Genomic DNA, 72,089 nt, shown 5'->3' with positions numbered 1-72,089 from the left:
TAAGACTTTATAATATTTATTTGAGGAAAATTTAAAGTGGCTAATTATTGCAAAGTAACTATAATTGAGAGATTGAGATTTGAGAGAAAGAGAAGAGTGAATTAGTGTGGATTAAAATGAAAATGGAGAAGGGTTTATATAGAGGTGGGGGATGGATTAAAGTGTTAAAAAAAAGTTTAGGGGGTTTGGGGGGGGGGGGGGGGGGGGCAAAAAATGAGTTGGGGACCGTTTGGCAACGACCATTTTTGCAAATGGATTGTTGCCCAACGGTCCATTGGGCTGCCAACGGCTACAAACTAAAAAAAAAAAAAATTCCACCGGTTTTACCGGTTTTACCGGTTTAACCGGTCCGGTTCTGGTTTTACCTGTTTAACCGGTTCCGGTTTCAAAAAAATTGAAACCGGACCAGTATATAATAAACGATTAATCGGTTCCGGTTTTATCAGTCCGGTTACTGGTTTGAACCAGTAAAACTGAACCAGTTGACGGGCTTATTTGTCAATTATGAATACTCTGTGACGCTTCTACTTCAATATAAATTTCGGCGCAGGCTATTGTTTCTTTTATTTCAATTTCTGTAATTTAAAAAAATTAATGATCTAAAATAAATTACATACATTTAAGTAAAATTATTTCTAAATATAAAACGTATTTCTAAATATGAAACGTATCAGTCTTTCCAGGATAAAATTAAAAAGGAAAATATACATACACATAGGAACATCAGAAGTACTCCCTCCGTTTCATAATAAGTGGTGTTTTTAACTTGAGCACAATTCTAGAAAGTAACTACTGTTTTTACTATTTGTCTTAATCAAATACATTGAAAAAGAAGTAAATCTTTAATGGTTTCTTGATCATGTGAAATTACATTTAATTAAATAAGAGTAAAATTAGAAAAAAAAAATAATCCTTTCTTGATTTTATTAAATACCACTTATTTGAAACAAAATGAAAAAGCAAAAACACCACTTATTTTGATGGAGAGAGTATATGATTTCTTCGCTTGTCTAAGTTTTGGCAGGACAAAACTACTTCATATTTGTATTGGTAAGCTATAATAGCAGATATTCAATAAAATAATTAAAATGCAACATGTAAACTGGAGCGGACAATCACAACCATAATAGGGGAAGTTCTAAATCATTCAGGGACTTGACATTTGGAATAGGGGTGGGCTGTGGGCATAAGTACTGAAAAATCAAAAATCAAAAATCGAACCTAACTGAGCTAATTCGGTTCTTCGGTTCGATTTCGGTTCTATTTTTTTTAAAATTCGGTTTTCGATTTTCGATTTTCGGTTTTCGGTTTTAGAATACAGATTTTTCGATGCACCGAAGAACCAAAATTTTACAGCATAATATACAAAAATAGGCACTCAGCTACACTCTTGGTCTCAGCCTAATCCAATTCATTCCTAAATTCCCTTTATAGATCCACTACAACCCAAAAAATTCCAATCCTGAGGTGATAGATCATATGACAGATGATGTGAATGCAGCTGTGACTGTGCCTCCTCGGAGATAGAATGAAGTGCCAGCTAGTGCAAAGAATTCAGCTCCAATCCCAGAAAATTCCAATTCTGAGGTGATAGATCATATGACAGATGATATGAATGCAACTGTGAAGCAAACTCAGAAGGGAAATAAAGCAATGCCAGACAAGGTTAGGTATGCAACTACCTCCATGTCTCCTCTGGATGTTTTGCAAGCAATGTCTCAAGCTAGTGCTGTGGTGGCCACTTTTCTACCCCTGATGAAGGTGGTGGATTTTCTATTCACTCTTAATGTCTAGGTTACTCTAGAACATTAGGGGGACAAATAAAAGGTACAAGCAAAGAGAACTATGTACCTACATAAAGAAGAATAATTATAAACTAGTGGGATTGGTGGAAACAAGAGTAAAAGAGAATAAAGCTGCAGCTATTTCACAAAAAATTGCTACTGGTTGGAGCATGATTCATAATTATGGCCAAGCAGCAAATGGGAGAATATGGGTCCTAGGGGATGCCAACATCTATACTGTTATAGTTTTAGCTCAGGATGCACAATATCTACATTGTCAGGTCATTAGTACGTCACTCAATATAGATTGCTATATGACTGTGATCTATAGTTATAATACTATGGAGAAAAGGAAGTCACTTTGGCAAGGTTTATCAGCACTAGCACCATAATGCTCAAAGCCGTGGCTAATCTGGGGGGATTTCAATGCCATTTTGAGTGCTCAAGACAAATCTAATGGGGCATCTGTTACTATCATAGAAGTAAAGAATTTCGCAGAATGTGTACAGAACCTATTATTGACTGAGGTATCTTGGAAAGGAGAATTCTTCACTCGGCCTAATAAGCAACAAGGGGATGATAGGGTGTATAGCAGTTTGAATAGGGCCTTGGGAAATGATGAATGGATGTTGCTGTTTGGACACCTAGTTATGGAGTATAGGCTACCTTTTATTTCAGATCAGTCACCAATGGGTCCAAATATAAAGCTGCCTTCTCATAATGTCCAGACTCCATTTAAATTCTTCAACATATAGGCTCAGCATGAGCAGTTCCTACCTCTGATGCACGCAAATTGGCTTACCAATAGAAGCACTGATAAGCTTAACAGCATATAGTTGAACCTTAAAGCAATTAGGCCCTATTTGAAGCACCTGAACAATGCGGAGTTTAGAGGAGTGATGAGCCCGTGAAATTACGGGATATTCGATGCTAATTCCTTAAGCTTTTGTGACTCTTTAAGCACTTTTGTTGTTACTTTTTGTGTATTTATGTTGTTTTGTAGGATAAGATGCCCGGAGAGCATAACGGAGCAAAACGGACCAAAATAGAGCAAAAATAGAACAAATCAACACTTTCTGGCAGCATCTGCTAATAGCAGATGTTGCAGCATGTTGTGCATGCAGCATCTGCGAGTAGCAGATGGTGCAGCATGTTGAACATGCGAGTAGCAGGTTGTGCAGTAGATGCTGACAGAGAAATTGGCACAACCTGCTACGGTTTTGGCACAACATGCGACTAGCATGTTGCACCTGCGACACAACATGCGAGTAGCATGTTGTGCATGAGGGTATTATTGTCCAGATTTTGTTCCCGTTTTTTGGAATGATATAAATACTCTTTTAGGATTTGTAATAGGCATCTTTGGCAGTTTTTCATCAAATTTGGAGACTAGGTTTCTACACCACACTTTGGGGTTGAAGATTTGAAGATTTGGTTGAGCATTTCTTAAACCTTTTATTCATTTCTTCAATTCCTTGCTTTGTATTAATTATCTAAGTGTGTAGCTTTCTATTCCATTACTTGAATCTTGTTTATGAAAATATTCTTGATTAAAGTTTGGTTTGAAACTCTTGTTATGCTTATGTATTGAATGATTTTTATTGCTATTGAAGTGGGTCTTTGTTGATTTAATTAATCTCGTTCTTGAATGTTTCCAAAGGGACTATCTAACCCTAGGACTCACCCATTTACTTAGATTGAGCTCGGAAGAGGAAATCTAGGTTAGGAAAGATTAATTAACAAGAATTTGGGTCATTAAACCCATCTAATAACTTGAGCTCAGAAGAAGATAGTTACTTGAGGTTAAATTGATTGTGCCTAATATCACACTCTAAGGCTTGGAAAAGCTTAGAGTGAAATTCATTGATTTGGTTGGAATACTTTCAATGAGATTTTAGAAATCATTATTTATTGACATAAACCCATTCTTAGTTGTAAAATAGTGAAATACATTGGATCGTTACTTGAGTGTAATTTCCTTTGTATCCAAACTTGTGGCCATTGATCATTTTACTCGCTTTCTAGGTTAGTTTTCATTCCCGCATTAGTTATAATTTTCCAAAAAACCAAAATATTATCTATCGTTTGGCTTTAGCTTAGTTGGTGAAAGTTTCTTACTTTCTTAATCGCCTAGCATATTGTTCCCTGTGGGATCGACCCTGACTCATAGTTGGGTAACTTATATTGCATACGACTGTGCACACTTTCTCTTTGAGGAGTGGATTTGGACGTTATCAAGGAGTTACTGAGAGGATTAAGCAAATCAAAGGAGAGTTACAGGGAATACAAAGCAAGCTAAAGCCTTATTTGTTTGCACTTATTGGAGGTCTGAATCTGAATGGTTCAGACCTTAAGCCATTAAGTGCATTTGTTTCCATTAAGATATAAGCACTTATTGGGTCTGAATAGGTCTTAATCACTAAGATCTTAAACCAAATCTTAATATCATTAAGAGGTACTATTGTATGGAACTTTTTTTATCACCTGCTCCAACCCCAACCCTCCACCTCAACGCCACCCCCACCACTCTCCACTCCAACCACACCCATGCACCTCAACCCCACCCCATTACCCACTCACCCACCCACATTCCACTCCAATCCGCCACTCCCCACCACCACCAACCCCAATCCCACCCCACACCACCCACCCTCACTCTACACCACCAACCCCTACCCCATTGCACCCACCCTCACTCCCCACTACCCTCACCTGCCACCACTAACCCCACCCTCACTCCCCACCATCAACCCTTACCCCAAACCACCCACCCCTACTCCCCACTGCCCCCACCCCCACCACTAATGTTATACCCCGTATATTTATACGTCGAATTATTCGCAAGAAAATCGACTCAAGTTAAAGACAAAATTATTTTCGGACATGAAATAGGAACCTTTAATTTTCAATTTTAATTAGTACACAAATTGCTTATAAATTTTATTTAGTGTAGAAATATTATGGGAGATTAGGGACTAATTAATTATGATTAGATTATTAAGCGGGGGTTAGGAACTAATTAAGATTAATTAAATAATGAAGCGGACCCCACTGACATGTGTCAACATCGTGGGACACATGTCATGGTAGTGGACATGTGTCCTTTGGCTAAGAAGCATATATATGATTCACAAATTGTGAATTAAGCTGGCCATACACTTCATTGGTGTACAATTCAAATGAAATTCTAATTAAATCAAAAAAAAAAAAAAAAAAGAGAAGGCACATAGCCATGGCTGCTCTCACGGCCATGGCAGCTCACGATGATCTCAAAGAATTGGAGGAAAGAAAAATTGAGTTCTAAAAGTGTTCTACGCGTTCAAGGAGGTGATAGCAACATTGGATTTTAAGTTGGAGAAGAAGAAATTGTAAAATTGGAGCAATTAAGTGCAGAAATTCCTCCGAGAAAATTATGGTAAGATTTTCTTATTTTATAGTATAATTATATTAATTATGTTGTAATGAAAGGATTAAAATTGGATTGGACGAAATCGGAAGTAAGAAAATGCATAAAATTGATGTTATAGGAAATCGTGGGTTGAAATGGATTTAGAAAAGTTATTGGGTTGTTAGAATTGTTATGGGCTGAATTGTGAGAATTTTATATGTATATTTCTGTTGTTGGTATTTCTATGTTAACGGGAGAATAATTGGAAATTCGGGTTAGGCGGATATATAGGGGAAATGCTGCCCGATTTTCGTTAAGTCCTTAAATAATGAAAATCCCTTAACGAGAAAGTATAAGCCAAAGAATAAATTCTACAAGCGATGGGCTACGGCTTTATGGGCTAGAAAGTATAGTTACTAACGATAACGTTACTCTTATATTAAATAGGCTAAAAGAGCGACAAGGCGAACGGGTTTGCGAATAGTCGCTAACAGGTATGTAAAGTTAACCCTTCCTTCTTTTGGCATGATCTTTATGAAACAAACAGACGACGTATATGTACGATTTCAAAGAAGCTCCTATTCTTAGAGCCACTAGGATGGCTAATGTTCTTGACTCCCAGAAGCTGTTTCATTATGTCTTGATACGTGTATATGATTCCAAAAGTTCTATTTTGATATAATCCATAGTGATATTCGAAAGGTACTTGATATGACTATTGCCTTGATTTTCAAACGATAGCTCGTTTTGATTATCCTATCGAGTCTCAGATGTGTTTTAACTTGCATATGGTTTCCCACTACTCTGCTCGTGCATGCCTCAATATATCTTTCACTGAGTCCCGGGCCAGGACACGTTTTCGAGCACAGTTTCATTGCATTGTTCACCGAGTCCCTCACTAGAGGGCCGGGACACGTTATATATATACATATGATGATGTGATGATATTGTCACGACCCAACTAGGGGCCGCGACGGGTACCCGATACTTGTACCGAGCACCCCTTATCTCGTATCGTACTTTTACTACTAGGTGGGCCGTATAGACTATACCGTATCTTTTTTTTTTCTGTTGCTTAACGCTAACATTAATGGCATAATTGTAGACATGGACTTATAAACTTTGCTAGCACATTATACAACGACAAGGACCACAAAAGTACAAAACATCTGACTGTACATATCTGTCTACGAGCCTCTAAACAAAGTACATCTACATATACAAGAAGGACCGGTTCTACCGTGCCCGAATATGTACACAAAAGTAGTACCAAGAAACTGAGGCTCCGGAACAACTGGAGCGCTGCCACAGTACTGCTGATGGAGCTTCTAAGAGTCAAATCTGTCTACCTGTTGACCTGCGCGGCATGAAACGCAGCGTCCACAAGAAGGGACGTCAGTACGAGTAATGTACCGAGTATGTAAGGCATGAATAATAACATAAAAGAGATATAGCGCATGTCATGAAGTAGAAACACAACCTGTACATATAAGTGCACGTTGGCGGATACCATGCATGCTTAGCGCTGCGGAACGTGCAGCCCGATCCATATGTGCATATACTATAACGTATTGCTGCGGCACGTGCAGCCCGATCCATATACATATAATACTTTGCTTTCTTGGAAAACATTTCTTTTCATATATATATAACATAGAACATATCATATTGCCGAGGCGTCGGCTCCGATCCATTTAACCATATATCCCGCGTCCGGGCATCCCGCGTCCGGGACGATATCATGTACCATACTCCAACTGATCAGGTGGCCATGCGTCTATAGCGCCTTCTCTTTCCCAATCTTCCCCATATACATGTACATATACTTATCGTTCGATAAACGAAACAATTAAGAAAATCCGGGAATAACGGGCCCACCTCGGGTCAAATGAGGTGGCGTACACGATTTACATACGTTACATTTCATGACGTCACTTGTGAGAGTTTTAAGGTAGTCGGGTCCTATTTGTGCAAGTTCTAGATGTTTAGGCAATTTTTCAACATTTCATACAATATTTAATTCAATTCTACTGAATGAAAAAGGGGAAACTTTGGGTGCGGATTTCGGAGAATAGAGTTGTCCCCGAGGCTCGTATCCAACTTATTACGTTTAAGACATGCCATAGAAGGAAGGGTGAATCATTACATACCTTTTCCGATTCATACACGTCTCCAAAATCAAGTTTCAAGTTCGCCAAAATCTACAATTTGGTCACAATTACCAAATGTTAATTGTAAGGCTTTAAGATTTCAATCTTAACCAATACTTGTCTACAAAAATTTGGGCAGCATCTCCCCTATAAATACACCATCCCCAAAATTCAACTTAGCCAATTTTTTAATCAACAACAATCCGGGAATTCAACCCGGCCAAACTATCAACACAATGACAACAACCATGACTACAAAACACAATATAACACAACTAGTCTTCTTTCCAACATAATGCAATAGCTTTCGTTCCAACTTCACATTTCCAAACCAATCTCAATGTTTTTACATTCATTACTAATCAAGATCATTACAATCTAATTCGGAAGCATTTCATATCATTTCTACCAAATATTCACAAGATACACAAAATATACAAACTTTCCACCAAAACCATAATCCATCAAAAACTTCAAATCTTCAATCTACATATTCATAACATATTTCCATCTTCCAATTTCATCAACCATAATCATAATTTGCACCTTAATAATTTCATTTTCATAATTACATAAATCTACCATAAAATCACAAAACTTCTCATAACCACTTAACAACCAATCTTTCATGCCAATATGGACTATTATCCTTCCAAATTCACCAACTAACATAATAATTCACATTTAAAACTCCACTTCTATAATTACATAAAAACTTCATTAAAATCATATAATTTCCTATAACTATTCCCAATAATTTTCCATGCCAACTTGAACCATTTTCTTCCATTTCCAATATAAATTTCACCATAACCACAACTAGAATACAACATAAAATTCAACTCATATTATTTATACAACAATATACATATATGTCCACTTACATATATGCACACCCACTTTGTAAACTTCCATATTTCCATAAATTCTACTCATTTCTACATACTACAACATAAACCAACCTTCATAACATAATAAAAAGGGATTAATTCTTACCTTTTTCTACAATCTTCTTCACTTGACCAAGTTGTCAACTTGAAGAAACAAGTGTTCTTTCTTCCAAAATAATTACACCAAGTTGTAAAGGACCCTTTAATTGGTACAAAATGATTTTTGAAAAAAAAAAAAAATTTTTTTTTTTTTTTTGGTCTAGAGCTTGGCCGAAAATGGCCTTCTTATTCTTGCTCTTCTTTCTCTTGTTTCTCTCTTTCTCAATTGTCTTGAAACTTTTAAATGTTTCAAGACAATTTAATGATCCTTTATATTAATTATCACATGGAAAATTTATTAATTTTGTGGGCTTGGGCCATAAGATGGCCGGCCACCCCTCTCCTTTGGGCCTTAATTCGTTTTTTATTTTTTTGGGCCAACTCGGTTGATCCCGAGTTGGGCCTAGCCCACTGACCTTTCGACCTTAAAACGTCCATATCTCCTTGTAACGATGTCACCTGGGAACCCACGACCTATGGTTGGAAAGATAATTCAATTATCTACAACTTCTATTTCTTGGTACTTTCCAAATTCCAAACTTATAATACCGGTTTTGCCCCTAGAAGTCAGATCACCCGAAAACGTTTTCTTAAAAATATTCGTTTGGAGGACTTCCACTTTGATTTGGCCCAAGGGTCCTTCTTGAGTTGTGTTTAACTTCACATATGTGATTCATATGACTTTTCAGATGTCCCAAAAAAATCTCGATGTGTGGGCCCCACCTCAGCAAATAATCTGACGTTCAAAAATACGGGATATAACAGATATGATGGTGTGATGATGTGATTATGGCGCCAAGGATGGTATGTGGCGACCTTATTCACCGAGTCCCTCACTAGAGGGCCAGGACACGTTATATATATGATATATGATATTGATATGCATGATTATCATTTCATAAGGAAAGTGTATTGATGTTTTTAAAGTCATACTTGCTTCTGGTAATCTCTATTTCAGTTATGATCCTCTTTACTGTATTTCATGCTTTATATACTCAGTACATATTCCGTACTGACCCTCTTTCTTCGGGGGGCTGTGTTTCATGCCCGCAGGTACAGATACTCGCTTTGGTGATCCTCAAGCTTAGGATTCCCTTTCAGCTGTCTTGGAGAGCTCTGTTGTTCCGGAGTCTAGACTTTTGGTTCGGATCTTATGATGTATATGTGTATGTTTATCCAGGGGTACGGTGGGGCCCTGTCCCGTCATATTTCGCTATCGATACTCTTAGAGGTCTGTAGACATATGTGTGGGTTGTGTATAAGTTCCGTTCAGCTGTGTCTATACGATGTGCTATGAAATGATGTCCGTTTATAGTGGCAGCTAGAGGTGTTCATGGTCCGGTTTGACTCGGTTTTTGGCTAAAACCAAACCAAACCAGTTAAGGAGGTTTTTTTTAATATTCAAACCAAACCAAACCATTATAGTATAAATTCTATCGGTTTCAGTTTTATCGGTTTGTCGGTTTTATCGGTTTGGTTCGGTTTTTCCGGGTTGTAATAATATATTTTATAATGCAAAAAAATTGACAAACTTATTTACAAACTTGCACTTGTTATTTGCCCATGTTGGGATCGGATATATGAATCCTTATAAGTTACTATCTAAAGCCCAAGCTAGAGCTACAAGAGAAGAAGCAAATATGGTTCCAATAATAACAAACATGAATATGTCCACTGGAACTATGCCTGATGTTCTAGTAAAGTATATAAGCTAAAATGATAAGCTTGCTACTTTACCTTCCTCCAAGATGAAACTATTTGAAAGAAAACTGAAAGCAGGGATCAGCACAGCAGCATATGCAAAAATAGCCTCGAAAGAAATTACAAAATTTCCACCACGAGGAAGATAGCAACTACTACATAGTAGTACAATCTCCACAGCAACAAAATTAAGAAGGCTAGCCCATAAAAGGTTAATTATATACATTACTTTTTCATTAATCAAGTTGAGCAAAATAACAAGGTCTTTAAACAGTCCTCCGAATGATCAACACAAAAGAACCACATACCCAACTGTCACCAGAGAAAGATCACTTAATTGCTTGCATAAAAGTGTGATTAAATACAAAAAACAAGTCAATAGCATAATCCAAAAGCACTTCTGGTGAAGCAGCAGCAAAAACCTGAAAATTAACTGCCAAAGAGCAAAACAGTTGCACTACGAATTTCAATTGCAACATCCAAACTAATCAATGCTCAAGGTTGTGCCAGCATATTCTGCAAAAAAAGAAAGAAGAAAGTTTAACAAAGTAGGCGCTAAAACTTTTTAAAACATAAAAGACATATTCATAAAGAGTTAAATGTGTAAATTTACCTTTTTCAACTATCTCAAATTTCTGAATTTCTTCTAAAAGATCTTCAAGCTTGCATTCTTTGGAAGTTGATCTTAACCATTGTTGAGTGCAAATAAGAGCTTCTAATGTCTTTGGAGATAAAGAACTTCGATAAGAGTCAAGAATCCGACCACCGGTGCTAAAAGCTGATTCAGAAGCAACAGTAGAAATAGGAATAGAAAGAACATCTCTTGCCATCCTAGAAATAATTGGATATCTAGCCGAAGAAACTTTCCACCAAGCCAAAATATCTAACTCTTTGGTCTTTTCCAAATCATCTACCAAGTACTTCTCAAGTTCTGATTTATTTTCAGTATTGTCTTCATCTGCCAAATATTTCTCCCATTGTGATTGCCACATCTCATCACTATGCATGGTATCAATTTCATCATTCAATCTTGTTTGACCACCAATTTTATCGGTATGAGTCCCACAAATAGAACTCATGTAGTAATCATACAAGCGACTCAAAGTATCCATCACCTTTTTCGGTTTTCGGCTCCCACCAAACAACCATAAGAGTTTTTAAACAGATATTCCACATATTTTAACTTGTATCGAGGATCCAAAACAACAGCAATGAATAATAACTTGTTCATACTTTCAAAAGTACCCCAGTATTTGTTAAATTTAAGCTCCATCTTTTTAGCCATGCCACTCAAAATAGAATCTTCACTACGAACATATTTGCAAATTATCTTTTGAAGATTAAAGATCTCATGGAAGAAAGAATTAGAAGTAACATATGAAGTTCCTGAGAATTTCAAAGTTACCTGGTAGAAAATCTCAAGGAACTTAATGAAAACTTTAACATTCTTCCAATCATCTATCGATGGATGCCTTCCCACATTATTTGTTTCTAAACAATACTTGAGGTACTTGTGATCATCATCATACATTCTTGAAAATGCCTTTTCAAATTTTACAGCTGTATCTAGCATCATATATGTGGAGTTTCACCTAGTCTCAATATCTAAAGTCAAAAGACCATGAGTGTCAATCTTAACCTTCTCGACAAACGACTTAAAGGAATCAAACCTTCCAGCTGAGGACTTAACATATTTGATAGCATTTCTTACTCGAGAAATAGACTCATTTTGTTCACTGAGTCCTTCTTTCACGATCAAATTTAAAATATGAGCATTACATCTAACATGTAAGAACTCATTTCCTAAGATGCCTCCTTTCCAATCCTCAATTCTTCTCTTCAAGTGTTTAATTGCAGAATCATTAGCAGTTGCATTATCTAAGGTCACCGTGAATATGTTCTCAATTTCCCAATCAAATAAGCACGCCTCAATCCCCTTAGCAATTGTCTCACCCTTATGATCTGATGTTTGGAAAAAGTTGAGAATTTTTTTTTTCAGATTCCACTCATCATCGATCCAATGGGCAGTGACACCCATATAAGTTAGATTTTGAAGTGATGTCCACGTATCACTAGTAACACATACACGTTGATTATGAATAAGCTTTTTAAGCTTTTCTTTCTCCTCTTGATATATTTTCAAACATTGTCTTGCAACAGTCAAGCGAGAAGGTAATTGAAAATTAGGCAAAGCAACTGCCATTAATCTCCTAAAACCTCCCCCTTCAAAAACTTTAAAAGGTTGTTCGTCAATAATGACAAACTCAGCAATGGCTCTCCTAATCTCATTGACTTTAATCACAACCTTTTCTACAGTACATGTACTATATGCTTGTTCCCCTTTTTTAACTACCTTGATTCTTGATTGATTTCTATCAATAATTCTAAGAGGGGAATTAGGACAAACCTCATTTAAATGTCTCCATAGCGTTGAGGTCCCATTCGTACTTTCAGAAGCAAAGTTACTAGTACAGTATTTACATTTCGCCCTTTTCTTACCCCATTTATCAAGATATTCAGAATAGTGTTTCCAAACGCCGGATGTTCTCCTGTCACTACTCACAAGGCTACGATCAGGGTCGCAAAGAGTTGTTTGTTTCCGCTTTTTATCATGATTGGGAGTAATATCACGAGTTTTATCACCGTCAAGCTCAGGTTCCAGCAACATAGTTGGAGATACTTTGTTGGTTACCTCCACTGGCTCCACCTCTTTTTGAGTAGTTGTAGTTTCCATCTGAAAAAAAGTATCCAAAAATCTAAATAAATAGAGAAATCCAAAATCATTAGATAAAAACTAAATCAACAGAAAAAACCTAAATCAGTGGAGAAAATCTAAAATAACAGAGAAATAAAATAAAAAACACATACAAGATGAAAGACTAGAGAAGCAATTCATTCAAATAAAACTTCAAAGACACAAAAATAATTACACAAACAAAGAGTAGGGAGCATACAAAAAGTAACCAAAAAAGAAAAGGGAAGAAAAAGTTACAGACTTACAGGATTAAAGCTTCTTGTACTTAATTGTTATTGTGAGAGGAGAATAGAGGTAGGGTTTGGGAGGAAATAAGAGGAGGGAACTAAAATCTAACGAGGGAATGGCGTAGAAGAGGAATAGGAAAGTGCAGATTAGGAAAAGTGGCTTTTCATTTCATTTGGTGTACTTTACGTTTTGTGCTTTTCTTTTGCTTTGTAAGTTGTATTATTTAGTTCAATAAAATAACACCCACTAAGTTCTACTTAGTGGCATTAAAATAATAAAAAAAAATTATTTTACTTTAAACGCAAATAGGTTTGGGGAACATGGGCTAGACTTTTCTCTTGGAATGGTCCTAAATTATGAAGAAGTTAAAAAATAGATAAATTTTAATTAACATATATAAATATATATAATATTTTAAATATGTACATATTTATCGGTTCGGTTCGGTTTAGTTCGGTTTTTTTATGGGTAACACCAAACCAAACCAAATGTTATCGGTTTTTAAAAATCTAAAACCAAACCAAACCAAACCGAGCCGGTTTTCGGTTTATTAAATCGGTTTGACTTGGTTTATCGGTTCGGATCGGTTTTTCGGTCTCGTTTGAACACCCCTGGTGGCAGCCTTGTCGGCTTGCATATGACATGATATTGATGAGTAGTGGCGGCCTTGTCGGCTTGCGTATCATTTTATGATTTGACCAGTTGTGACTCCTCAGGCGACAGTTTATCTGAATATACATATTTGACGACGTTATGAACCGTTGGAGTTCTTTTGCAAGTTTCCATATTACTCATAAATTCAGTTTGATTATATGTAACAGGTTCGTATACGGGTGTCCAGTTCGGGCACTAGTCATGGCCTACGGGGTTGGGTCGTGACAACTAACCCCACCCCTACTACCTCCCACCCCTCAACCCAACCAACCAGTCACCCCTCCACCCCCACTCACCACCTACCACAACTATAAAACATCTCCACCATTACTAGTGAACATAAATGTTTCATTTTTTTTAATCAAATACTAATTTATTTTATACTATTTAGTTACTTTTTAATTTGAATTATATATTTATTATGTTTAAATAAATTTATTGTGCACATTCAGATATTGAAAAATAAACAGACTTAATCATTCAGTGTTCAGACCTAGAGACAAATCTTAATCATTCAGATGTGCATTCTGATTCAGACGTCTTAATCTTAATGAAAACAAATGAGGCCTAAGTGACCACTACACAAGTAACTTAGCAAGCACAGAAAAGGAAATGATGCATCAACTGGAGAAATGGAACTTAATAGAAGAGAGTATTTATCAACAAAATTCAAGACCAATGTGGATCAAATTGGGAGATTCTAATACCAAATATTTCTCCTCAGTTATGATGGATAGACAACACAAGAAACAAATAAATAAATTCACAGCGTTAACTGGTGCACAACTGCAGGATCCAGAGGTAATCAAATTAGAGATAATGAATTTCTATCAATCTCTTATGGGGATTTCATCACATCATCTTACTGCAGTCAATAGGGAAGTGATGGGATAGACTGAGTCATGAGCAACAAATGGTTTTATGCACTGAAGTTACAGATCAGGAAATAGTTCAAGGATTGAGCTCCATAGGTGATGATAAAGCACCAGGTGTGGATGGCTATAATGCAATGTTTTTCAAGAAGGCCTGGCCCCTGATCAAAAGAGATGTATGTGATGCTATCAAGGAGTTATTTGCTACTGGTAGACTGCATAGAGGGATCAATTGCACAACTGTCACATTGTTGCCCAAAGTCCCCAGTCCTTCAACCATTAAAGAGTTCAGGCCCATCGCATGTTGTACTGTCTTATACAAACTTGTTTCCAAGGTGCTTGCTTCCAGGATTCAGAAAGTCATTGCATCACTAATTTCTGACACTCGAACAGCTTTCATCCCTAGAAGAAAAGTAACTGACAATGTGATACTGGCACATGAGCTGGTCAAGGCTTACAATAGAAAACATATATCTGCAGGGTGTATGATCAAAGTAGATATTCAGAAGGCTTATGATACAGTTGATTGGAAGTTCTTGGAGCAGGTACTAAAAGGACTGGGTTTCCCTAATGTGTTTATCAAATGGGTGATGGAGTGTGTATCTACTGTGAATTATGCAATTCTTGTTAATGGGGAATTCACTAAACCATTTGATGCTGCTAGAAGGCTCAGACAAGGGGATTCTATGTCCAATTTCTTGTTTTCCATATCCATGGAATATCTGAGTGTAAATCTCAAACTCCTCAAATAGAATAAGCAATTCAAATTACATCCAAAGTGTGTTAAATTGCATCTCACATACCTAAGTTTTGCAGATGATTTGCTTTTATTCGCAAGAGGGGATATTACTTCTATTTAATTGTTGCATAAGTAGTTTATAAGATTCACTGTAACTTCTGGTCTCCAAGCCAACGTGTCCAAAAGTTCAATTTATTGTAGAGGAGTTACAGACCATATAAGAGATCAAATTCAGCAAGCTTTGGGGTTTAGTCTTGGAGAATTACCAATCAGGTATCTTGGTATTCCCTTGCCTACCAAGAAGCTCAATATCCTACAGTGGCAACCTCTGATTGATAAAATAGCTTCAAATATATCATCTTGGAGAGCAAAAACATTTTCTTATGCTGGAAGGGTTCAGCTGGTATGATCTGTGATATTTTGGGGTCCAAGCTTATTGGTCCCACCTATTTATCATTCATAAGAAGGTCATGAAAGCTATAGAAGCATACTGTAGAAGCTTTATTTGGTCTGGGAACAATACCATTACAAAAAAAGCTCTCATTTCGTGGGACAATATGTGTAGTCCTAAAGCGGCTAGTGGACTAAACTTGACAAACCTCAGAGTATGGAATAAAACAGCTGTCATTAGCACTTCCTGGAACCTAGCTAATAAGCAAGACAACTATAGGTCAGGTGGATTCATAGCTATTATGTTAAAGGGCAGACTTGGGATGACATGAGTGTTCCGGGACAAGCAAGTTGGAGGCTAAGAAAGATCATTGGAGCTAAAACATTACTCACTCAATTGCAATACAATCCAGTTAGCAAGAAAAGTATGCTTAGACAGTTTTACCTGCAACTACAAGGGGAGTTCCCCAAGATGGAGTGGAAGGGACTTTTGTTCAATAATCAGGCTCGACCTCAAGCTACTTTCACAATGTGGGTGCAACTGCAGGACAAGCTATTGACAGTAGACAGACTCCTTAAATGGGGAATGTCATGTTGGGAATAAAATAGACCCGAAGAAACAATATTCACGGTATTAGTGATAAACGCGGAACACTAAGTTATGGTTAAATCAGCAAGAATAAAATGAGGCAATAATTACACCAAGATTTTACGTGGAAACCCTTCTGAATAAGGGAAAAACCACGGCCAAGAGGAGCAGCTGATATCACTATAGTAAGGAATTTTACACTGTGTAGTCACGAGTATAAATACTCCAAAGTCCACTACACACTCAAAAATAAAAAACACTCTTTTGATTTTTCCCACCTCACTACAATATCACTCACACTCTATTTTTCTTCACAGACTATTTTCTTACAGTCTATGGAATACCTCACTTTGCTCTCACTTAGATGTATTGTCTGAGATTTTGGTGTGTTTAGAATGAACCATAAGCTGCCTATTTATAGGAATGAATTTCTCCTCCTTATGTCATCAATGACATCACTTTTATGCAAAAGTCTTCACTTGCATTTAATTTGGTCGGTGCCAAATTCAACCATTTGCAACTATCTTTGAAAAGAGTTGCAATATGGCCGGTGCCAAATTCTTCCTTTGTAGATTTTTCCTTATCAAATAATGGGGATGGACCCCACAAATCTCCCCCTCCAGACCCATTCAACTGAAGGAGGCATCTCCGTCTTCTCAGATAGAGTTAATGCTAACAAGTTCTTTGCATAACTCGAACTTGTCTCTAGGAATCACCTTCGTTAACATATCTGTAGGATTTTCACTCGTGTGAATCTTCTTGATCTGCAACAATTCGTTCTCTACCTGTTCACGAATCCAGTGATATATGACGTCGATATGCTTTGTTCTCGCATGGTACATGGAGTTCTTGCTCAAGTCTATTGCACTCTGACTGTCACAATAGACAACATACTCCATTTGCTGCAATCCAAGTTCTTGAAGGAATCTCTTGATCCATATCATCTCCTTGCCAGCTTCAGTAGCCGCAATATACTCTGCTTCAGTTGTAGACAATGCAACACACTTCTGCAACTTCGACTGCCATGATATAGCTCCCCCTGAAAAAGTAAACAAATATCCAGTAGTGGATTTTCTGTTATCAAGGTCACCTGCCATATCAGAATCTGTATAGCCCTTCAAAATTGGATTTGATCCTCCAAAACACAAGCATTCATCTGAACTTCCTCTTAGATACCTGAGTATCCACTTCACAACTTCCCAATGCTTTTTCCCTGGATTTTCGAGAAATCTGCTAACAACACCGACTGCAAGAGCAATATCTGGTCGAGTGCATACCATTGCATACATCAAACTTTCGGCGGCAGAGGAATAAGGAATCTTGGCCATTCTCTCTTTTTCCTCCGTTGTTGTAGGACACATCTTTTTGCTCAATTTCAGATGACCAGGAAGAGGTGTGCTAACCCACTTAGCACTCTTCATATTGAAGTGCTCTAGTACACGTTCTATGTACTTTTTCTGCGACATATAAAGCTTCTTTTCATCTCTTGAACGAGTAATTCTCATGCCCAAAATCTGCTTAGCATGACCCAACTCTTTCATTGCAAAAGACTTACTCAACTATTTCTTCAACTCGTCAATCTTGGAAGCATTCTTGCCTACAATCAACATATCATCCACATATAGCAGAAGGATGATAAAGTCATCATCAGAAAATCATTGTACAAACACACAGTGGTCTGAAGAAGTCTTCTTGTAGCCTTGCTCCCCCATAACAGACTCAAACTTCTTGTACCACTGTCTGGGAGCTTGCTTCAATCCATATAGACTCTTCTTGAGTTTGCATACAAGATGTTCTTTACCTTTTGCCATGAAGCCCTCAGGTTGTTCCATATAGATCTCCTCTTCTAAGTCACCGTGAAGAAAAGCAGTCTTCACATCCATCTGCTCAATCTCCTAATTAAGACTAGCAGCCAAACCAAGAACTGTCTGAATGGAGGACATTTTCACGACAGGAGAAAATATTTCGTCAAAGTCAATACCTTTCCTTTGACCAAATCCCTTAACAACCAATCTAGCTTTGTATCTGGGCTTCAAGCTGTGTTCTTCGGCTTTAACTTTGAACACCCACTTGTTCTTCAAAGCTCTCATTCCCTTAGGCAATTTCACCAACTCATAAGTATGGTTTTCATGTAGAGATTCCATCTCATCTTGCATGGCTTCAATCCATTGATCCTAGTGCTCATCTTCCATGGCCTCCTCATAACATTCAGGTTCTCCCAATCCGTGAGTAATACATACTCATTAGGTGAATAACGGGAAGAAGGAACATGCTGTCTAGTAGACCTTCTAAGTGGAATATTTGACTCATCCACGACTTCATGAGTAGGAGCATCTCCCTCATCAATAGCAGCATCATTGTCATTATCAATATGCTGATCTGGAACATGAGTACATGAGTCTGGGCATCACCATCGTCATTGAGCCAACCAACTTCATCAGCATTTGTATGAGGGACTTGATCAAGGTTAACTAAACCTTCAGAACTTAAAGATTTTATCTTCTCCGCTTTGTTAATATCTTCAATGGTTTGATCCTCCACGAAGATAACATCACGGCTTCTCACGACCTTCTTCTCAATTGGATCATATAGCCTGTAACCAAACTCATCAAAGCCATAACCAATGAAGATGCACTGCCTTGTCTTGGCAGTTAATTTTGACCTCTCATCTTTAGGCACATGTACAAAAGCTTTGCAACCAAACACTTTCAAGTGGTCATAGGAGACATCCTTGCCATACCAAACTCTGTTTGGAACATCACTTTGCAAAGCAACCGCAGGGGATAGATTAATAACATGTGCGGCGGTCTATAAAGCCTCACCCCAAAAGGAATTCGGAAACTTTGCTTCAGAAAGCAAACATCTGACTCTTTCCATCAAGGTCCTGTTCATCCTCTCTGCTAAACCATTAAGCTGATGAGTCTTCTGGTGTCTGATACCCTGTTGCTTGCAGTATTCGTCAAACGGTACACAATATTCACCACCGTTATCAGTACGAATACACTTCAGCTTCTTTCCAGTTTCTCTTTCAACTGAGGCCTGAAACTGCTTAAAGACACCCAACACTTGGTCTTTAGTCTTTAAGACGTAGACCCAAAGTTTCCTTGAGCAATCATCAATAAAGGTAGCAAAATAAAGTGCACCACCCAAGGTCCTTGTCTTCATTGGACCACATAAATCTGAATGCACCAACATAAGCAACTTTGTCTTTCTTGAAGGAAGATGAGACTTGAAAGAAACTCTATTTTGTTTTCCAGCCAAGCAGTGCTCACACTTTTCTAATTTAGCACTTTCGAAATTTGACAACAATTTATTTTTGGCTAGAACATTTAGTCCTTTCTCGCTAATGTGGCTAAGCCTCTTATGCCATAATGTTGAAGAGCTATTGCTCTCAACTGCATTCACCATATCAACACAGGTAGATGTCGTAGTCCAGTATAGACCACGATGTTTTTCGCCCCGAGCCACAATCATGGAACCTTTAGTAAGCTTTCACTTTCCAGCACCATTGGTACTGACATATCCCTCATCATCCAAAACACCAACAGAAATCAAGTGCAAACGAACATCAGGTGCATGCTTTACATTGTTTAAAACTAGTTTAGTTCCAATGCTAGTTTTCAAACAAATCGTTCCAACACCAGCCACCCTAGATACAGTCTCATTACCCATACTCAAAGTTCCAAAGTCACCCGGAGTATAGGATGAGAAAAGTTTCTTCCTTGATGTCACATGAGATGCGGCACCACTGTCCACAACCCAGCTTGACTCATCACAATCAATATTTATCATATCCGCATTAAGGACAGTAACAAGATCTTCTGTAGTGACAACGGCAACACGATTTCCAACTTCTTTCTTTTCCTCCTTATCTCTATTCTCCTTTTTCAAAATCCGGCAGAACTTCTTTGTGTGCCCTTTTTTCCCGCAATGATAGCACTCAATATCTTTAAGTCTGCTTCTGGATTTGCTTCTATGATGTTCTCTATTTTGAGAACCACGATTCTTGCCTCTCCCCCTAGTGTCAGTCACCAAGACATCTGATGAGGAGGAACCTTGAGATTTTCTTCTCATCTCTTCATTTAAAAGACTGCTCTTGGCAAGATCCATAGAGATCACACCATTCGGAGCAGAATTTGATAATGAAGTTCTAATAATTTCCCAAGAATCTGGTAGGGAACCAAGTAGAAACAAGCCTTGAATTTCTTAATCAAAATTAATGCCCATAGCAGATAACTGGTTCATGATCCCCTGAAAAGTATTCAGATGATCTGTCATTGCGGAACCATCGTGGTATTTTAAACCCAACATTTGTTTTATCAGAAACATCTTGTTGTTACTAGTTTTCCGAGCATACAAAATTTCAAGATGCTCCCATAGAGTCCGAGCATGTGTCTCCCCAGAAATATGGTTCAACACATTATCGTCAACCCATTGTCTAATAAAGCCGCAAACCTGCCGATGCAACAAATTCCACTCTTCATCTGATTTATTATCAGGCTTTTTATTGGCAAAGACAGGTTGATGAAAATTCTTGACATAGAGCAAATCTTCCATTTTGCCCTTCCAAATGGCATAATTTACGCCACTCAAAGTAACCATTCTACTAGTGTTGACTTCCATCGTTTATCACAAATACAAATACTATTTTATTCGAAGACCAAAGTAATTCTTTTCTGATGTGGAAGTTCAGACTGTGCTGCAAGCACAGAGCATACTCAGACAGAACCTTGGCTCTGATACCACTTGTTGGGAATAACATAGACCCGAAGAAACAATATTCACAGTATTAGTGATAAACGCGGAACACTAAGTTATGGTTAAATTAGCAAGAATAAAATGAGGCAATAATTACACCAAGATTTTACGTGGAAACCCTTCTGAATAAGGGAAAAACCACGGCCAAGAGGAGCAGCTGATATCACTATAGTAAGGAATTTTACACTGTGTAGTCACGAGTATAAATACTCCAAAGACCACTACACACTCAAAAATAAAAAACACTCTTTTGATTTTTCCCACCTCACTACAATATCATTCACACTCTATTTTTCTTCACAGACTATTTTCTTACAGTCTATGGAATACCTCACTTTGCTCTCACTCAGATGTATTGTCTGAGATTTTGGTGTGTTTAGAATGAACCATAAGCTGCCTATTTATAGGAATGAATTTCTCCTCCTTATGTCATCAATGACATCACTTTTATGCAAAAGTCTTCACTTGCATTTAATTTGGCCGGTGCCAAATTCAACCATTTGCAACTATCTTTGAAAAGAGTTGCAATATGGCCGGTGCCAAATTCTTCCTTTGCAGATTTTTCCTTATCAAATAATGGGGATGGACCCCACATGTCAATGGATCCTCAGTGTGTTTTGTGCAAATTAGAAGATGAAACAAGGGATCATTTGTTTGCTGAATGTCCCTACACTACAAGAGTTTGAGATAGACTACTTTTATGGCTACAAATCCAGCATAATCCAAGGCATAGCTAGCCAATGCATTATCAATGAGTGTTGTACAATACCAGAGGCAGAACTGTTCGAGCCAAAATTAATCCTGAAGATGGTATATGCTGAGTTCGTCCATTCCATATGGAAGGAGAGAAATGCCAGAGTATTTGAGAATATTGAGAAACCTGAGGGTGCAATTGTCAGGAACATAGCATGCACTTGTAATGTTAGAGCCATGTCAACTAGTCGGCAGTTTTTTGAATCTTGCATGCTCTGATTTCAATGTGTTATCATAGAAGGCCTAGCCTTAACTGCTTATTTTAGATTAAGCTGGATTTGTTATCGAGCTTATTATGTAAATATGCCACTTGGTGATTAATGAAAAGTTCAGTTACCAAAAACAAAAAAGATCCACTACAACCCAAGCCCATTCCTAAATTCCCTTTGTACACTTTAGTTCTCTTTCCTATTTGAGATGGTTTTAATAGCTTTTGTCCTATTTGGTTATCACTGTTCACTCTCTCCCAGTTCTATTTTAGTGGTTGCTGCTCGTTGTTGGTTTCTTGTTCCTAGTGTACTAATTATTCTCGTGAGAACTCTTATTTAATCTTCTTCTTGATGTCATGATGTGATAACAACTTAACAAGTTTAATATGTTGGCTCTTAATTTTCAATTTCAACGGCTGCATATGGTGAGACTGTAAAGGTATTTTGCTTAAAAGCTGATGGATGCAATATGGGAAGGTAGAGCAGAAATTAAATTATGTTAATCTTGATTTTCTATTTCTGTGTAGACTTCTGTAATTTCATAACACAATTGCTATTATATTTTATTTGTAATTTTGTACTTTAGTTGCTCCATCCAAATAAATACCAAAGAATCGAATTTAAAAAAATGAACCGAACTTGAAAAGAAATGAACCGAACTGAATTAGTTTGGTTCGGTGTTCGATACACACTATTGAAAAATCGAAAACCGAAAAAACGAACAGAGTTTCAAAAAAATTGAACCAAATAACCGAATGCCCACCCCTGATTTGGAGTGCAATGTAGTGATATGCTACCATCCTAATTCTTCTTCTCTCCCTCTTATTTCTGGGTCTTTTTATTTTTTTGTCTATAATGAAAGCCTCCACCATTCAGCATGTGCAAAAATATTGAATATATAATTCCACCCCTCTTTCTTTATTATCTGACTCTAAATAATAGTAGTAATTCAAACCGTCAAAATGACTTTATTTCCTAGAAGAGCAAGTTGGACCAAATGTAGTCAAAAGAGGTGCTAAAAGTGGATTTCAGATTCTAAATCACTAGATGTGAGTATCTTTACACTTATTATGTATCTGCGAAAATGAGTGCGACCTTGACATATATATTTTGAATTATTTTTAAAGTTGAATAAATCAATGTCGGGATCATAACCAAACTCGTCCAAATTTATTTGGCTCAACATAGGACGACTAATAAATAGGACAGGATTGTGTGTTGCATGAGTTACATATCTATGGCCAAAACATGTTAATGCTATACAATGATCGTGAATCAACCCGCCCAAAGTTTGCTTGCTTGAAGATGGATAGAGCTATATCTTTAATCTAATAGCGCCAATCCAAATTTAAACATTTAGGCGGAATATACTTTTAGGGTGCAATATTAATGCATCTCATACTGGTAAAAACATCGATTAAAGATCAGAAACAAAAAAAAATGGACTTTATATAATTGACTGAAATCTAATAGGGGATTCCATTCAACATCAAGAGGGCAACAAATAGTGATACTATAACAGGAAAGGAAAATTTAGTATCACTGTGACAACAAACCAAGTGTAGCTTCGGCTTACCATTCAACATCTTCTACAAGAATTTGGCAACGCTGGCATTTAGAATGGTTTTGGGTATAGCACCAATTATAGCATATTTCTTCTCTCTATTAACAAAGATCATTATTGTTGGGATGCTTCGGATTCCATATCTGGATGTAAGGGTGGCAAAACTAGCCCAACCCCATTTGACTCGACTAACCCAACCAAGCTCTAATGGGTTTGGGCTAGAGTGATTTTGAAGATGGGCTGATTTGGACTAGTCCAAGTAGACCCATCACAAATCATCTGTCACGCCCCGAACTATGGCTTGGGCGTAACACGGCACTCGGTCCTTGTTTGTATATGTCCGAGCGAAACTCATGGCTTGCTTGTCAACATGGGCATCGAAACAATATAATCTATATGATGCAATTTAAATGAATCATGAAAACGTAATTTGCGGAATAAAATCTTGAAGTTATCTCATAGCATGAAAAATCATGAAAACCTAATAGTCTGCAATCATGCAAACATAACTGACTTTGCGAACTAACATCTGTCTATGAAACCACTAAAACATGTTTGGATACTAACTACCAGGACATGGCCCTAGACTACTATAATTGAATACTAATGCAAACTCCATGTTGAACCCCGAGAGGAGTAGGGCTCACCAATAAGCTGATAACTGAGGTAATCCTACTGAGCAGGTGTGTGCTCCTGAAAATCAGTATCTGCACTGTGAAGTGTAGGCCCCGGGCAAAAAGGACGTTAGTACATGGTGAATAGTACTAGTATGTAAAACCTGCTGAAATGAAGAACATGGCACAACATAGGTATAGGACATGAACAGAAACTGAACGTAACTTGAACATGAGCATGAAACGTGAGTAAAGTCTGAAAACAGTAAATCAATGGAAATACATGTATATAAAACTGCCTGTAACGTGGGCAATGCTATAGTATAACTTACAACATGATCTGGTACTTGCGTCCTACCAGCAGAACACTCACACCTTTCCAGGGATATGAGATTTAGGTAATAAAAAGCATGTAAGGATCCAAACTGCATAATAAAGGTGTTGCCTCCTTGCTGACAACCCTTATGCTACGGTGGCTACGTAGTTTCAAGCTATCTGAGCCTTCTCGGTTAACTAAGAAAATCCCAAAAATATGAACATGAAATAGTTGGCTAAGAAGCCCATGATTTTCGTGAAATAACTTGTAAATAACTTGTAATCGTGATTTCACGAAATAAATTGTAACATGGTTTCATGAAATATCTTGTAATATGACTTCATGAGATAACTTGTCATAGTGTTGCAAACATGTTATTGATTCATGAGTAATAACAATAGTTTATAATTATATATATATATATATATATATATATAATTGACTTGAAAACATTCTTGTAACTTGCTAGATAAAATCATAAAGTTTCATATAAACATAATGAGAACACATGAGGAAGAATTCATGATTCATGATTCATGGATTAAGCTAGGGTTTCTAGTAACCGTAATGGAAGACTAGGAATACAATCACGAATATAGATACAAAATTCATGTACATAAATACATAAATACGGGCTACTAATATGCTAGGTTTAATGCCCTAGGATTTGAACTTCATGGATATCAAGAAAAGAAGCATGGGGAAGAACGTAGAGATTTCCCACATGAAGTTCTACATACCTTAATTGCTCCAAAACTTGAATTAAAGACTTGAGTTTTGGATAAGATTTCCTAAATCTTGATTCCTGAACCTTGAGATGGGTTTCCTTGAAAACCCTAGATTAGGAACAATAATTTCTTGCTTAGATTATTAGAGTATATGTTAGATTGAGTTGGAATAATTAGAGTAGGCTTACCTTAGTGTTCTTGATGATGGAAGAGGGTAGGAGGTCGTTCTAGGGCTTGAAGGAATGAGAAATAATGATGTGAACTGATATGGACGAATATATGCTGTTCTAGAAAATTAAATTTTCCGCCCTGTTAAATAATGGCCGTATGTATTTTGAAATACGATTCGTATTCCGTATGGACTGCACTGTGTCTCTTTAGTAAAATGGTCATATATCTTTGCACAGATGTCCGTTTGACCCCCATAATATACCATTGGAAAGGTATTTCAAAGCTCTACAACTTTTATCAAGGACGTTTTCCCAAATTTCAAATACGTTTTGAAATACGGGCCATATTTTGAAATACAATCCATATTTAACAATGTAACATCCAAATGCCAAATTCCAGAATGCTCAGAAATCTTTGGTACTAGTTTACGACTTGAAATAAGACCCGTATACAGAAATACGATCACTGTTCATGGGCGTAAACCCCCATCTTACAGCTGAATAGGGAAATTTCAATTCTTACATTCTTTATCTGATTTTCTAAGTCTAGGATCATGGTCAAAGCTTACGTTAAAGGTACGAGGTATTACAATATCTCCCCCTTAGGATCATTCGCCCTCGAATGATGGGTCATGGTTCAGCATATGGATGGGTATGTCTTGAATACATGAATGTGAAGAAAACATGACATGAAACATGAGACATGAAATGATGTGATTACATGAAAACATGGATACCGAAGCATGAGACATGAAACATGAGCGCTGGATATATGACATGAGCGTGAACCTTGAGACATAACATGACATGGGCTATAGAAAGTTACCTTGAGAGTTCTCTGCTTGCTGTTCAAACAGAAATGGGTACTTGGATTTCATATCCTCCTCGGCTTCCCATGTAGCTTCCTCAACCTTCTGGCTCCTCCACAGGACTTTCACTGAGGCTACTTCCTTAGTTCTCAACTTGCGAACCCTGACGGTCAAGAATGGCTACGGGGATCTCCTCATAAGTCAAACCATCCTTAACTGTTATAGTATCAGCAGGAACAAACCATGACGGGTCTCCTACACACTTCCTCAACATGGACACATGAAACACGGGATGTACAGCAGCCAAATCTTGTGGCAACTTAAGTTCATAAGCTACTAGACCGACCTTTCGTAGAATTCTGCAAGGTCCAATATATCTGGGACTGAGCTTCCCTTTCTTGCCAAATCTCATAACACCCTTCATGGGTGAGACTTTAAGGAACACCCAATCATCAACTGAAAATTCTAAGTCCCTTCGCCTCACATCTGTATAAGACTTCTGGCGACTCTGAGCCGTTTTCAAACGCTCCTATATTAACTTGACTTTCTCCATAGCCTGATAAACCAAATCTGGTCCTAACAACTCTGCTTCACCAACTTCGAACCAACCAATTGGTGATCTACACCTTCGCCATACAGAGCTTCAAACGGTTCCATCCCAATGCTAGCATGATAACTGTTATTATAGGAAAACTCGATGAGAGGCAAGTGATCATCCCAATTACCTTTGAAATTCAAGACGCATGCTCTCAACATGTCTTCCAGAGTCTAAAGAGTATGCTCTGCCTGGCCATCTGTCTGTGGATGAAAAGCTGTGCTAAGGTTCACCTTGGTACCCAATCCTTTCTGAAAGGATTTCCAAAAGTTCGCTGTAAACTGAGCACCACAATTTGAAATAATGGATATTGGTGTCCCATGCAATCTGACAATCTCATTAACATACAACTTGGCATAATCTTCTGCAGAATCTGTGGTCTTGACTGGCAAAAAGTGTGCTGACTTAGTAAGCCTGTCAACGATCACCCAAATAGAGTTATGTCTCCTGGTTGAGCGAGGTAGACTTGATACAAAGTCCATATTGATCATTTCCTATTTCCAGACAGGAATATCAATATTCTGAGCTGAGCCGAGCCACCAGGCCTCTGGTGTTCGGCTTTCACTTGCTGACAATTCGAACACTTAGCTACAAAATCTGCCACATTCTTCTTCATATCGTTCCACCAGTAAATCTCCTTAAGATCATGATACATCTTAGTGGAACTTGGGTGAATGGAATACCTGGACTTGTGAGCTTCTGACATGATTCGCTCTCTAAGCCCATCTACGTCTGGAACACACAATCTACCTCGATACCTCAAGGTACCATCATCTCCCCTTTGTTCGAAAGTCGTTGTCTTATGCTTGTGAATCCCCTCTTTCAGCTGCAACAAGTAGGGATCATTAAACTGTTTCTCCTTGACTTTAACGACTAAAGAGGAAAGAGCCCTATTCTGAACAACCACACCACCATCCTCGGAGTCCAAAAGTCTAACTCCAAGATTGGCCAAACGGTGAACTTCGTTTGTCATAACTCTTTTATCTACGTCCACGTGGGCTAAACTTCCCATGGAACGCCGACTAAGAGCATCAGCTACAACATTCGCTTTCCCCCGATGATAAAGAACATCCACATCGTAATCCTTAAGCAATTCGAGCCATCTCCTTTGCCTAAGATTCAACTCCCTGTTCTTGAAGATATAGTGCAGGCTTTTATGATCTGTGAAAATATCAACATGCACTCCATACAAATAATGACGTCATATCTTAAGTATAAAAACTACAACTACCAACCCTAGGTTATGAGTCGGATAATTCTTTTCGTGAACCTTGAGCTGACGAGATGCATAAGCTACAACCTTACCATGCTGCATTAAAGCACATCCGAGACCAACTCCCGAAGCATCACAATAAACCACGAACCCTTCGATTCCCTCCGGTAGAGTCAAAACTGGTGCAGAAGTCAATCTCGTTTTCAATTCCTCGAAAATGCGCTCAGAGGCATCTGACTACTGAATTTAACTTCCTTCTTCATCAACTTGGTCAATGGTGCTGAAATAGACGAAAGTCCCTCTATGAAACGTCGGTAATAGCCTGCTAGACCCAAGAAACTATGGATATCTGAAACTGATGTGGGTCTGGGCCAATTTTTAACGGCCTCAATCTTCTGAGAGTCAACCTGAACACCCTCACTAGAAATCACATAACCTAAGAAGGCTACTGACTTGAGCCGAAATTCACACTTAGAGAATTTTGCATACAACTTGCGGTCCTTGAGAATCTAAAGAACTATACGAAGGTGTTCTGCGTGCTCGGCCTCACTACGGGAGTAAATGAGGATATCATCTATGAAGACAATGACAACGAGGTCGAGGTATGGCTTGAAGACTCTGTTCATGAGGTCCATAAATACTGCTGGGGCATTGGTTAAACCAAAGGACATGACACGGAATTCGAAATGACCATATCTGGTTCTAAAAGCTGTCTTAGGAATATCTTGTCCCCTAACCTTAAGCTGATGGTAACCTGATCAGAGATCTATCTTGAAGTAAAATTGGGCACCCTGAAGCTGATCAAATAAATCATTTATTAGTAGAAGAGGGTATTTGTTCTTGACCGTGACTTTATTGAGTTGGCGATAGTCAATACACATACGCAAAGAACCATCTTTCTCGCGGACGAAAAGGACTGGGCACCCCATGGAGAGATACTGGGTCGAAAAAACCCTTGTCTAAAAGATCTTTGAGTTGAGCCTTAAGCTCGCATAATTCAGCTGGAGCCATCCTATAAGGTCGAATAGATATAGGTTTCGTACCTGGGAGTAGGTCAATTGCAAAATCAATTTCCCTATCAGGAGGGATTCCAGAAAAGACTTCTGGAAACTCATTAACAACAGAGACTGACTAAAGAGTTGGGGTCTGGGAAGCTGAATCCCTAACTCGAACGAGATGATAGATATAACCCTTAGACACCATTTTTCTTGCCTTGAGGTAAGAAATAAACCTACCCTTAGGACTTACTGAATCACCCTTCCACTCTAAGACTGGCTCATTAGGAAACTTGAAATTTACAGCTTTGGTTCTACAATCAACTAGCGCATAACATGAATATAACCATTCCATGCCCATGATTACATCAAAATCTACCATTTCTAACTTACATAGGTCAGCTGGAATAACATGGTGATAGACTCTGATTGGACAGCCCTTATAAACACGTCGGGCTATGACTGACTCACCAACTGGAGTTGACACTTCAAAAGGTTCTTTTAGCTTTTCAGGTTCAATACCAAATTTCCTAGTAACATAAGGGGTGACATAGGATAGGGTGGATCCAGGGTCCATGAGAGCATAAACATCGAAACTGAAAATGGTGAGTATACCTGTGACAACATCAGTACGGGCATCGATATCCTGGCGCCCGGTCAAAGCACACAAACGGTTTGGGCCACCGCTTGTGTTGCCGAATCTAGCTGGTGCAAGTCCTGCTTGAGTCTGGTTATTATGAGGAACTGATGAATTTACTGACTGAGTTCGATTACCTCTTGTGCCCTGTCTGATTGAAGGGCAATTTCGCTAAACATGGCCCGGCTGGCCACACCCATAGCAAATATTCGATCCAGAGCGGCACTCCCCAGGATGCCTCTTTCTACACTTAGCACAAATCGGATTGGTGAAGTTACTCTAAGTCACACTGCCTGAGACTGGGAGCCTGACGACCTGAAATTCTGTTGACGGTTATCTTTCCTGAACTTGAAAACTAGAGCACTTGCCGTGGACGGAGCAGGTCCGACTGACTTGTTCTTAAAGAACATTCTGTTTTCATTACCGCTGAATTGTCCGGTAGACTTGGCCCTCTTGTTGAACTCCTTGTATTTCTGTTTCTGCAAGTCTTCCTCCTCCTTCAGCCTTATCTCATTCCCTTGTACAAAAGCAACCATCTTGGAGATAGTCATCCCCCCATTTTGTGCCGTAATATTGGCCCCATCGTACAAATAGGGATTAAGACCCCCAACAAACCTCTTCACTCGTGCCCTCATGTCCTGTACCATATTTGGAGCATGCTTAGCCAGATTGATAAATTCTAAATAGTAGTCCTGAACTAACCTACCATTCTGTTTAAGCTTCAGGAATTGCTCAGCCTTAGCTTCTCGGACTTCTATTGGCATGAAATGGTCCAGGAATGCACTTGTGAATTCATCCCATGTAGCATCAGGTGCATCCTCACCACGGGATAATTTCCAAGATTCATACCAGGTGTTAGCAATGCTCTGCAGCTGATGAGCTCCAAAAGTAGCTGCTTCGATTTTCGTAACTGAAGAGCATCGATGTAGTCCTAAGGGTCCTCATCTTTCTTTGTCCCCGTAAAGACTGGGGGATCCATTCTGAGAAAGTCCTTAGTCTTAGAAGACTCCCCATTACCTCTTGAACTTGACCCAGATTCCTGATGTTGGGCCTGAGCTGCTACCAGTTGTGTGAGTGATAAGTTGGTATTTTACCAATTTATCTCTTCTTTAATCTTATATTTTTGCTATGTTTGCTTGAGAAAATAGTGCATTTAATATCATTTACATCTATTTTACAGGTTTATGTGATTTAGAAGTGATCGGAAGAAACCAAGTGAAAATAAAGTCAAAAAGAGGTCAAATTGGACAAAACTGCACAGTTTTGCAAAACTGTCAAAAGTGTACAGTTTTGCAAAAACGGGACAGATTTGCAAAAAACGGGCAGAACTGCAAAAACGAAAATCTGGGGCATATTTTGTCATTTTTTGGACTTGGAAAAATTGGGAAACATAAAAGGAAGACTAGGGGGCAAAATATTTTCATCTTTGGCACAACACCAAGTTCTTGGAGGCTAGGGTTCATCACCAACACCTTGGAAGAGAAGATTTGGAGGCACCCAATGAGAAATTCTTTACCCATTTCTTCTACTCTTGCTTTGTATTGAATATTTATGTGTGTAGTATTTCATTTCAATACTTAATCCTTGTTTATGGAAATCTCTTGGTGACAATTAAGATTGATACTCTTGTTGTGCTTATTTATTCATTTGCATTGTTCTTAATCAAGTAAGTTTTTGCTATTTTAATTATTCTTGTTCTTGAATGTTTTCATTGGATTAGCTAACCTTTGAACTCGCCCATTTACTTTGTTTGAAACTCGGAAGAGGAAGAACGGAGTTGGGATAGAATAATTAACATGAATTTGGGGCGTTAACCCTCATCTAATGGAAGTTGACCTAGGAATAGGCAATACCACTTGTAGCCATATTCGGGTGTTCTTAATGCTCCTAATTGCTTGAGGGATCTTCGATTGGGTAGTCTAGTTAATCTTCGGAAGAAGTTAATTTAGAGTCATTATCCGAGGCTAAATAACATAAACTTGCTATTATTTACAATTCGTGAAATAGATTGGATCGTTACTTGAGAAGTAGTTTCCCTTCTTCCATTCTTGTTGCCATTGATCAATTTACTTGCTTTGTAGATTAGAATTTATATTTCCATATTTTATAAAAACCTTATCAAAAACAACCATTGATGCGTTCGGGCATAGCTATTGTTAGTGATAATTCCTAATCTGCTTAAATCACCTACATATTGTTCTCTGTGGGATTCGACCCCGACTCATAGTTGGGTAAATTATATTTGCATACGACCGTGCCCATTCTAATTAATAGGGTGGATTTGGACGTTATCAGTGAGCATATAGATAGCATTCCTAACATCCCCATCCGAATCAATAGGAGGTGTTACTGTAGGAGCGCTTGGGGCTGCTGTCTGAGTCGGAACAGTCTCTTCGCGAGTTGCTTCCGCAGTAACCCCTTGGCTGGTGGTTGTAGCCTTTCTGGTGTATTTTCTTTCGCAGGCATTTTCTAAAAATACGTACACGCACGAATTAGAAAGACATCCTAAAATTACTGCTCTAACTGCACGATCTAGAATATGAAAGAAGTGAGACAATCCTGAATGTCTTGGTGGTCAACTGTTTATATGTATGGGGCCCTCACACATATAAAAGTGACCCCACTGGACATGGTTTCATAGACTCCCTAGAGATACTTGAACCTAGGCTCTGATACCAAGCTTTGTCACGCCCAGAACCTCATGGCTTGCTTGTCAACATGGGCATCAAAACAATATAATCTATATGATGCAATTTAAATGAATCATGAAAATATAATTTGCGAAATAAAGTCTTGAAGTTATCTCATAGCATGAAAAATCATGAAAACGTAATAGTCTGCAAGCATAAAAACATAACTGACTCTGTGAACTAACATCTGTCTATGAAACCTCTAAAAACATGTTTGGATACTAACAACCAGGACATGGCCTTGGACTACCATAATTGAATACTAATGCAAAATCCATGTTGAACCCCGAGAGGAGTGGGGCTCACCAATAAGCTGATAACTGAGGTGATCTTACTGCGCAGGTGTATGCTCCTGAAAATCGGTGTTTGCACCGTGAAGTGCAGGCCCCAGGCAAAAGGGACGTTAGTACATGGTGAATAGTACTAGTATGTAAAACCTGCTGAAATGAAGAACATGACACAACATAGGTATAGGAAATGAACTGAAACTGAATGTAACTTGAACATGAGCATGAAACGTGAGTAAAGTATGAAAACAGTAAATCAATGGAAATACATATATATAAAACTGCTTGTAACGTGGGGAATGCTATAGTATAACCGACAACATGATCTGGTACTTGCGTCCTACCAGCAGAACACTCACACCTTGCCAGGGATATGAGATTTAGGTAATAATAAGCATGTAAGGATCCAAACTGCATAATGAAGATGTTGCCTCCTTGCTGACAGCCCTTATTCTACCGTGGCTACGTAGTTTCAGGCTATCTGAGCTTTCTCGGTTAATTAAGCAAATCCCAAAAACATGAACATGATATAGTTGGCTAAGAAGCCTATGATTTTCGTGAAATAACTTGTAATCATGATTTTCACGAAATACCTTGTAACATGGTTTCATGAAATATCTTGTAATATGGTTTCATGAGATAACTTGTCATAGTCTTGCAAACATGTTCTTGATTCATGAGTAATAACAATAGTTCATAATTATATATATATATATATAATTGACTTAAAAATATGCTTGTAACTTGCTAGATAAAATCATAAAGTTTCATATAAACATAATGAGAACACATGAGGAAGAATTCATGATTCATGGATTAAGCTAGGGTTCCTAGTAACCGTAATAGAAGACTAGGAATACAATAACGAATATAGATACAAAATTCATGTACATAAATACGGGCTACCAATATGTTGGGTTTAATGCCCTAGGATTTGAACTTCATGGATATCAAGAAATGGAGCATGGGGAAGAACGTAGAGATTTCCCACATGTGGAAGTTCTACATATCTGAATTGCTCCAAAACTTGAATTAAAGACTTGAGTTTTGGAGAAGATTTCCTAAATCTTGATTCTTGAACCTTGAGATGGGTTTTCTTGAAAACCCTAGATTAGGAATAATATTTTTTTGCTTAGATTATTAGAGTATATGTTAGAATTGAGTTGGAATAATTAAAGTAGGCTTACCTTGGTGTTCTTGATGATGGAAGAGGGTAGGAGGTCGTTCTAGGGCTTGAAGGATTGAAAAATAATGATTTGAACTGATAGGGACGGATATATACTGTTCTGAAAAATTTAATTTTCCGCCCAGTTAAATATTGGTCGTATGTATTTTGAAATACGGTCTGTATTCTGTATGGACTACACTGCGTCTCTTCAGTAAAATGGTCATAACTCTTTGCACAGATGTCCGTTTGACCCCCATAATATACTGTTGGAAAGGTATTTCAAAGCTCTACAACTTTTATCAGGGAAGTTTTCCTAAATTTCAAATAAGTTTTGAAATACGGGCAGTATTTTGAAATACGGTCCGTATTTAACAATGTAACATCCAAATGCCAAATTCCAGAATGCTCAGAAATCTTTGGTACTAGTTTACGACTTGAAATACGGGCGTCTACTGAAATACGATCACTGGTCATGGGCGTAAACCCCCATCTTACAACTGAACAGGGAAATTCTAATTCCCACATTCTTTATCTGATTTTCTAAGTCTAGGATCATGGTCAAAGCTTACGTTAAAGGTACGAGGTGTTACATCATCAACCCAAACTAACTCATCATTGTCCTTTGTTCATAAGTATAAAAACAAAAGATGATTAACTTATTTTTTAATTATTATTTAAATTTATTTTTATTTTTTTGAAAGTTTATTTTTAATATTTTTTAGAAAAAAATTATTTTTTAAAATTTTTATTTTTTATTTCCTTATTTTAAATTTTTTACTAGTAATTTTTTATTTTTAAGTTTTTAATTTTTTTTCCTGAGGATTTGTGCTTATTTGTTTTTGTTTAACCTATTTTTGACCCACTTATATCCGACACACGTTTTCCACTCTTAGTTATGCACAAGACGAGGATAAAAATATATAATAAATAAGACAAAGGGGTAGAAGAGTGGAACCTGACAAAATCACTATTTATTACGTCCATTAACATATACTTTTCGGAATAATTTCTAACATAATTTATGTACTGGGATAACTTATGAGGAAATATTTACTGTGAATATCTTTATTATTTTGAGTAAAAGCATAGGTTTGAGTTTTTTTTATATCCAAAAAGTATTTAAATTTGATTTTCAAAACACAATTTATTTAGAAAACATGAGCGAGAGAATATTTGCAATCAAAGAATATCGATATTTTTAGTTTCTGAATATTTTGAAAAGCTGGGTTAAGTTGAGCGGGTTGGATTATGACCCTTCATTTAACCCATCTTGACCCAATCCATCTTAGCCCAAATAAGCTTTGGTCAGGGTTGGGCTTTGACCCATCTATAGGTTCAACTCATCTTGATTAGCCTAACTTTAGCCCAAATGGTCCATTTGCCACCCCTATCTGGATGCTACAGAAGGGCTGTCATCAGTATTTAATTTGAGCCACCTTGCTCTCTCAAAACTCGACCTCATGGTCCACACCATGGAACTTGGAAGGGTTGGTCAAGAGGATGAAAAGGCTGCTTTGATGTGAACGCAATATTATATACTCTATGATTTGTTTGTTTAAATAAATATACAACACGTAGAAAGTTTAATTCCAAGAAACCACCAATTAGTGTTTTAGTTGTCACACCCCTTTTTTGCGCATCCGCGCTATAAACGCACAGGTTTTTATTAGTAAAGGGTTTTTTCATTTGAAGTGACGGTTTTGAAAAGGGATTATTTATTTACTCAGAGTCGCCACTTGGAATTGAGTTTTGGTGTTCCAAGTCACCTAATGAATCCCTAATCAAAAGGAAATGACTCTTTTATTATGGTCCGCGAAAACAGAAGACCGGGTAAGGAATTCTGTTGACCGGGGAGAAGGTGTTAGGCATTCCCCGAGTCCCGTGGTTCTAGCACGGTCGCTTTATCGACTTATATTTAGCTTAAATTAATCTTTGAATATATTATGGATTTGAGCCTTAATTTGCTCGTACTTTTATTGTTGAACATTTATTGGTTTTAAACCGGATGCGTAACCGCATTCCGAATCTTCTAGGCGTTTCAAAGTAAGATGCATAACTGCATTCTTATTCGAAACAAAATTAATTATTAAAACGAGTTTGGCAAGGTACGTAACCGCATCCTTGAGTTATTAAAAAGCACGTCTCGAAATAAGATACGTAACCGCATTCTTAATCGAAACAAACGTCTTGAAACGTGCCTAAAGCTCGTCTAGCGTTAAAGACAATTATTTGTCTCTAAAATTCGAGACTTATTGTTATTTGGTTATTATTAATTTCTTATTATTATTTCACTATTTTTGACAACGGGTTTTGAAAAAATTCGCGACCCATCTCGCTCCTTCATAATTAATTAATCAGGTCTTGATGTTAATCTAGGCCTGATTCATTTTTTCTTATTTACGGAACAAAACTCGCAACCGATTAAATTTGCAAAGGCAATCACTGGCCAATTCAGAATCAAATTCCAATCCTGATTAATTCACGCGGTCCATATTCCTTTCGAATCACTAAGACGCAATAGATTAACAAAATGCCAGGAGAGAAACATGGAGCAGTAGCTTGTGAACCCCTTTTTAATCTCAAAATCTTGAGCAAACCAAATAATTCAGTGACCTTTAATTCTTTTATTAGTATTGCAATCAAATCTCATGAAGAAAAGAAAACATCTATCCATGCTATGCATATGTGGAGCTAAGCAGTAAACAAAACTCAAAAAAAAAAAAAAAAAAAAAAAAACCATCCTTTAAAATCTAGTCCATAACAGAACGTAAACCATGCAAACATTTTTTTTTTTTTACCACTAAATAAATTTCCATGACCACTATACAAATCCATTTAAAACATCAACATGACCCAGGTTTAAAACGAACAGAAACTGTAGCTAAATTGTTTCCTACGAACCAATATTAATCATAATTTTGAACAATTAACAGATTTTTAAGAATTAAGAGTGTGAAAGTAGGCCTCAAAGAATTAACCCAAGCTAAAAATATGTACATGAACAGAAATAGAAACCAGCCAAAAATAATGGAAAAAGACGACTAAACTATGAATAGAAAAATAAGAAGAAGACATCAAATGTTTTTAAAAATAAAAAAAAAATAAAAAAAAAAATAAAAAAAGATTCTGCAAATAACGAACTGAAGCCGTAATTTAGTATTATTAAGATAATCAAACGGCATAGATCAAAACTAATTCATTCTCTGTCCAAAATATAAAATAAGTACGAAGCTCATAGCATCATATTTATAATCATGCTCAAATATGTTCATATAATCAGATCCAAATGAGATTTAAATACATATGAGAGTATAAACAAAGAAAGAGCATATGAACCTCAAATCACACCGGAATGAACCTGCTGTAGCCTTGGACCTCGACAACACCTAGACCGGACAACTTCGAACTCGATAACACTTTTTTTTTTTTTTTGAGAATGAACCTATAATGATCTAATCATGAGTTCCATGGTGTCTATGAAGGTATTTTCAGGTGGGTTTTAATGACAGAAAAAAACAGTGCGGTGTTTGGGATGATTTTCAGGTGGGTTCGTTGGTTTTCGGTGGTGACGGGAATAGGGTGGTGTTTATAGGTGAAGAAATGAAGATGATAGGTGGGGGTGACGGTGGTGAATGGGTGGTGGTTTGTGGTAGTTTAATGGTGAGCTAGTGAAGAAAAACAAATGAAGAAAATGATATTGTTTTTGGTCGGGATCTGTCCGTTTTCCAGTCTCTCTATCTACTGTGTATATGTTTTTCTTGCGTCTATTTTCTATCTTATCTATAGTGTTTTTTTCTCTATGTCTGCATGTGTATTGTGATAAAGATGATGATGATTTCTTTTTTTTTTTTTTTTTTTTCTCTCTACTATTCTATGTGTATGGGTTATGTGCAGGTTTAAGGATGGAGAAAGAAAATGGTGGTCATCTTTTTTGAACAGCCAGAATCCCGGCTCCTGCTGGGATTTTCAAGTCTTAGAAAATTGAAGAAGGAGGAAACTTCTCTCTCTTCGTGGTCCCCACCCCTAACAATAATCCCCCAATTCACGTGTTCCTTTGTGCACTAAAACAGACCCTAAATCCGTGGGCCCCCTTTTTGTTATCCCCTTTTTTATGAAAAAATGTTTCCACCAAAAACGTGACCCCCTTTTTCTTATTTTTGTGATAAGGTTTGTTACGGAGCTTTGTCATTATGTGATGAGGTGGTGTAATCCCATTTGCTCATCATTTTTTTTAAAATGTAAAAATAAAAATAAATAAATAAAAACAAATATATATATATATATATATATATATATATATATATATATATATATATATATATATATATATATATATATATATTTAATAACTAATTCTAGATAACTGAAAAGAAAGAAAAAAAAATCTTAAAATAAATAACTGTCTAAGCAAAATTAAAACCTACAAAGCATATTTTTGTAATTTTCTTTCTTTAAAATACAAAACTTATACTCTAAAAATAGCAAATATTTTGTTCTTTTTGATTTTCGCAAATAAGCCTACTAAATAAAAATAGAATAAAATCGACACGTCAAGAATTAAAATTAAAAGAAATATTTAAACACTATAAGGTGAAACACACGGGGAGGGTCAAAAATCACGTGTCTACAGCTGTCCCTGTTTGATTGGGAACACGAAGAGTTTTCAAACAAACAAGTAGACAAAGAGACTAGTTTGACCCTACCGTTGTTCTAAAAGGAAGGGAAAGAAAGAAGATAATGCAACCGAGCCCTGGTTTTGGGCATCCTACATATCCCGGGTTATAAGGGAATCAGGTCACGTGTAGTTCAAGAGTAAGAAGGGAGATGAAACATATTGAGGTGAATAGTCGAGCGAGGTCCTGTCGAGGCTCCGGTCCGCGGTCCTATTATTACATCAAATGAAAGATAAAAGTTAAAAAGAAAATACAAGTACAAGACCCTATCTATGCAGCCTCTCTTGAATCTTGACTTGAACCTTCATGCTTGTTTCTAAACTTTAAAATTTAAAGTCATCCCTATTCTCCAGGCGGGACTCCTGCTACTTCTGACTGAACTTGAAAGCAACCCAAAGTACACCCCATTCTTCAGGCGGGCTCCTGAGCTTGAAATTGAAAAGCAGTTGAATGTTGACCCTATTATTCAGGCGGGCTCCTGAACTTGAAATTGAAAGGTGGCCCTATTCTCCAGGCGGGTTCCTGAACTTGAAATTGAAAGGTGGCCCTATTCTCCAGGCGGGTTCCTGATCATCCCATTCTTCAGGCGGGTCCTGACTTGTTTCCCATTCTTCAGGCGGGTCCTGACTTGTTCCCACTCTTCAGGCGGGTCCTGACTTGCTTCCCATTCTTCAGGCGGGTCCTGCAAATTACCAAAAACAACGAACACGAACAAAATTTCCTGTCCCAGTTCATACCAGGAACTTTTTTGGTGAGTGTTAGCAAGATTATAAACTATAAAATAATTTAATTATGGAAGTAAAATCAAATGTACTAACTAGGAAGTGCGTCCCTTAACTATACCCCCTTTTCCCAGGAGGGTCTTGATAAACTATACCCCATTTTCCAGGAGGGTCTTGATAAACTAGATCCCATTTTCCAAGAGGGTCCTGATGAACTAACCCCCATTTTCCAGGAGGGTCCTGACAACTAAATCCCATTTTCCAGGAGGGTCCTGACAACTAAATCCCATTTTCCAGGAGGGTCCTGATAACTAAATCCCATTCTTCAGGAGGGTCCTGAGTTACTAAATCCCATTTTCCAGGAGGGTCCTGATAACTAAATCCCATTCTTCAGGAGGGTCCTGAATTACTAAATCCCATTTTCCAGGAGGGTCCTGATAACTAAATCCCATTCTCCAGGAGGGTCCTGATAAACAAAATTTCATTTTCCAGGAGGGTCCTGATAACCTAAATCCCATTTTCCAGGAGGGTCCTGCTAACCTAAATCTCATTTTCCAGGAGGGTCCTGAGTTTTGTCCTCGTAATACTTGCGCCTTGCATTTTTCAGAATGTACCTGCAGGCAGCGAATAAAATTTTATGTCCCTATTTCAAACAAAGAAAAATTTGTGAGTTTCAAAACTCTGTGGTTGGTTTATGGCTTGTCTGTGAAAGCAACTGCTTTTTGCACTCATCTTGTTTGGCTCTGCTTTTAGACAGTTATCACATCCTGTTGACCCACGGCATTACTGACTCAAACATGGTTTCCAAAATGTCTCAGAAGTAACTTCAACACCAGACCATAGATCTCTTGTTTCATAATGTCCGTTAACTCAAACTTTATTGAACCTTGTATTTCCCTGAATCCAAAACTTATTAATGGTCGACAGCTGGTTGAGTATCTTACGCCGACTGAATTATGTTACCTTCATGTGCTAGCCAAGATGTTTTGCTTCGCAATTGGGAAAACTGGTAGCAAGTTTTGTGATCCTTTCTTACTTATCTCACAACAGAATGACTCAAAGAAAAAGCCTGAAATCCAAACGACGAAAGCAAAATAAAAGATAAAGATGAAAAGAGGTTAACAGAAGGATGTCCTCTTCGAGAAAGAAAAGAATGGGGAAAACTTATCTGAATGTTGTAGCCAGCTCCAATGATATGACATGCATTTTGGCTTAATCAGTCTGATTTGTCCATCCTAATTATTCATAAACTCTTACTAACCCTTTGACTTCGAAACCGAATGTCTACACCCAACAACTGCGTCAAAATCAAGGCCTTCATACAATTAGTGGACCAACAAGTCTCACTCATGTTCAATTCTCTCAACTCCCCATCGCCTTATGGTGCTCGTGAGGGTTTTCACCAGTAAGACTCTCATTTTCAATTCTCTCAACTCACAATCGCCTTACGGTGCCCGTGAGGGTTTTCACCAATAAGACTCTCTCATTATCATTTTTCTTTTATCTCCCTTATGCTGATGCCACAAGTGATGCCAATGATGCAAATGCCTTATACTCATAGCTTGCTCAGCCTTGACATTCTTAATGATTGATCTGAAGGTCTTTTATTTGGTTGTAACGTGGCTTTTGGATAGGGTTGGAAATAAAGGATGGCATGGAGGCTCAAAGACAATACAAAAGTAATAAGGGATGAGACTTACAACGTTTGGAATCGACTCAAAAGAAAATAATAACTTCTGTCCCAGTTTCTTCGAAACGGGAAATTTTGGATTCTCTTTGGTTGGACCGAACCCCAAAATAGGGTTGCCTACGTATCTTGTCTAGACAAGAATCAGGTCAGACGTAGTTCCGAATTTTTTTTATTTTTTTTTTGATTTTGTTGTTGTTGCTGTTTTTTTTTTTTTTTTTTATAATAATATTTATGAAAAGCTTGATTCCAAACGAGGGTTGCGAAAGAAAAATAAACTATGGCTCAAAAGGGGTAGCAAGGGATGACATAATGTATAGGTAGCAGAATAGACTGCCTTCGTCATATCAACCCTTAAAAATATCAAGCACCCAACAAGTAAATCAAAGGTAGGGAGATGAAAATCATACATAATATCTTTTCACTGCATCTGCATTGATGGCAGTTTCAGACATTGTGCCTTCTATGTCTGTCAGATACAAAGCACCATTGGGCAAAACCTTCTTCACCACGAATGGCCCCTGCCAATTTGGGGCGAACTTGCCTTTGGCCTCTGCCTGATGTGGAAGAATCCGCTTTAACACTAATTGACCCACTTCAAAATGTCTGGGGCGCACCTTTTTGTTGTGTGCTCGTGCTATCCTCCTTTGATACAGTTGACCATGACATACCGATGTTAATCTCTTTTCGTCAATCAGACTCAATTGCTCTAAACGGGTTTTGACCCACTCATCGTCATCAATTCCGGCTTCCTCAGTGATTCGAAGGGACGGGATTTAAACTTCTGCAGGTATAACCGCTTCGGTCCCGTATACCAACAAATAAGGAGTTGCACCTACTGAAGTGCGAACAGTTGTGCGATAACCCAATAAAGCAAAAGGCAACTTTTCATGCCATTGTCTCGAACCTTGCACCATTTTGCGCAGTATCTTTTTAATGTTCTTATTAGCAGCTTCCACAGCCCCATTTGCCTTCGGACGATATGGAGTTGAATTCCGATGTGTAATCTTAAACTGCTGACATACCTCACGCATCAGATGACTGTTGAGATTCGCCGCATTATCTGTAATCATTGTCCTCGGGATCCCAAACCTGCAAATGATGTTGGAATGAACGAAATCCACCACGGCTTTTTTAGTCACCGACTTGAGAGTTACTGCTTCCACCCACTTTGTAAAGTAATCGATGGCCACCAAAATGAACCTATGCCCATTGGACGCTTTCGGCTCAATTGGTCCGATCACATCCATCCCCCAAGCTGCGAAAGGCCATGGAGCAGACATTGTGTGCAATTCTGAAGGAGGAGAATGTATCAAGTCGCCATGTACCTGGCACTGATGACACCGACGAACGAAACGGATGGAATCCCGCTCCATGGTGAGCCAGTAATAGCCTGCTCGAAGAATTTTCTTTGCCAAAACATACCCGTTCATGTGCGGTCCACAAACTCCTGAATGTATCTCAGTCATGATAGTTGTAGCCTCTTTAGCATCTACACACCTCAAAAGTCCTAAATCTGGAGTCTTTTTATACAAAATTCCTCCACTTAAGAAAAATCCGCTTGCCAATCGTCGAATAGCTCTCTTCTGGCCACTGGTAGCATGTGCTGGATATTTCGCCGACTCGGTATATTCTTTAATATCATGGAACCAAGGCTCACCGTCAAGTTCCTCTTCAACTGTATTGCAATAAGCATGTTGATTGTGAGTTTGTATATGTAAAGGGTCAATGTGAGCCTTGTCTGGGTGCTGGAGCATTGAAGACAAGGTGGCTAAAGCATCAGCAATCTCATTATGAATCCTAGGAATGTGCTTAAATTTTACTGTTATGAACCGTCTGCATAAGATCCTGCAAACACTGGTGATATGGTATAAGCTTCAAATCACGGGTTTCCCACTCTCCTTGAACTTGGTGGACTAGCAAGTCTGAATCCCCCAATACCAATAATTCTTGAATCCCCATGTCGATAGCTAACCTTAAACCCAAAATGCAAGCTTCATACTCCGCCATGTTGTTGGTACAATAAAATCGAAGCTGGGCTGTTACAGGGTAATGTTGTCCTGATTCTGAGATAAGAACGGCCCCTACCCCAACTCCTTTCCTGTTAGCAGCCCCATCAAAAAACAACTTCCAACCCGGATCGTTATCCGGAATGACCTCCTCGAGGCATGACACTTCTTCATCAGGAAAGTACGTTTTCAATGGCTCATATTCTTCATCCACTGGGTTCTCCGCCAGATGGTCTGCCAAGGCTTGGGCTTTCATCGCGGTCCGAGTCACATACGAAATATCAAACTCCGTGAGTAATATCTGCCATTTTGCAAGCCTGCCCGTGGGCATGGGTTTCTGAAATATATACTTCAAAGGGTCCAAGCGGGAGATAAGATAAGTAGTGTAGGACGAAAGATAATGTTTCAATTTTTGTGCAACCCAAGTCAAAGCGCAACACGTCCTTTCTAGATGAGTGTACTTAGCCTCATAAGTAGTAAACTTCTTGCTGAGATAATAGATTGCATGTTCCTTCTTGCCTGTAACATCATGTTGACCCAATACGCAACCAAAGGAATTGTCCAGGACTGATAGGTACAATATTAAAGGTCTCCCAGGCTCGGGAGGAACCAATACAGGTGGATTCGACAGATACCTCTTGATTTTGTCAAACGCTTCTTGGCATTCGTCAGTCCATTCAATCGCAGCATTCTTCTTTAACAACTTAAAAATGGGCTCACAAGTTGTTGTGAGTTGAGCAATAAATCGACTAATGTAATTCAACCTCCCAAGTAGGCTCATTACCTCGGTTTTGTTCTTTGGCGGTGGTAACTCCTGAATAGCTTTGATCTTTGCAGGATCCAATTCAATACCACGCCGACTGACTACAAACCCCAAAAGTTTCCCTGACGGGACTCCAAATATACATTTCGCTGGATTGAGCTTAAGATTGTACCTGCGAAGCCTTTCGAAAAATTTCACCAAATCCTTGACATGGTCAGACTGCTTTCTTGATTTAATGATCACATCATCCACATATACTTCAATTTCTTTATGCATCATATCGTGAAATATGGTGGTCATCGCTCTCATATATGTTGCCCCAGCATTCTTCAACCCAAACGGCATGACTCGATAACAATATGTACCCCATTCTGTGATGAAGGATGTCTTCTCTGCATCATCATCATCCATAACGATCTGGTGATACCCTGCGTAGCAATCTACAAAAGACGCAATCTCATGCTTAGCACAGTTGTCTAACAAAATATGGATATTGGGCAATGGAAAGTCATCCTTCGGGCTTGCTTTGTTTAGATCACGATAATCCACACACACACGCGTTTTGCCATCCTTCTTCGGAACGGGGACAACATTGGATAACCAAGTAGGGTATCGAGCGACTCGAATGACTTTGGACTCAAGTTTTTTTTCGATTTCTTCTTTAACCTTCACACTCATATCTGATTTTAGTTTCCTTAATTTCTGCTTCACAGGAGGGAATGTGGGGTCAGTTGGCAATTTGTGAACCACCAATTTAGTACTTAAATCCGACATATCATCATAAGACCATGCAAAAACATCCTTATATTTAAACAAAGCCTGGATTAATTCTTTCTTGGAATGTGGTTGAACATGCACACTTAGCTTAGTTTCCCTGACATTATCTTGATCTCCTAGATTGATTGCTTCGGTTTCATTCAAATTAGGGTTCGTTTTATCTTCGAAGTGTTTCAAATCCCTGCTTATTTCCTGAAATACTTCTTCTTCATCATATTCAACTTCTTGGTTCATTGTTTCATGGTTAGGTCGGATTTTAAGATCTGGCTGAGAATTCCGCATGCATGTCATATCATTAGAACCAGCACAAACAGAACTGTACAAAAGAAAATAAACAAACATATTAGAATTTACGGAAAAAACAAATTGCATTTCATTGAAAGGAAGGATAGAAGGGTTTGAACATTAAAACAAGCGAAAGATAAAAATCTGAATTACAACCCTGGAATAACTCGGATAAAGGAAAGGAAAACAAAACAAACTACCAAAACTCCTTCCTGGTTGGGAGAGGAGTGACTTCCCAATTGCTGAGTTGGACATCATGGCCAATGAACTGCACATCCGCGTTACTGGGACCCCCTCCCATTTCAACCATATCAGCTTCAACAAACAAGTTCTGGAAACACCCAATCAACCCAAAATCCACATCCAGTACTGGCTGGGAAAAACTGCTGGTATTCTTGACGAAGGACTTGTAGATTGGTGGCACAGGCTTAGTAAGTGACCATGCTTCTTTTTTTCGCTTTTTAACCCTCTTTCTATCTTCAGCCGTTGGTTTGAACCCCAGACCAAATGGACCTGGACTCTCACGTGGACACACCGGATAAACCATACCTTGTAGAGAAGCCCCCAAGCCTTTTCCTGGCTCAAAACCATATTTCAACATTTCATTTACCACCATAACAGATGTTGGAGGCAACTGCGGTCTCAGAATGGGTTTCCCTTCAGGGATCTGCTCAGCTACCACTATATCAGAAGCTTGATACACCAGTGTTTCATCAGTATTATCCACTTCGATAAAGGGAACAGTGGAGTCTTTATAAATGGACAAATCCCTTCACCGTGAACGATCACTTCCTGCCTATCATATTCAAACTTGATCATCTGATGCAATGTGGATGGGATTGCCCCAGCCATATGTACCCACGGTCTTCCCAACAACATATTATAGGAGGCATTGATGTTCAATACTTGAAAATCTATGGTAAAATCACCAGGCCCTATTGTAAGCACAAGATCTATCTCACCGATGGCGTCAGTTTTCGCTCCATCAAAAGCTCTAACACACACATTATTTGGTTGAATTCTTTCAGTACTTACATTTAGTTTTTGTAAGGTTGACAGAGGACAAATGTTTGCACCAGAGCCCCCATCAATCAAAACTCTCGTGACATAGGAAAGCTCACATTTTACAGTAATATGAAGGCTTCGGTTATGTCCAGTACCTTCAACGGGTAGTTCATCATCTGAGAAAGTGATTCTATTTACCTCAAAGATCCTCCCAGCAATTTTCTCCAATTGATTAACCGTAATCTCAGTAGGGACATGAGCTTCATTCAAAATCTTCAACAAAGCTTTGCGGTGTTCATCTGAGTGTATTAATAAAGACAACAAAGAGATTTGAGCAGGGGTTTTCCTTAATTGCTCCACAATGGAATAGTCTGGCAATTTCATGTTTTTCAATAACTCTTCAGCTTCTTCCTCTGTTACTGGTTTCTTAACGGGTATTTGGCCTTCCCTTACCTGCTTGGTTTTCCTTAACTCTTCCGGAGCGAAGCATCTTCCTGAACGAGTCAGGCCCCCTACTTCGTCTACTTCTTTGATGATTTCCTTCCCTTGGTAAGTAACCATAGTCTGATTATAATTCCAGGGAACCGCCTTAGCATCAACTATTGAAAGTTGTGTCACTGGCTTAATAATGATAGGAGTGGTGAACGCCCCTTTGACAGTTAAAATAGGCATGCTCGACACCCCTGGCACGATCAACTTTGGTTTTCCCTGACTTGCCCCAACCTTCTCTGGAGCTCCCTTCACAATCAATAAGGGTTTCATCGCGTCTGACTGGATTGGTCTCTTTGTAACCTCATTTAACCCCAAAGGTGCTGTTTTTGCGGAATCTGCCACATTTACTGATTTCTCCACGCCTGCTTCAATCTTCATGATAGGCTTGTATGGAACATCAGACCCATCACTACCATAGATCAACTCCAACATGTTTGTTTCTTTATGATTTGGTAGTGGGTTTTGATTGATATTCGGTATATCTGCATTTTGCACCACAATTTGTTAGTGTATCAATCAAATCTTGGATTGCTTTCTTCAAATACCAACATTTCTCTATATTGTGTCCCGGGGTATCAGAGCAATAAACACATCTTTGAGAGTAATCAAGATTTTTCGGAGGAGGGTTTGGGATCCTTCCTTCAATTGGGCTTAAAACATTTAATGCCCTCAACTTCTGAAACAAATCAGCATATGATTCCCCAATGGGGGTAAAGTTATCCTTGACCGTATTTGCCCTTTTGTACTCCGGCCTGGGCCGAAAATTGGATCTGGGAGGGCCTTGGTAAGTCTGTGGAGGTGGAGGACGGACTTGCGGGGTTGGTGCACGCCATTGCGGGTAACAAGCGGGCTGGACATATGGCTTGCGTACTGTATATGGGGTACTGAGGGGGCGGAATAGAATATTGTGGGTTTTGGGGAGGGAAGTAGTGTTGTGGGTAATTATATGGATCTTGGGTGTAGTTTTGGGGTTGGGGTTGGGGTTGGGGTTGAGTGTATTGGCGAGGCGGGCCCCTCGGGTTTCGCCAGTAGCCCAGGCGCAACCGTAGCTACGTCTTCCTTTTTCTTCTTTCCACCAAAACTCCCTGAACCATTTTGAATGGCTTGGGTTGTTGCCTTCAACGCGGCAAAGCCGACAATGCGTCCTGTTTTGATTCCTTCTTCTATTATTTCTCCCATTATAATGGCCTCAATGAACGGTTTTCCTAGGGTTGGGATCATGTGTTGATAATATGTCTCATCTTGTGCATGGAGAAAAGTCTCCACCATCTCTCCTTCTCTCATTGGTGGCTTTACCCTTGCTGCTTGTTCACGCCAACGAACCGCAAACTCCCTAAAACTTTCGGTAACTTTCTTCTTCAGGTTGGTTAGAGACTTTTTATCAGGAACCAGATCAATATTGTACTGAAATTGTTGCACGAACTCATTTGCCATATCATCCCAAGTATGCCATTTCACAATGTCCTGATCAATAAACCATTCCGAAGCTAAACCAGTGAGACTCTCCCCAAAGTAAGCCATGAGCAATTCCTGATTACCCCCAGCTCCTCTCAGTTGGTTGCAGTATCTCCTCAAATGAGCTATGGGATCACCGTGCCCATCGTACTTGTCAAACTTCGGTGTCTTAAACCCCGGAGGTAAGTGAACACTCGGGAACATACACAAATCACTGTATGAAACGCTTTTATAGCTTCCTGATCCATGCAAGTTCTTCATAGCTTGTTCTAGACTTTTCATCTTCCTAACCATTTCGTCATGCTCTACATTCTTAGTAGCAACTCCATACTCAGCGCTAAGATGCGTAACCGCATTCTTAGCAGGACCTCTATATTCATGGCCAAGATGCGTAACCGCATTCTTAGCAGGTCCTTCAGAATCGATTAGAGGACTAAAATGTAGAGTCTGATGATAAGGATCAGGAGCCCCAAATGCAAAATCGTGTGCAAAATGCTGCTCTTGACGGATGTCAGATGGTGGCACAAGGTTTGACCTTTGCATAACCGCAGGTGGCGTTATTGTGTAAACTGGTCATACATTTGCAACATGATTGGGGTTAGACAGTGGGTATGTGTAGGCAGGCCCAGTGGTTGCAATCCCGGAATGATCGGTCCTGATTGGTACCCTTGGAGGACGACCTACAGAAGTTTCCGCCGTATTTGGCAAATTGGTGTAATGACCGAACCCAGGTGGGTATACCGGGTCTTCCGCAGTAGATAACGGTGCTTGTGAGCATGCCTGTGCGACGGAAGTGATGTCGGGGAACCCAGGGATTGACTGAGGAGGTTGTTGACCATTCGACCATCCTTGCAACATCTCAATCATTTGTTGCCTGAGAATTCTATTCTCCTCGGCGATGGCAGATTCTTGTTGAGCCACCCGTTCCGTTTCATCCCCCATGTTGATCATCGGTAGCGAAGTCCCTTCCGTCATTCCGATACTGCCCTTTGACCTTGTGAAATAATGATGTGTTGCCAGTATGGCCACAAACCAACCACTTTTACCTTAACTCTTCTCTGTAAAACAGCTAATGTTAGGGTTAAGCAATTCATAATCACTCATTCATATGCATGTATCAATTCTACCATGGCAGGCCCTATGTCTCATCCCGGCTTATCTAGGTGCAGCCTCGCTTTTTTTTTTCATCGCTCATTTCTCTTTTCTTCTTCTCCCTTTCTTTCTTTCAACCTCTCCTTTCTCTCTCTTTTTTTTTTTTTTTTTTTGCAGGTTTTAGAAGCTTCGATCGAACCCGTTGGGGGTTGCCTACGTATCATGTTGAAAACATGAATCAGATCGTAACGTAGTTCGTACAAATAGCTGGGTTATTTTGAAAACAAAATATTTTCCATTGATTTTCAACTTTCATTCCATCATTTTTACAAAGACTCAAAGAAAGGATGAAAAAAGAAATAAAATCGACTCCACTAGTACTAAAGACAACGTAACGCTGACTCAAAAGAAAAATGAAAGAGCAAAAGGTAAAAGACGAACACGTTGACTGTATCGACACTTCTATTCCTTGTCCCCCTCATGATGACTCTGATTCAGCTGGCCACCCATATCCTTATATAAACCTTGCAGTGCACGGGTGAGATGATTGACAAAGGTAGGTATTTGCGAATGAAACTGCTCGTAGCCCAATCTTTCATATTCCAAACCTGCTTGTGAAGAGCGAATGGCCATACCTCGGACCCTACCTCGAACCGTCCCACATTTGTACTCTAATTCTTTTATCCTTAACTCACGGGCAGCGGCCTCTTCTCTCGCCTTTTTCTCACGCACGGTCACTGACTCTAATTTCTCCTGTAACATCTCCCTCTCCTGAATTAACTGAGACATATCAGAGCCTATATTTTGGCGAGCCAAGTTCCTTTTTGCTTCCTCCAATTTTTCGTGAAGTTTATCTTGGGAGCGTAACCACTCAGCCTTCTCTTTTTTAAACTGTTCTTCTTTTCGTTCAAACTCATTCTGCTGTTGGTGCATATCCTCTTCAAGGATGCTCAATCTCTCTTGCAAACCTTGTCTAATAATTTTAGCACGTTCCGCTATCTGTGACCCCCTAATCGTGGCCAGTTAAAGCTTTCCCTGTAGTGCGGCTGTTTTGGCCCTTTCCTCGGCAATTTCTACATCCCGCTGCTGAATTATAGCCCTAGCGTGCTCCAGGTCTGTGTGTATAATTTGCAGTGTGGATTGATAATCTGCTTCTACTTCTAAACGGGCTTGTCTGATCTTTTCCTCATACTCCATTTGTTGTTGGGCCAAGCTTGCTCTAGCACGCTCTAAATCTGCTTGTAAGAGTAGATTGGCGGCATGGTGCTCCTTCATCGCCATCGCGATTTTTATGTCCATTTCGGCTTCATAATCTACTGGCCCTTTTGCGGATCTCTTGGGTTGAACTTTCACAACTGGTTGGTTCTCAAGCCATATAGGGTATCCCGGATGCACTTCCCCCGAATGACGCTCGGTAACCATTGTATCGAATGTCATTACCCGACAGCCATTCCAAATCTCCACAACCAATCCTTCAGGCAAGGGGATTTCTGGTCTTACCTCAAATACAAAATTCGTCATGTCTTCTACTACAGGTATTATCTGGCACCGACCCAATTGTCGTAAAACTCGTAATGGTACGTACGGTTGAACACCCCTTATACCCATCAATAAGAGAAATGGGCGATGTGTAGATGTGTATATGACTTCTCTCCAAGGGAACCAAGGGAAGTTCCAAGTGATCTTATCTGACGTTAATGAACGAAATTCTCCAATCCATGCCTCCACACCGTCCGGTTGCTTATAATCCTTTACCCTAGTTTCATAGCTTGAAATGTAATCACTCCGATCATGAACAAATCTTGCCACGTGACGGGGTCGGAAGATATGCTCCACTATCCACATTTGCAATAATATGTTACACCCTTCAAAGTAACCCTTTCCCTTTTGGCAAACCGTCAAGGCCCGATAAATATCTGCTAAGATCATTGGCACAATGGTATGATCCTTCTTTGTGGTCAAGACGTCTACTATCCCGGCTAAACGGATGTTGATTTTCTGCCCCCGTCTTGGGAAGACCATTATTCCTAAAAATGCCACCATGAAGGCAAAACGACTGTGGTCTTTCCAAATTTCAAAATTTCCTTTATTACTGAGCCTCTTTCCAAACCTCTCAAACCCGTCTCTTCTCCCGTACCTCTCATACAAGAATTCTAAAGAAACCCATCCTTTGTCCAGGGATTCCCAACCCTCATCCAGAAATTCTTCCTTGCCCTTTTTCTTCTCATCCTCTTTGCGCTTAGCGATGTTCATTTTTGTGAGGAAACTGTTCACAGAAATAAGTCTTGGGGCTGCAAGTTTTTGGCGGTGTAGGTTCTCACCAAGTCCGGTATAGCCAGCAATTTCCTGTAAGGTAGGGGTCAACTCGAAGTCTGAAAATCGGAACACATTCTTTGTAGGGTCCCAAAAGGATAGCAAAGCATCAATCACGTCCCTCCTAGGGTCGATTTTCATAATGTTGGTCAAGAACCCCATATGCTTAAAGATCTTTGTGTGTTCTAGCACATCCATTTCATTCCACCATGTCCAAAGTTTCCAAGGGACCTCATGAACAACCTGAAGTGGTATACTCCCATCTCGCTTCCTCTTTTGACACTTCCCACGGCCCGGATAAAACATGTTGTACCTATGGATGTAAATACATGGTTAAGACTCATATAGACCTGTTGGATATGAAAGTAATGACCTTTTTAGACTTGGACTCATGAATGCACGTGGACGACAAATAAACTTATAGAAAAATATGTGGTTTTAAAAGCTAAGGCAAGAAAAATCACAATCAATCTCTGTAATTTTTTTTTTACAGCAGTCTACCGTGACCCAGATAGCAAAACTCAACAAAGTTTCCCAACATTGGACTTGAAAACCAAACCTAGAGTGAATTGTCTAAATACCCTGTCACCGATTCGTGGGTACGTTTAATTTTATGACAAGGACTCTGCAAAGTGACTTAGTATCTTTATTGTTTTGACAAACTAACCTGACACAAATGGACAAAAGGACTACACAAATGACACAAATGAACTTCTCAAACCTGAGAAGGTGGGGCCGAACTCGAAGAGAGTTGCCTACGTATCTCACGGACGGTGAGAATCAGGCTCGCGTAGTTCGTATAAACTCAAAAAAAAAAAAAAAAAAAAAAAATGGGGATGATATTTGACCTCTTCTCTTTTCTTTTCTCCTTTTTTTTTCCTTTTTTCGAGAAGGGTAGGGCTAAACAGGTTTTTTTTTTTTTTTTTTTTTTTTTTTTTTAATGGCCCAAAAGTCAGTGATATTTATCTCTCTCGAACCCCCTTGGTTATCCTAAAGCCGGTCAACAATCAGGCACTTCCCAAGTATATTACAATTAGCACATTGGATGCACATGTTGGTCTGATAAAAGGTCACCTGTCCTAGTCAGACCCGGCCCCTATGCCGAGTCCCACTAAGTCAAATGCACGTGATGCAGATAAGCGTAGCCTACTAGGGATATCAGTTCTGCGTTTTCAGTTCTACTAGGTTTAAGACCTAATGGCAAAGGTGTCTAGACTGGGTCACCCGAGCGGACAACTCGAGCCGGGGAGGGGCAATACTGTCGGTAGCAGTGCTATTCCGACTTCATTGCTTATCCTGTCCCGCCTAACATGTGTGACTAAAATCCTTCACCGGGGGCCAAGACACTCCGGCTTTATCTTGACAGAAAGTTAGGATGCATAACTGCATTCCTGTGACTGTGTGTGAAGTGTTTCAGAGATTCAGAGGGGTGCGCGAGAGAAGACAGTTTATAATACAGTTCAACAATATCAAAGCGATAAATGAGCGGTAATTAGCACATTAGGCTCAACAAAACACAATAAATCCAAATAACAATAATAAAAGCCAAGTATAAGGCAATATCACAAAGCTCGAATTCTGGTTAACTCCCTAGCAGAGTCGCCAGAGCTGTCACACCCCTTTTTTGCCCCCGCGCTATAAACGCGCAGGTTTTTATTATTAAAGGGTTTTTCCATTTGAAGTGACGGTTTTGAAAAGGGATTATGTATTTACTCAGAGTCGCCACTTGGAATTGAGTTTTGGTGTTCCAAGTCACCTAATGAATCCCTAATCAAAAGGAAATGACTCTTTTATTATGGTCCGCGAAAACAAAAGACCGGGTAAGGAATTCTGTTGACCGGGGAGAAGGTGTTAGGCATTCCCCGAGTCCCGTGGTTCTAGCACGGTCGCTTTATCGACTTATATTTAGCTTAAATTAATCTTTGAATATATTATGGATTTGAGCCTTAATTTGCTCGTACTTTTATTGTTGAACATTTATTGGTTTTAAACCGGATGCGTAACCGCATTCCGAATCTTCTAGGCGTTTCAAAGTAAGATGCATAACTGCATTCTTATTCGAAACAAAATTAATTATTAAAACGAGTTTGGTAAGGTACGTAACCGCATCCTTGAGTTATTAAAAAGCACGTCTCGAAATAGGATACGTAACCGCATTCTTAATCGAAACAAACGTCTTGAAACGTGCCTAAAGCTCGTCTAGCGTTAAAGACAATTATTTGTCTCTAAAATTCGAGACTTATTGTTATTTGGTTATTATTAATTTCTTATTATTATTTCACTATTTTTGACAACGGGTTTTAAAAAAATTCGCGACCCATCTCGCTCCTTCATAATTAATTAATCAGGTCTTGATGTTAATCTAGTCCTGATTCATTTTTTCTTATTTACGGAACAAAACTCGCAACCGATTAAATTTGCAAAGGCAATCACTGGCCAATTCAGAATCAAATTCCAATCCTGATTAATTCACGCGGTCCATATTCCTTTCGAATCACTAAGACGCAATAGATTAACAAAATGCCAGGAGAGAAACATGGAGCAGTAGCTTGTGAACCCCTTTTTAATCTCAAAATCTTGAGCAAACCAAATAATTCAGTGACCTTTAATTCTTTTATTAGTATTGTAATCAAATCTCATGAAGAAAAGAAAACATCTATCCATGCTATGCATATGTGGAGCTAAGCAGTAAACAAAACTCAAAAAAAAAAAAAAAAAAAAACCATCCTTTAAAATCTAGTCCATAACAGAACGTAAACCATGCAAACATTTTTTTTTTTACCACTAAATAAATTTCCATGAGCACTATACAAATCCATTTAAAACATCAACATGACCCAGGTTTAAAACGAACAGAAACTGTAGCTAAATTGTTTCCTACGAACCAATATTAATCATTATTTTGAACAATTAACAGATTTTTAAGAATTAAGAGTGTGAGAGTAGGCCTCAAAGAATTAACCCAAGCTAAAAATATGTACATGAACAGAAATAGAAACCAGCCAAAAATAATGGAAAAAGACGACTAAACTATGAATAGAAAAATAAGAAGAAGACATCAAATGTTTTTTCTTTTTAAAAAAAAAAAAAAAAAAGATTCTGCAAATAACGAACTGAAGCCGTAATTTAGTATTATTAAGATAATCAAACGGCATAGATCAAAACTAATTCATTCTCTGTCCAAAATATAAAATAAGTACGAAGCTCATAGCATCATATTTATAATCATGCTCAAATATGTTCATATAATCAGATCCAAATGAGATTTAAATACATATGAGAGTATAAACAAAGAAAGAGCATATGAACCTCAAATCACACCGGAATGAACCTGCTGTAGCCTTGGACCTCGACAACACCTAGACCGGACAACTTCGAACTCGATAACACATTTTTTTTTTTTTGAGAATGAACCTATAATGATCTAATCATGAGTTCCATGGTGTCTATGAAGGTATTTTCAGGTGGGTTTTAATGACAGAAAAAAACAGTGCGGTGTTTGGGATGATTTTCAGGTGGGTTCGTTGGTTTTCGGTGGTGACGGGAATAGGGTGGTGTTTATAGGTGAAGAAATGAAGATGATAGGTGGAGGTGACGGTGGTGAATGGGTGGTGGTTTGTGGTAGTTTAATGGTGAGCTAGTGAAGAAAAACAAATGAAGAAAATGATATTGTTTTTGGTCGGGATCTGTCCGTTTTCCAGTCTCTCTATCTACTGTGTATATGTTTTTCTTGCGTCTATTTTCTATCTTATCTATAGTGTTTTTTTCTCTATGTCTGCATGTGTATTGTCATAAAGATGATGATGATTTTTTTTTTTTTTTCTATCTACTATTCTATATGTGTATGGGTTATGTGCAGGTTTTAGGATGGAGAAAGAAAATGATGGTCATCTTTTTGAACAGCCAGAATCCCGGCTCCTGCTGGGATTTTTAAGTCTTAGAAAATTGAAGAAGGAGGAAACTTCTCTCTCTTCGTGGTCCCCACCCCTAACAATAATCCCCCAATTCACGTGTTCCTTTGTGCACAAAAGCAGACCCTAAATCCGCGGGCCCCCTTTTTGTTATCCCCTTTTTATGAAAAAATGTTTCCACTAAAAACGTGACCCCCTTTTTCTTATTTTTGTGATAAGGTTTGTTACGGAGCTTTGTCATTATGTGATGAGGTGGTGTAATCCCATTTGCTCATCATTTTATTTTTAAATGTAAAAATAAAAATAAATAAATAAAAACAAATATATATATATATATATTTAATAACTAATTCTAGATAACTGAAAAGAAAGAAAAAAAAAATCTTAAAATAAATAACTGTCTAAGCAAAATTAAAACCTACAAAGCATATTTTTGTAATTTTCTTTCTTTAAAATACAAAACTTATACTCTAAAAATAGCAAATATTTTGTTCTTTTTGATTTTCGCAAATAAGCCTACTAAATAAAAATAGAATAAAATCGACACGTCAAGAATTAAAATTAAAAGACATATTTAAACACTATAAGGTGAAACACACGGGGAGGGTCAAAAATCACGTGTCTACAGGAGTATTTATACATACTAAGGCAACATCTGCCCAGCATTAGCAGTAACGAGATCTGCAGATTTTGGGATGATTCATGGTATACCAAACATCTACTAAATTTAGGAGGGACATTTATGGCATTCAGACACATTTCAATTTATATCTTTATGTTAACAAAGCAAGACACCAGTAGTTATAATAAAAAAAATCATCTCTGCATGTAGCTTATAATACTAAAGCGATAACAGAATATCGTCGCCTCTCAGTTCACATTATTCAATCAGTTTCTCATCTATCATGAACATATAAAGAGGAAGACAAAATACTGAGGCAGAGACATAACACAGACAGGTAGAATACCAGGCCTCAAAGTCATTTTGAAACAAGTAATATATGATAATGTTACAGCTATTGCAAACGCAGACATACATCATACATGATTAACTCACAGAACACTTTTCTGGTAAGGGAGCAGGCAGGTGGAAGTTCAATGGACTAGTTCATATATACTGAATCATCTTAACACTTAATTGTATATTTTCAGCAAATGAGAAGAATGCATTATCTAGTTAAAAAATAGTTGTCGCAGTTACCTCTTTTCTCAAGATCATTACATGTACCCAAATTAAAACAAATAAAACAGATGCAAGATCACAAGGTTGTCAGAATCATCAAGAGGCAACTACTGTAGTTAGTCAATAGAATAGGTGGTTTAAAAAGTCTTAGATTTTATGACATAACTGGGCATGCTTTATATCATATTGGATTCAACTGCTTCAACCAAATGATAACTAAGCTAGCAAAATAATTCAAAGATTTCAAAGGAGGTACACACAGCATATATTCATAAAATTTGATCGAAATAGGACCTCAAACATGTGTCATAAATTTCCCAGAATACTAGATAGGTTCACAGGTGCTACCAGTTGCATCTAACAAACTTTCTACCCACACTCTGCGACTTTGGGATACCAAACCAATCGACCTAGACTCATATCATGGACACAGATTTAACAAGAACGACAGTAAAACTATGCACTAAACAAATGAAAGACCAGAACTTGAATTACTCCTTCATTCAGCAGCCAGGTTTGAAACTACCATCGGCAGTTTTTAAAATGGGCATTCAACTGCTTCTTAACAAGATGAACATATATTTATGACCACAACACAATTTGTAATGACATAGATTTGTAATACCCTGGGCTTAAAGGAATGTGCCTGATCACAGTTGAATCAATAGTAAAATCACAAACCACAATATTGCACCTACTAACAAAATATTACTAAACTAATGCAGGTTCTGCCAACATCGTTTGAAACCAATCGACATCTAATCTTCATTATGGAATGACCAGCCTTGCTATGACAACCAAAATTAATCAACATGGAATGCTTACTCAATATAATACTGATCTAAAGGACACTTAAGGCAGTTGATCAAACATGCTATACTAATCAACCAATTCAACTTTAATATAGCTAAATGCTGCAGGCAGGTCGAGCATAGAGGATCAGGTTAAAGTAGTCTATAGGGCCTAGACAACTGGGTCAAGCCGAGATGCCTAGAAAAATTCCATTATCAAACTGAAACTAAAGTATTAGAAGAAGGGAAATTATTTATGCTGGCAACACGAACAGGTTCACACATATTAAGCTTTCATATGCAAAATGATTAAAGCAGCTTGAGTTAGATAGGAAGAACACAGCTCACGCATTTTGAACCAACTAAAATCAAACTACTATACCCAACATATCCAATGGCATAAACAGAACTAACTTGGCGACTAAACCATCATGCAGGATTGATTAAATCCGAACTAATGTCCACATACAAACAGACTTATCTATTAAACTGAGCTAATCAACTCTAACCAAACAGCATATAGAATAGCAACTGAAGGATGCGAAAACAAAAGAAAAGGGGAATTACCTTCTTCGGGTGCAGCGAAATGGAGCTTCGGATCCTTCGATCTACACTCGAACACTTTGAAATTCGAACTTGCGTATGCTCGGATTCGAACGAACACCCACAACAAAAACAGAACAAGATCTAATATTTTGTGACGATATCGAGCAAATTGAAAGCCGATGTTTTAAAGGGGAACTGGAACAATTAAAGACTTGTATTTTCAAGGGAAATCTGGTGATTCAAAGACTTTGATTCTTGGGGATTTCTGCGATTAAGAATCTCTCTTTGTAGAGGATTTCAGCGACTAAAAAAAAACTATATCTTTGTAAAAGGGATTTCCCCGTCTCCGAACCTTGTCCCTAATGAACTAACAGAAACGATTATTTATAGGGTGGATTAGGGTTTTCGTTTGAAGAAAGAGAGAGAGAGGAGCAGGGGGGACAAGAGGGAGTGGGTGTGGCAGAGGCATGGGGAACAGGAAAGAATGGGGGGTAGCAGTGGCAACGTGGGGGGGGGGGGGGGGAGACGAGGGAGAAAGGAGGGAGAAGGAGAAGAGGGAAAGGGGGAAGGCGGCGTGAAGAAGAAAAATGAGAAGGGAACCCTAGGGTTCCCTCATTTTGAACGGAATTGGGCTTCCGGGTCGGGTAAATTGTTGGGTTGGGCTAAAAATATATGGGTTGGGGTATTTAAAATGTGGGCTAATCGATTTGGGCTAGTGAATTAAAAGAATGGGCTGATTGAATAAAAATGTGGCCAGGTAAATTAAAAATGTGGGTTGATCTTAAGAATTGGTCCGAAAAATAGTATGAGTTGATTGGGCTACTACATTTAAATAAAAGACCTATTTAAATAACTTGCGTTAAAATATTACTTAATATAAAATATGCAATTATTAGTGCTCAGATAAAAAATGGCGTTGTAATAACCGTGTAATAATATTTCGAAAATCCACAGTAAATAAACACTATTATTTAATTATGCAAAGATAAATGCGATGCGTGTGCGTAAGCTGGTAAAATGCCGAAAAATGATAATAATAATAATAATCAGTGCGGTAATAGAATAGTGAAACGCCGGTATTGATAAGAGGCTAATAATTATAGTAAAATATAATATATTTTTTTTTTATTTTCCAAAAATATTAGAAGCGTAAATAGGTATTTCGGAGGAGAGGCAGGACAAAATTGGGTGTCAACAGTGGTTAGTAATGTAGATTCATCACTTATAACGTCCAAATCCACTCCTCAAAGAGAAAGTGTACACGGTCGTATGCAATATAATTTACCCAACTATGAGTCGGGGTCGATCCCACAGGGAACAATATGCTAGGCGATTAAGAAAGTAAGGAACTTTCACCAACTAAGCTGAAGCCAAACGATAGATGATATTTTGATTTTTGGAGAATATTATAACTAATGCGGAAATGTAAACTTACCTAGAAAGCAAGTAAAATGATCAATGGCCACAAGCATGGATAATAGGATATTACACTCAAGTAACGATCCAATGTATTTTACGATATTACAACTAAGAACGAGGTTATGTTAATAGATAATGATTTCTAAATTCTCATTGAAAGTTTCTCAACCAAATCAATGAATTTCACCTTAAGCTTTCTCAAGCCTTAAAGTGTGATATTAGGCACAATCAATATAATCCCAAGTGACTTTCCTCTCTCGAGCTCAAGTCATTAGATGAGGGTTATGCCTCAAATCCTTGTTAACTAATCTTTCCCAAATTGACTTTCCTCTCTCGAGCTCAAGTCAAATTAAATGGGTGAGTCCTAGGGTTAGCTAATCCCTTTGGAAACATTCAAGAATGAGATTTATTAAAGAAACAATAACCCACTTCATTAGGAATAAAAATCATTTAATACATAAGCATAACAAGAGTTTCAAACCAAACTTTAATCAAGAATATTTTCATAAACAAGATTCAAGTAATGGAATAGAAAGCTACACACTTAGATAATCAATACAAAGCAATGAATTGAAGAAATGAATTGAAGGTTTAAGAAATGCTCAACCAAATCTTCAAATCTTCAACCCCAAAGTGTGGTGTAGAAACCTAGTCTCCAAAACTTGTCAAAAAACTGCCAAAGATATGTTTTACAAACCCTAAAAGAGTATTTATATCATTCCAAAAACGGGAATAAAATCTGGGCAAAAATACCCTCGTGCACAACATGCTACTCGCATCTTGTGTCGCAGGTGCAACATGCGAGTCGCATGTTGTGCCAAAACCGTAGCATGTTGTGCCAATTTCTCTGTCAACTCATGCTGCACAACATGCTGCAGCAAGTGCTGCTAGCATGTTCAACATGCTGCACGCATGTGCTGCTAGCATGTGCTGCCAGAAAGTGCTTCTTGTTCAATTTTTGCTCCGTTTTGCTTCGTTTTGCTCTCCGGGCATCTTATTCTACAAAACAACATAAATACACACAAAGTAACAACAAAAGTGCGTAAAGAGTCACAAAAGCTTAAGGAATTAGCATCGAATATCCCGTAATTTCACGGCTCATCAATCACTTTCATTAAAATAAAATTAATTAAATGATTTGGCCATAATGTAGAAGTCCAAAGAAACTCAATAGGGTGTAGTGCTCCATCTTCATGGTGGTTGACGCGTCACATATATATAGAGTGATTGACAAGTTTTTACTTTTTACCCCTTATTTTACCTAATCTTATAAGTTAATGGAAAGAATTGGCGTCTCCATACATATCCACTTTAGGTCAAAGTGGAACTGTTTAAAAACTAATTCGTAACATCTATTTAGAGGATATAACTACATTTCTACATATGTGCAGTTTCTAGAATCTTTTGGCAGAATTATATTTGTAATGATATTTCTCTTCTTTGGGAAATCCAATGTGGTGATTAACCCATAAGTTAAATTGTTGAACAAGAACAGGAGTTCAGTTATTTGCAGAGAATGGACAATATTTTAGGTGTTAAGCGGTTCTTTTGGGCGGGAAGCAGGCCATGCCCTACGGGCTAGGGGCATCTCTCGCAACCTAAGCACCATTATTCGATATTACCCGAGAAGCAAAAGATTCATCAGTCAAAGCTGAAAATACATGCATAAATAGTAGTTTAATGCTGAGGCCGACGACTAAAGCTTGGGACGGAGTCATATGAGGCGGAAGTCTCACGTATGGTTCTCTGAAAAGGGAGTGGTACCTACCGAAGCTTCAATCAAGCACCACCGATCAATTCTGCTTTGGGGTCACCCCTAACTCTACCATTATTATTGGGGTATGAAGTTCCAGAGTTGAGACAAATCTATATATAATATAAAGCTAGGCCTAAATAAGATGATGTGGCATACTGTTTTGGCCAAAAAACTCATTTATTTTTTTTCTCAATTTTTTGAATTTTTCTTACTTTTGTTCATTTATGTCCTGTTTTTAAAAACCCAAAAACCACTTCCCACGATCTGTTAATTATACCTCCACCCAAAAGTCATGCGCGTCCTACAATTCTTAATATTATCAGTTTTGGGCTTTTAATACAATAATGAAGAATTAAATATGGGTACCTTAAATAGAGATGTCCTCTCTCCACTACTAAAAATTACAGAAAAATTGAAGAGTAAAAAAATCTCCCACCCAAGTTTTGGTTGAAATGTATGGACAAAAAATGAAATCAGTGTTTTGACGAGGCAAATGTGAAGCAAAGTTTATGGCCACCAGAAGAATATATAGACCACAAAAATTTATTTGAAAAGTCTGAAATTTGCGCCGCTCAATAAACAAGAAAAGATGATGTGTTCATCAGTGATCAGTCCATAAAAAGATTACAGAAGGAAAAAAATGTGTCTGCACAAAAATTTGGGTATGTACTGCCTCTTTTTTTTTTTTCCTTGAGTGCGTGAATAATGTTTTAGATATATAGTTGAATCTCGGTAATGTAGTGCCTCTTTTTCTTAAAAATAAATAAAATAAAATTATGTGAAAGAAGGTGGTGAAAAGTTGTAATTAGTTGAGATGGCTTTTTGACATGATGGAATATTTTTAGGATGTTCAGTGCAGTGACGAATGTAGCGTGATAGGTGGAGGTTCGATTGAACCCCAAACTTTGGAGGCGAAATATAACTTTATGCTTAAGAATTTATTAAAAGTGCAATAAATAGTAGACATAAATCCATAACTTTTAAAAATACAACGGGTTTAAACTAATAATCTTAAGAGATTGAACCCATAGATTTTAAATCCTGAATCCGCCTCAGGTTCAGCGGACTATTAGAGGATAAAACATTTTAAATTTTGCTGAATATTAGGCTGGTAAGAAAGAGGAAAAGGAAAAAAAAAAAAAAAAAACCAAAACTAACGAATGAAATAAAGGAAAGAAAAAATAAGAGAAAGAAGGAAGAGATAAAAATAAGAACCAGCAATGTTTCAAATCATAAGAATTTATACATTACATAAAGTTTAAGATATTGCATAATCTTTTTAGATTTTATCTTTAAGGAGAATTTAGATTTATGGCATAAGAAAAATTCTTTCATTTTCTGAATTATTATGCTTGAGTGGACTAGCAATGATTTTTGTGTATCTTCGTTAATGCATGACCTGAGATTTTATTAATTAGCATCTCTGTCAATTTATAATTGCTCACTCTATTTGAACTCAAAAGTTTTATTTGTGGCAATAAAAAGATTGTGGGATAAATTAAGTCGAATCCTAAGCTCTAGGATTAGAGGCATAACAAATTTCAATGTTCCAACTCAGGCATCCACAAATTCTCAACCACAGATAGGACATTTCCTTGTTAAAATAGGACATTTTATTGCAAATAATATTTTAAATAAATTAAAAAAAAAGATAAATCACTTTAGGTAGTTTGATACATCTTAAATGTTGGAATCGTGTTTAAGGGGTGAGGTCGTAACAACCTTTAAAAATAATGTTTTTTAATATTTTAAAGAAACAAAATCAAATATTTATCTACTTAAATTATACGAGCAAAATCATCAAAGCATTAAATGTATGAGAAATAAAAGTATAATATTTATTTATGGAGTTATAAAAATTATGTAAAAATTTTGAAATTAAAAAGAAATATATCTATTATGTTATCAAAACAAATAAATTATCGGTAGTGAATTTACAATTAAGAAATCCCATTTTTCGTTAAAAACATATATAAATTGCAAAGGTAAAAAATTTAGGTGTGTACAACCTATGTTTTGCTTATATTTTAAATATTTAGATATTAGAAAAAGAGGATCATTTAATTAATTCAATAAGGTTCTTTTTCGCGCGGACTAATTCACTAGTTAAAGAATGATCGAGACAACATATCAGTTGCTCCTTTGTACTTTACTTGAATATGTTTTTATGCTATTAACTATTCTGATGATACATTGAACTGCCAAATTGCAAAAGAAATTGAATGCTATCATAAAGCTCTGTATTAACTAAGTTTAAGAATTGGAGATAAGCAAATTTGAGCCGCTGACATCCGCCGCAATGATAAATCACCATCTCTCAGTGTCCCCTATTAATTTTAACAAAATAGGAAAGCAAACACTTAAATTGGAATAGAACAAAATATAGTTTTACCATTAGAAACATCTGAGCAATTACTAAGAAGTAAAGTTGTCGTCACTCGTCATATAAAAAAAAAAATTGCGTGCACACTTTAGGTAAGAAAAATCATAGCAAACAGAAAAGTAGACAAGAGATCGAAACATCCAACTTTTAGTTCCAAACCAAAACAAAATTAAAGTCCTATTCTATCACCTTTTTTTCGCTACGAGTGCATGTTACTTATGGGCAAGAAATAAGAACCATCATTGTTTTCAATTTGAACTATTTTATGTATAAAGTCCAAAAATTAAAAGAAAATACAAATATTAGTTTAATATTAACTACTTCCTCTGTTCCAATTTATGTTGTCCTTTTCGCTTCCCAAAAGTCAATTTGACTACTTTTTAAGCTAAATTAGATTAGATTAACTTTATATTTTAAAAATAAATTTCAATATTCAAAAATTATACGAAAAGTACATTATCAATATAATATCGATATGATGAAAAAATACATTATCAATATCGGTCAAAGATTACATATCTTGAACATCAAAAAACGAAAATTGCCATATAAATTTAAAAAGAGACACATATTCTAGTATCCATTCGATTGTGTACTTTAAACAGAAACAGAGAATTTTGTGTTGTGTACTTTAAGCGATAGAGAAAATCCTATTAGCAATTTGAATAGCTTAGAAAAGAACTTTTTTAATCTTGGGAAAAGGTCCAAATATACTGTTGAAATACATGAGAAACCCCATGGTTCATCTCTCACAGATCGAGGAAAGAAGAAGAATGAAGAAGACGAGATGAAGATGAGAGATGAAACCAAATGAGTTCAGACAGGATCTGGTCTTGGATACATTCTAGAATTTTCTTTTCCAAGACCAGATGGACACGTGGGAGCATCACCACCATTTATCAGGGAATGTGGTGGACACATACATACTGTTGAATGGTCATGTGTGCACATGAGGGATTGTAGATATTTTATATATCCCTCACGTGAGAAGCACATGAGGGAATAATATTTGGTTACATGTAATTTTCTGTTACTTCATAGACTAAACAGAATAGTACAGGTGTCTATATATTTTTTATTTTGTTTTAGATAGTTTTGTATATATACATGTACATGGATGAGCAATAAGATCATAGAAAATTTTCCACAAATTTATAATCTCTCATCAATTCTTTCATGGTATCAGAGCACTAGTAAGCTTGATCCAAACATTCACGAAAACATCAAAATTAGAACCATTATCTCTAATTTAACAAGATGGTTGAAACAACACCAGGTGATGAAGCAGACAATGTTGAGAAAAGCATCACCTATGATCATAATCATCCTTATCACCCTAATATCTCAGATTCGCCTGGAATGACTTTGGTAAACACTGTGTTTGATGGAAGAGGGTACCCAGGCTGGAAGAGATCTGTTCTGCTATCATTATCAGCCAAGAAGAAACTTGGATTTATCAATGGAGCTTGCAAATGCCCAGATCTGAATTCCCCTAAACATGAGCAATGGAGTTGTGTTAATGACATGGTCATTTGTTGGATTTCTAATGCATTATCAAAGGACATTACCGATAGTGTATTATCATCAAAAACAACAAAAGAACTATGGGACAGCTTGGAGAGAAGGTTTGGAAAATCCAATAGAGCCAAACTTTACCAACTACAAAAGGAACTCGCAGTTCTTGTGCAAGGTAACAGTGACATAGCTAGGTACTTCACTAAACTTAAGAGATTATGGCATGAACTAGATGGATTGAATGTGATTATAACTTGCACATGTACATGTGTATGTGAAGGAAAAGAAAAATTGACTAAGTCCTTAGAAGATCAGAGTCTTATTCAGTTTTTTATGGGACTAAATGATATATATGCACAAGCAAGAGGAAATATACTAATGATGAACCCCTTACCCAGCATGGATGTTGCATATTCACTACTCCTTCAAGATGAGAACTAGAGCGAAGTGTATGCAAATGCACACCTTACCACTGATTCTGCTTCCTTTATGGCAGGAGGACAGAATAAACAACAAAACACACAACTAATGGCTGACTCTGCAGCTTTCATGGCAAGTGGACAAGCAAGAAAAGTTTAGAAATTCATAAATCAACCCTTTAGAGGAGGGAACACAGCTCAAAAATTCAACAACCAAACTCAAAAATTTACTGAACCAGTACCAAAGTTTAGGGGAAAGAAGAGATACAATCCTAATGTCTCCTGTACCTATTGTGGAAAGACAGGTCATGTACAAGATGATTGCCACAGGCTTCATGGGTACCCAGAAGATTTTGAGTTCACTAAGTCTTGGAGTTTTCAGGCACCATTAAAAGAAAATGCTGCAGTAACACATGAAGAGGAAGGAAATGGAACAGGGGAAGTAAATGAGTTCAACAACAACAACAATTTTGGACAACAATTCACCAAGGAACAGATTGCAGAAATGATGCAGATGTACAAGCAGGCAAAATCAACCCAAACAGGAATCAATGCTAATGCAGTAGCTGGTACTATTCTTAAGTGTTCAGGATCAGTTTTTATTACTTTAAAATCAGACACCTGGATCATTGATTCAGGTGCCTCAGAACATATGTGTTTTGATGCAAATTCATTCCTGTTTATAGTTCCAATTCCTACACCTTTGAACATTAGTTTACCAAATTCTTTCAAGCTAATTGTTACTCATGTAGGGAGTATTTCTATTCTGCCTGGTCTTGTCCTAACAAATGTCCTTCATGTCCCAGATTTTAAATACAACTTGTTGTCCATTCATAAATTATGTGTTCAATTCAAGTTGGATGTCCTATTCACAACTAGTGGGTGTCTATTGCCGGGCTATTTAATGAAGAATCCACAAGCTTTTGGTAAAGTTAGAGAAGGACTATATCTTTTGGAGCCCACTAGTTTTAAGTCTAAGTGTTTTTCCAGTGATAATGTATTTTCTTTTACAAAAGGAAGCAATTCCAAATCTAAGTCTGTTAAAGTTCCTACTTCTCCTCATGTTTATGCTATTCCTAATGTAATGCTTTGGCATTTAAGGTTGGGTCATCTACCATTCTCAGCAATGAAACATTTGAATTTCATTCATTCTCATTCTGGTTCTGATTTTATTTGTGATGTTTGTCCTAGAGCATAACAAACTAGACTGCCTTTTCCATTCAGTGCAATAAAATCTAAACATAGTTTTGAACTCATTCACATTGACACATGGGGACCCTATAAGGATAGTACCTACAATGGGTTCAGGTATTTTCTTACTATAGTTGATGATTTTAGTAGAGGGACCTGGACATTCCTATTAGGTACCAAAAGCAATGCTTTCCCTGTACTCAAAGATTTTCTTTCTATGGTGGAAAGACAGTTTAAAGTAAAAGTTAAAATCATAAGGTCAGACAATACACTTGAATTGGGGAAAGAATCACAGGAGGCAGCACTCCTTGCATCAGAAGGGATTATTCACCAATTGAGTTATGTAGCTACACCTCACCAAAATGGAATTATTGAAAGAAAGCACAGACATCTATTGGAGATATCAAGGGGACTCATGTTTTAGTCAAGTATTCCTAAATGCTATTGGGGATAATGCATACTTAGTGCCACTCATATAATCAACAGGTTGCCATCTAGTGTTTTAAAGGGACAGACTCCATATGAGATATTGTTTAAACATGAACCTAGTTATGATCATTTGAGAAACTTTGGTTGTCTTTGCTATGTGTCTACATTAGTGCAGGGAAGGAGCAAGTTTGAGCCTAGAGTAAGGGCCTGTGTACTTCTAGGTTACCCTTTGCATCAAAAGGGGTACAAAGTTTTGGACCTGGAAACTAGAATATTAGTTGTTTCTAGGGATGTCAAGTTCCATAAATCATACTACCCTTTTGCTAATGTCAACCCATCTCATGTACCCATTTTTACTTTTACACTTCCTTCCTCACCTGATGCTAATGATATTCACCTAGCACCACAATCAGAAGCATCAAGTTCCACACACTCAGATGATGCACATTTTTCAGATCCCTTTCATCAAACTTCCCACAGCTCTCCTAACTCAACCTACACACCTGGTTCATCTTCCAATCCCAGCACACATTCTATGAGTCCTAATGTACACGTTCCTACACAAGCAAACATTAACAGTTCACCTAACCCTACCGTAACACCTGGTTCATCCTCCAATCCTACTACACATCCTATGTGTCCTAATGAGAAAATTCATAATCAAGCAGTCATTAGCAATCCTCCACCAGAGGAACCTAGGAGAACAAGCAGAGTAACCAAAGAACTAGCATACTGGAAAGACTATATTTGTAACAGTATTGTCTTCACTGATCTTAACAAAGCATGCTTTACTCAGCCTGATCCTCATGTTCAATATGCCTTCTCATCTCTATCTAACTACAACAAATCTGTCCTACACTCCCTTTCTACCCTTACTGAACCTACCAGTTTCAATCAAGCTTCACAACACCCACGATGGCAATTGGCCATGGATGTAGAAATCAAAGCTTTACAGGATAATAACACATGGGATGTGTTACATCCCGTATTTTCGTACGTTAAGTTGCATCGTAAGTTAGTCATATAAGCTCAAAGGACAGGATTATGTTTGAAGTTATAAGTGTTTATGTCATGTTTAACAAGTGATAAACGAGTGTCGTGAAGGTTAGAGGTTAAAACGAATCGGAGAAAAAAAATAAGTTTTGTTAAGTTTGGGATGTTGAACAAGTTATACAGACTGTATGGAATTTTGGTTATATCCAAATATGCAAATAAAGAGATCGGTGTATAAAAGTTTGAGGTCCCGAAATAATTTCGGCAGATGAATAGTGATGCAGATGAACAGTAACGCGGATGAACAGTACTCGGGTGAACAGTGACGACCAGAAAATTAAAAGGGGAAAATCTGCATTTTTTCCCCACTATTCCTACCCTTCTATCAACCCTAAACTCTCTCTAGACTCTTCCAAATCTTCTTTAAGTGACCTAATTTATTTCCATCAAAGTTTGACAAGAAACCATTCTAAAATCAAAAGACTAGTGATGGGTGTAAATTATTCATGTAATTTTATACATAAAATTATAAGTTTTAAAATAAAACATGAATAATTATATCTTATTCTCTCATATTTTCTGACCGAATTTTACAGGAAGAAGAGTACTGCAGAAGAATAGAGAAGAAACAAATTGTCAAAGAAGTAAGCAAAGAATTCAATAGGTGCAACCACGAATTCATAAGTCATAACCATGGAGTTTTACATGTGGGAATTACAAAAGTCAACATTAGGAGAAGTTGTGAAATCCACGGGTGTCATCGCTTCATACTCACACCCGTCAAGTGTTGAAATCCACGGGTGTCATCGCTTCATACTCACACCCGTCAAGTGTTGAAATCCACGGGTGTCACCTCTTCATACTCACACCCGTCAAGTGTTGAAATCCACGGGTGTTACCACTTCATACTTACAGCCGTCAAGTGTTGAAATTCACGGGTGTCACCGCTTCATACTCACAGCCGTCAAGTGTTGAAATTCACGGGTGTTGCTGCTTCATACTCACACCCGTCAAATGTGAGCATCAAGAAAAGAGTTGCAAAATTCACGGGTGCGACTACCGTTGTCATACTCTCACCCATCAAGTAAGGTCACAGATGTGAGCACTACTTCAAAGAATGCATTCGTAGGGAGAGACACTACATTCTCCTGTAAATAGAAGCATCACTTTACTTACAAAGGGGAGAATAGAATCCAATCTTGAGAAAGACATAAGAAATAGTCTTTGCTCTATTTCTCTTCTTTTTATTTATATTTGTAGGAGTAGTATTTTATTTTAATTTCTTTCTTACATACTCCTTAATGGAGTAGTTTCTTTTTGTTGGGATAGTTGAAGAAGCTTGGTATGATGTTATAATATTATCTTTACTTTAATTTTTTGATGTCTTGATATTCAAATCTTTGATCTTGCTTTTTTTAGTCCTAATTCTCACGGAGGGATTAATTCAAGCTAGTTTATCGATTCAAAAATCTCAATATTATTTTTTTAGTCCTAATTCTCGCAGAGGGATTAATTCAAATAATTTTGTTGGTTTAAATTTGTTATCTTATTTCTATCGGTCCTAATTCTCATGGAAGGATTGACTCAAATAAGTTTAATGACTTGAGGAGTCTCTATCTTATTTCTTTCAGTTCTAATTCTCGCGGAGAGATTGTTTCAAATAAGTTTAGTGATTTTAAGGGCTAATCGCAAGAGGTCTTTATTCCTCACAACACAAATCAAGTCAAATAAGTTTTCCAATTCTTTTGTGGAATATACTAGAATAAGTTTTTATTATAATTGTACCAAGTGGATTCAACAATTCCCAACACTTTTCTTTTTAAATTTTCTGATAAGTTGTTTATTTTATTTTAAGTAATTTATAATTTTGAAACCTCTCCTTTTATCAATTTGATTCTCTCAAATAGTACCCAAGACAATACACATCTGTAGCCTAGGTGGTTCCAATCTCTGTGGGACGATATCTTAAACTATACTAAAATTTGACAGAGTACGAGCGAAATTTACTATGCACTTTGGCCTCGTCAACTAGTAAGGGGTAACATAGTAAGTGTGATGATTGTTGCGTGGCTGCTCATTTGAGTTGAAAACTGAGGATTTTTCGTGGAAGTCATGGGTGTTCAAGGTAAGAAGATCTTAACTTTGTTATTAAGTTATGTGTAAAAGAAATGTTGGTTTTAAGGCGAAGAAAATATGTTTTGCAAGACATAAAGTGAGTTGATGGTATGGCAATCTTATGGACTGATTTTGGATGGAATTTGAAGAGATTTTCACTTATTTATATTATTGTATACTGTCCTTGTGGTTGTTGATGATGTTGTGTATATTGTGGACTGTTTTGGGGTTACGTTCTTGTGGTAATTTATGGCTGGAAATTTGATGGAATAACTTGGACGTAAACTTGAAATAGAATATTTATATATATAGAATAAGATTCTATGCATACGGGCTGTTTTGGAAGAATCTCTCAGATGGCTTTTGATTTAACTTAGTGGCAATGTGAATATGCACTAGGATTGATGTGGTGTTGTCGTATTGGATTGAGTTGAGTTGAGTGGAAGTGAATGTTACAAGCGAGATGCCATCCAAATCCTCATAGACAAGCTACTAGTTTAATATGTGAGTTAAACTTAGCCTTTATTAGAAGCCTCCTTATGTTGTGTAGATTGGAATTGAATGGTTTGATGGATTGCTCAAGAAGTATTAAGGACGCAACAAGATTAAGGTATGTATGGCTAAACCCTTTCTTTCTAAATGCATGATTCCTTGTTATAAACCTTTGTACCATATCCATGATATCCTTGCCTCCACAAATGCTAGAAGCCTATGAATTTCATGATCCTTACGATATTATTGAGCTTATTCATGATCTTTGAGACTATTCTTTGTGATTGATCTCGCCTCATAATACTTGTTCTTTCGAGGTGAGATACAGTGATGACGATTCTATTTCTAATGCTATCTAAGTTCATGGCTCTCGATACTCTCATGACATTATCTATTTCATCTTACGATGGTTGATCCTTCAAGAAATAATATAGTGATAATGATAATGCTAATGATGGTGTTGGTTTCATTTATGTATTCTTATATATATGTATGTATGCATGCATTGCATCCCACTGATCAGCTGGGTATTACACCGAGTCCTGAAAGGGCAGGGTACGGATGACACCGAGTCCTGAAAGGGCCGGGTACGAATGACACCGATTCCCGAAAGGGCCGGGTACGGATGACACCGAGTCCCGAAAGGACCGGGTACGGATGATACCGAGTCCCAACAGGGCCGGGTACGGATATGACATAAGTATGTATAGTAAATGTATGTGAATGCAAGTGTGTGTATATTGTATATGGATGTTTATGAAATGTTTTTCCTATAGACAAGTTAATTTACGTGGCAGAAATCTCAGGAAGTGTACGAGGTATAATTGCTCACATTATCTTATCTTATTCATTCTTATATCATGTTACTATTCATTCCTTACATACTCAGTACATTGTTCGTACTGACATCCCTTCTTGTGGACGTTGCGTTCATGCCCGCAGGTGTAGATAGACGAGACAAGGATCTTTTATCGTAGGCTACCTTCAGGTACTGGTCTTGAGTGGTGGCTCCACTTCTTCCTGGAGCATTGCCGAGTCTGGGTATATATATATATATAACTTGTGTTAAGGGTATGTCGGGGGGCCCTGTCCCGACTTGTATACTTCAGTCATGTTCATAGAGGCTTTGCAGACAGTTCTTGTGCACAACTTAGTTATATTTTGTCAGTTGTTATGTTGGCGTCATGGGTCCATTGTACATATAGTTATGCATGATAGTATGTTCATATTTAGCCCTTAGCTTTATTTTTACCATTCGATACATGAAGGATGCGAGTTATAAGTTGGTTCGCTCGGTTTCCGTAGGGTGCCGGGTGCCAGTCATGCTTTACTAAGGGTGGGGTGTGACAAATTGGTATCAGAGTAGTTTTGTCCTAGGGTTGTCTGCAAGCCGTGTCCAGTAGAGTCTTGTTTATGGGTGTGAAGCGCGACACACTTATAAACAAGAGGCTGCAGGGCATTTAGCAACGATTGACCTTCTTTCTCATCTAAGATCGTGCGATGAGAGCCAAGTCATAGGAAATAAAATTCCTTGTAATAACCCTTGATTTCAGCGGAAGAGTGGTATTGACAAAGGAAGTGGATGATGATATTGGGATTACAAAGGTAAGTCACTTTGCTGAAACTATGTCATCAGAATGTGCATCTTCTATGCGAATGAATTGGTCATAACCGAGATAAGTTGATTGTATAGTAAAGCAGGGGAATTAGTTAAATGTATAATTTAATGATAAGTTCAGTTGTAAGATTGCAAACGACAGAAGTTGAAGGAATCAGTACAGAGGTAAGTAATGATAAAAAGGATTATAAGTCATATCTGGTAAGAATGTTGCAAGTATTATTGAAATGTATAGCCAATGAAAGGAAGAGAAAGTGACCATGGAAACATAAAAGGACAATTGATAAAAGTTCAAGTATATTCCGAGTTG

The 72,089-nt window shown here is 37.7% G+C and overlaps 2 protein-coding genes, 1 long non-coding RNA gene and 1 pseudogene across 3 annotated transcripts; all 4 read right to left on the bottom strand.

Annotated features, from left to right (window-relative positions):
- Positions 1 to 6,152: 6,152 nt before the first annotated feature.
- LOC132630466 (uncharacterized) lies at positions 6,153 to 8,509 on the bottom strand. The gene is made up of 3 exons (XR_009578590.1): positions 8,319 to 8,509; positions 7,323 to 7,373; positions 6,153 to 6,529 (listed from the first exon to the last, which is right to left on the bottom strand). It is a non-coding gene; the product is annotated as an uncharacterized LOC132630466 (long non-coding RNA).
- A 31,296-nt stretch (positions 8,510 to 39,805) lies between these two features.
- LOC132630445 (uncharacterized) lies at positions 39,806 to 46,658 on the bottom strand (annotated as a pseudogene).
- Positions 46,659 to 46,699: 41 nt separating this feature from the next.
- LOC132630402 (uncharacterized) lies at positions 46,700 to 55,117 on the bottom strand. The gene is made up of 2 exons (XM_060345986.1): positions 54,328 to 55,117; positions 46,700 to 51,331 (listed from the first exon to the last, which is right to left on the bottom strand). The coding sequence occupies exon 2, from the start codon at positions 51,322 to 51,324 to the stop codon at positions 49,729 to 49,731; it is 1,596 nt and encodes a 531-aa protein (XP_060201969.1). The 5' UTR covers positions 51,325 to 51,331; positions 54,328 to 55,117; the 3' UTR covers positions 46,700 to 49,728.
- Positions 47,101 to 48,156, bottom strand: LOC132608910 (uncharacterized). The gene has a single exon (XM_060322702.1). The coding sequence runs from the start codon at positions 48,154 to 48,156 to the stop codon at positions 47,101 to 47,103; it is 1,056 nt and encodes a 351-aa protein (XP_060178685.1).
- Positions 55,118 to 72,089: the final 16,972 nt, after the last annotated feature.

This window comes from Lycium barbarum, chromosome 1 (assembly GCF_019175385.1).
Source record: "Lycium barbarum isolate Lr01 chromosome 1, ASM1917538v2, whole genome shotgun sequence".
NCBI lineage: Eukaryota > Viridiplantae > Streptophyta > Magnoliopsida > Solanales > Solanaceae > Lycium > Lycium barbarum.
This window is presented reverse-complemented; position numbering and strand designations above follow the sequence as displayed.

Coding starts and splice junctions, on each gene's coding strand:
- LOC132630402 (XM_060345986.1), bottom strand. CDS start 51,324: ATGTTTTATCCGGGCCGTGGGAAGTGTCAAAAGAGGAAGCGAGATGGG.
- LOC132608910 (XM_060322702.1), bottom strand. CDS start 48,156: ATGCAAAGGTCAAACCTTGTGCCACCATCTGACATCCGTCAAGAGCAG.